Here is a 72,089-nt window from a genome sequence, read left to right on the forward strand (position 1 = left end):
ACTTACATAGGGTCACACATCAAGAAACGGCAGGGTGAGAATTTTAACGTAGTGCTTAGCCAAGAGCCAGCACTCTTAACAACTTGAGTCTATAGATACACAAAATACATAATACAAGGTAGATTGAGGTGTGTCATGAAAGAGTCAAATAAAAGTGATAGAGTCACCTGAAGAAAGAACACATCTTATTTGCGGCTCAGGAAGGACTAGAAAGAACACATCTTACTTGCAGCTCTAAAGTACATGGGTATGTTTGAATATTTGACTACAATTTTCATGAGTCATGAAGTAGCTTCAAACCTATATCACAAATTAAATACTTATTTTTTTGGTAAAATAAATATGGTCAAACAGAAAATGACTACAGAATCACAATGTCAAAGGTGAAACTTTCTCAAAATAAATTTATAATAGACAAAGAAACTATCACAAGATATAAAACCAGAACCCCCAATTCTAGTCATTCTCCTTATCTCCAATCTAATCCTTTATTTTCAGCCTGAGATCTTTCAAACTCTTCTTTTTGTGCTTGCAATTACATTCCTAATCTAGATTGTACCGATTTTCCCCCTCTCCTGTCTACTTTCTTATTGACTTTCCCACTGCTTCCCTTCCCACAGTTAGTTGAATATTATGGCTAAAGCTATTCTTATGAATCACATAAAGCACATCACTAATAACAACTTTAGTGCTTTTCACATAAAGGATAAGTTATTTTGCTTTCAGTCTGGAGGCTACATATTAAATGTTCACCTATATCTACTTAGTCTATTGTCCTTTACATATTTCCATATCACTTTTCTCTACCATCGTCTATACTTACATCTAAAGAATAGCATCCCTGTTCTTTATTGAGTTCCCATGAGTGCTTTTAAAATTGCCTTCCTAAAACCTTTACTGGAAGATTGTTTTGGCCATAATCAGAGGAATAATGAAGTAATTTTACTTCCTAGACAGTCAGCATTGCTGATAAGTATGAAACATGCTAGACCACCCTCTTCTTCAGTCATTACATAAAAACCAATGTTATTTTATTAAATAACATTTACTTCTGCTATGGCATAAGTGATCACCTCTGAATCATTCTGCCGACTACACAAAGATGTGATAGAAAATATGTGAATTATTTTATGTAAATAATGAAACAGACATTCTAGAGTTCTATGTTACTATTTAGAGTAGGATAGGTGATTGCTGTGGTAATAAAAAAGACCCAAAATCTCAGTAGCTTAACACATAACAGTTTATTTCTCACACTCAGAACATTCACTGTAAGTGCATCAGCTCTCCAGGGCAGGTCCCTTACAAATAGCGACTTAGAGATACAGGTTGCATCCATCTTGTAGGTACACTATTTGGAGGACACTGCTTTCAGGTCCTCATGGCAGGTAAAGAGAGCTGGAGGGTCACGCAGGACTTTTTACTGCTCCAGTATTGAAACGACACATCACTTCTGTTTACAATCTCTCTGTAATCCCTCTGCTAGAAGTAATGGCATTGCCTAACTACAAGGGGCTGGGAAGTGAATGGGGGCACATAGATATTTGATAGCTGTTAATGTCTTTGCCACATTCTACAAATAATATAAGCTTTTTTTTCATATTTTAATGAAAAACAATTTTTGAAAAACTCTATATGGATAGAAAATATCTCTTAAATGCAATAGTTTTTATCAGCATATAGACATATATTTTAGGAAACAGCTAAAGTTATGAAGCTTCAATGTGACCTAACAAGGCATTACATTTATAATGGTCCAAGAATGTTACTGAGAGATTCTGGGGTATGCACTGCAAAAATTTGGGGACCCAGTATGTTATTTATCTACCAGATGTTTTCTATCTTTATAATAATTTTACTTGTGATTCAAGGGAGCTGACATGAAATCAGCTATTTAAAAAAATAGCTATTTATTCTCTCCTCATGCTAAAATACTTTGTACATATGACATTACAATTAGCACATCCTCTGTAACAGGTGCTTTTGTTAGACATCAATTTATAATTCATATTACTCTGATATAAAAAATGTAGAGTAAAAATAAATTTCAACTTATTTCAGCATAGTGGCAAATGTGATTCAACAACAAACACAAGGCAACGAACTCCAAATGTTAGTAAAATGTGAAACAGAAAGATTATAATCTCCTAAATTTAACTCCTATTTTAATTCAATATTAATGCTTAAGACAAGAAATTTTTAAACAGCATAGTTGCTAAGATTTTGGCAGTAGTTTTATGTAACAAGACATACAGCGTACTAAAGGTCTGGCACTCAACTTGCTTACAGTAAACCAGCTTCAATATGAAGGCATTAAATATTTTTTAAAAACCTTCTTTTTACATGCTAAATATTTTGGCAAGTGTGCAATTAAACACAGTCATGAAATTAAGATAGTAAGATTAAGAAATTACAAACTTGAAACTTGTATCCTAAGCATAAATCATATAAAAAAGAATTACTGGTTATATAGAATATCTCTGGATAATCAAAACTTAATAGTATATAGCATGCAAAATATTTCAGAATCTTTATTAATCAAAAAATACCAGGGTCTATTTAAAATTATTCCCCTCCAAAGGGTATCAAAGTTAATTCAAATCGTGTAACACTCTAACACTAAATACTATTCAGTACTGTCAAAATGGAGGTAAATTTCATAAAACTGGGGCCTTACATATACTGTAAATTGCTGTCTTTCTTGTTCATGTGAAACAGCATACATTACTAAGTAATAAAAGAATGGCTGCTGCACTGGCAAAAATAGGATGTGTAAGGATCAAAGGCACACTATTCAGCTCGCCAAAGTGAGAGCAAACTCTTTTTCCCCCACAAACCCTTTCCCCATGTAAACAAAATTTCATTAAGGAGAAAAGAAAACTAAACTAAACTTTTCATCTTCAAAAGTAAGTATTTTGAGACAATGTTAAGTCCATGCTTCAAAAATGTCAGCTATTGTCACCTGGATATTTCTGATTATATTTTAAAGATGTAGCCAAATTCGATACTTTTAACATTAGATCCACTGTTTGGTCAAAATTATTTACCATCTAAAACATTTTACTTTAATTCCAAACATTTTAACCACTAGTATAACAACACGGTTTTGCTCTCAGAAGAATTAGCCAGTGGAGGGAAGAACACACAAAAAAACCCAAAATCCTACATTTAAGCTGCAGGCAACAATTATGGCCCTTTCTGGCACAGTAGCATTTGACTGGCAACTCAAAGTCCAGGAATAATTCTACTAACACAGGGAAACTCATGCATTTTGGTAAATATGCCCTAACATTCACAGCTGAATTTCCTTTACACCTTGCTTTTTTCAATAGGGAAATCTTGCTTTTTTTCTTGATATTATCCGGACTTGTGACTTGAACCTGACTTCTTTTTCTTCTTCTTACTATGTTTTTTGTGCTGTTTCTTCTTCTTCTTCTTTGCTTTTTCCATTGTTTTTTCTCGCTCTTCACGTCTTCTCTTCTTTTTTGCTTGTACCTCCTCTTCATAATCTGATTCTGATGAGGACTCTGATGATAAAGGTTTACCCTCAGGACAAGTCTTCTTTCTTTTTTTGCTGAGACTTCTAATATACTTTTCTTTGCCTGTTTCATCCTTTGATTTCTTTTTCTTTTTTACAGATTCTTTGCTCTCTGATTCAGATTCACATGTACAGCTTTCTGATGATTTGTATGAACGGTTCTTCTTTTTCTTTCTCTTTTTTCCTTGTTTCTTTTCCTCATCCTCAGAATCTGAAGAACTGCTTGAAGAATCAGAGCTTGATGTAGAAGAAGATGAAGACTGACAAGATTTCTTCTTTTTCTTTTTCTTTCTTTCTCTTTTTTTGGATGAGCTCTCATTTCCACTTAATAATTTCTCTCTGCTTTTTTCTAGTTCCTTCTTCCAATTCTCATTCATTTTTTCTTCAAATTCAGCTAATGCCTTGGAGCCTTTCTTTTTATTTTCTAATTGTTTCTTCACTTCTTCCCAGGTGGGCCTTGGTCGATTCAGATAATCTTGTATTGTGGGGCCTGCAGATTGAGATGGGCCCCTCCATCTGGCCATTGCTATAGGATTCATATAGGCCACCCGATTGTCCCGCTTCCCCATGGTGCCTGATGGTTCCCAGAGCCGACTCTCAGTTGCTAAAGAGAATAAAGATAGACATCCTCCTTAAATTCTTCATCTGCTAGTATACCAAGTGGGCTCCATTCTGTGAGAGAAGCAGATGGAATGATTACAAAACACCTTTAATATAAGACAAAGTAAGCACATAAGTTTAATTGGTCACTGTCTATCACATAGTACAGTAGAAAAATTTCCAAAATCTTAGACCTTGAGAAAAAAGAATATACACACAAGATTTTTGCATGTTTTAGATGTTGTGGTATGAATATAACATAAAGTGTTTTTTATATCTCATGTAAGGTTCTGTTATCTAAATTTTTTTAATAACTATTTCCTTTTATATTGTATGATAATTACCTTTTTTTTCTTTCTTTCTGCCTTATATGGTATAAAGAGAGAGAGGAATTTCTATAGCTAAATTCTATACCAGGCAGACCTTCTCCATTTTAGTAGGGTGCAGCACAATCCACTCTACTCTTTGATAGAAACCTAGGAGTCATACCTGAAAAATCCTTCTCCCTCAATTATCACATCCAATTCATACTAAATCCTGCTGTTTAAACCCCCACAACAATAGGTCTCATGTCCATTCACTTTTCTCCAAATATATTGTCATCAACATAGTCCAGGTACTGTCATTTTTCATTTGGACTATTAATCTCTAGTATCTATTGTTTATTATGTGCCAGGGACTGCTTAGTGTTGTGCAGTGGATTATCTCGTTCAGCCTCCAGACTAACCCTATGAAGTTGATCCTATTATTATCCCTGTTACACAGATGAAGAAACTGAGGCTTAGAGAATTTGAGTAATGAGTACTTGCATAAAGTAACATAAAAAATGGCAAATGGCAAAACCAGGATTTAAATCAAGGCAGCCTGTCGCCAAACCCTGCACACCTAACACAACATTATATTGCCTCCTTATATCAACCTCTTATTTATTTATTTATTTATTTATTTATGGCTGTGTTGGGTCTTCGTTGCTGTGCGCAGGCTTTCTCTAGTTGCGGAGAGTGAGGGCTACTCATCGCTGCAGTGTGCGGGCTTCTCATTGCGGTGGTTTCTCTTCTTGCACAGCATAGGCTCTATGTGTGTGGGCTTCAGTAGTTGTGGCTTGCGGGCTCTAGAGCGCAGGCTCAGTAGTTGTGGTGCATGGGCTTAGTTGCTCTGCGGCATGTGGGATCTTCCCGGACCAGGGATCGAACCTGTGTCCCCTGCATTGGCAGGCGGATTCTTAACCACTGAGCCACCAGAGAAGTCCCTCAACCTCTTAATTGACATCCCTATATTTACTCTTACTCTCTTCCATTCCAGTCCCACACTGAAATCAGAAGGATCTTAAAATACTCCAATGGCTTTACATTTTAATGAGAATTAGATCCACACTCCTATAAAGATCCTGCATGATCTGTCTTGCTTATCGCTCTTACACTTCATTGAGAGTTATTCACTTCTTTTCTTAATTCTATCTTTTCCAATCTTCTCTTGGTTTCTGGAACATGTTAAGCTCCAAGCTTAGCCACCATGGCCAGTTCCACCTCATCTTCATGCCTCAGTTTAGAGGTCAATTCCTCAGAAAGGAAATTATTAGGTGGAACTATATAAAATCACCAATTATACAGAAAAAAAGTCAAATACCAGTAATTTCACATGGCTCAACCTTATATTATGTTGCCTCTGTATCTATCCCTTAGAGTCATTATTCTGCATCACAGTTCCTTGTTTCTTTTATTCGTAGCACTTAGAAAATTGAGGATTATTTTTTTTATTTGACTATTTGGATGTCTGTGTTTGTGTGTGTGTGTGTATGCATGTGTGTATTCATTGCTAAATATAAAGCTAAGAAGGGTAAAGGTCATGTTTGATCTGTCTTATCACCATGGTGTTCCCAGTACCTAACATGGCATCAGGCCCACACTAAGTACTCAATAAATATTTGCTCAATAATAAACAAACTAATGAATGGATTGATGCAGGGGTAACTCTGTGAGAGAGGGGCATTCACAGAAGCCTCCTGTAGTTGGTGATGTCAGTATAGGATTTTGAAGGATAAATAGGAGTTCACCTGGGAAATGAGGAAATGACAGACATTCCCCAGGCAGAAGAAACAATATGTGAAAAAACAGAGAAATCTGAAAGAGCACCATGTATTTAGTGTTGATGGAGCCTAAAGTGCAAGAGGGTAGCAGCAGGAGGTAAGGCTGCATAGGAAGTAAATAGCCTGATCCTAGAGCCTTTCTTAGGTTATTTTAACATCTTGGATTTTGTCCTATACTTGTTAGGAAGCTAGCAAAGTCTGAAGAGAAAGATAATCAGACATATCACAGATTTTTCTGTCAGTCTCCATCTTGACTTTGACCCTTTAAGTCACCCTAACATACCTACCCATCATAAGCTCAACGCCACAGATTTTACGGTGACTCTTGGTAATAGTTTCTTGGGTTTGATTTGTTGTGTTATCTTATTCTACTTCCTCTTCAGTTCTGCCCAGCTCCTCTTAGGTATTTTTGTCATTTTCATTCTTACTGCTACCCTAAAGGTTGTCAAATATCATTGTTTCCCAGACTTGATCATCAAAAGCCCTTAATGACTTTATTTAATATTCAACTTGCTGGTTGTTTCTGCTACTGCACACTTAGAATAGCATAATCCATTCTAATTACAGTTCCTTGAGACCTAGTCCTGACATCATCTAGAAAGAGAGGCAAAGACCAATTCACAAAGGATTTGGATGCGATGCTGAGGTTGGGATTTATTCTATGGGACTTACAGTGAAGCTAATGGGGAGGTGTGGACTATTTTAAGCCAGAGAGTGATTTGGTCACACTTGAGTGCTTAAGAGACAATTTCTTACCAGCTGAAGACAATGAGATTCATTCAAGTATTCATACAGATATAAAATGAGTCTGAACTAAAAATAGTGGTATAATGAATGAAAAGAGGGGGAAATACAAGAGACATGTTTAGGAGATGCTACTAAAATTAATGATCAGTGAGATACAAAGGGTGAGGAAGATAAAGGAATCTAGGCTAAAGTTCTGGCTTGTGAGACAAGATACAAGGCAATGCCAGTGACTGGGTAATATAGGAAACGGCATAGACTTTGAGAAAAGGTCTGGGCTCAGTATTGGATTCATAAAGTCTGAAATATGTGAGTGAATCCACATGTAGGAAATTGGATGTATGGGTGTTAGCACTCTGGAATGTGACCTGAGTTAGAGATATAGGATTGGCAGTCACTGAGTGATGGCTAAAGTCATGAGAGAAAATTAAATCACCTTGGGGAAGATTTCAAATGAAAAAAGGTTTGAGCACTGGATCCAATTTAATAACAACACACAAGGGGCTGGCAGAGAAAGTAAAGCTTCAGAAAATTAGCCAGAGTGGTAAGAGCTAGACCAGTATCAGAAAATAAAGTTAGAGTCACAGAAACACAGTGGGGAGAGTAAAGTTTCAAGGTGAGGGCAATAATCCTCAAAGGACTATGGTCATGAATTTCATGTGAGCAACTTTTAAACATTAAAATTTGAGGAAAAATCCTAAATATCCATCAATAAAAAACAAGTTATATCAATTATAGTATACGTATACAATGGAATACTACATCCACAACATACTGTTGAGTGAAAAGTTCACCAAATGTAAACATTTGTTATCTCTGCATGTGGAGAGGCATTATTTCCTTTTGTAAGTTTCCCTATACTATTTATATTTTTTACAATGAGCAGGTATTATCTTTAACTTTAAAAAATCCAGAATAGGGCTTCCCTGGTGGTGCAGTGGTTGAGAGTCCGCCTGCTGATGCAGGGGACACAGGTTCGTGCCCCAGTCCGGGAAGACCCCACATGCCACGGAGCGGCTGGGCCCGTGAGCCATGGCCACTGAGCCTGCATGTCCAGAGCCTGTGCTCCGTGGCGGGAGAGGCCACAACAGTGAGAAGCCTGCGTACTGCAAAAAAAAAAAAAAAAAAAAAGTCCAGAATAAAAGGTGTTATGGACAACAATATTAAATGCAACAGATAGGTCAAGTAAGATAAAATCTGAAAATGTCTATTATATTTGGCTATAAAGAAATCATTAGTAACCATTGCTAATGCAATTTCAATTAATTAGGGCAGAAGCCAGATGACAGTGGGTTAAAGACTAAATGGGAGGTGAGAAAGTAGGGACATAGGGTACATAGACTCACTTGAGAAGGAAAGTAAAGTGATAAGAGGGCAACTATAATGAGGGATGAAGAATTTTAAAAAAATGATTTTTTACTGTTGCTTGTTTTTATCAAAGAAGAAACTTGAACATGTTCAGAGGGTGACAAGGTAAAATAGAAAGACTTTTAAGAAGACAGGAAAGAGGGAGGAGCTTCAAGATGGTGGAAGAGTAAGACACGGAGATCACCTTCCTCCCCACAGATACACCAGAAGTACATCTACAGGTGGAACAACTCCTACAGAACACCTACTGAACGCTGGCAGAAGACGGCAGACCACCCAAAAGGCAAGAAACTCCCCACGTACCTGGGTAGGGCAAAAAAAAAAAAAAGAAAAAAGAAAAAACACACACAAAAGAATAGGGACGGGACCTGCACCAGTGGGAGGGAGCTGTGAAGGAGGAAAGGTTTCCACACATTAGGAAGCCCTTTCGCGGGCAGAGACTGCGGGTGGCGGGGGGGGGGAAGCTTCAGAGCCACGGAGGAGAGTGCAGCCACAGGGGTGCGGAGGGCAAAGCGGAGAGATTCCCTCACAGGGGATTGGTGCCGACCGGCACTCACCAGCCTGAGAGGCTTGTCTGCTCACCCGCCAGGGCAGGCGGGGCTGGGAGCTGAGGCTTGGGCTTCGGTCGGAGTGCAGGGAGAGGACTGGGGTTGGCGGCGTGAACACAGCCTGCAGGGGGTTAGTGCACCACGGCTAGCCAGGAGGGAGTCCGGGAAAAGGTCTGGAGCAGCCGAAGAGACAAGAGACTTTTTCTTGCCTCTTTGTTTCCTGGTGAACGAGGAGAGGGGATTAAGAGCGCCGCTTACAGGAGCTCCAGAGACGGGCGCGAGACGCGGCTATCAGTGCAGACCTCAGAGACGGGCATGAGACACTAAGGCTGCTGCTGCCGCCACCAAGAAGCTTGGGTGTGAGCACAGGTCACTCTCCACACCTCCCCTCCCAGGAGCCTGTGCAGCCCGCCACTGCCATGGTCCCGTGATCCAGGGACAACTTCCCGGGAGAACGCACGGCGTGCCTCAGGCTGGTGCAATGTCATGCTGGCCTCTGCTGCCGCAGGCTCGCCCCGCATCTGTACCCCTCCTTCCCCCCCGGCCTGACAGAGACAGAGACCCCGAATCAGCGGCTCCTTTAAGCCCGGCCTGTCTGAGTGAAGAACAGATGCCCTCAGGTGACCTACACACAGAAGTGGATCCAAATCCAAAGCTGAACACTGGGAGCTGTGCGAACAAAGAAGAGAAAGGGAAATTTCTCCCAGCAGCCTCAGGAGCAGTGGATTAAAGCTCCACAATCAACTTGATGTACCCTGCATCTGTGGAATACCTGAATAGACAACAAATCATCCCAAATTAAGGAGGTGGACTTTGGGAGCAAAGATATATATATATTTTTTTTCCGTTTTCTCTATTTGTGAGTGTGTATGTGAATGCTGCTCTGTGTGATTTTGTCTGTACAGCATTGCTTTTACCATTTGTCCTAGGGTTCCGTCTGTCCATTTTTTAAATTATTACTTAAAAAATTGTTTTCTTAATAATTATTTTTTAACTTTTATTTTAATAACCTTTAAATTTTATTTTATTTTATTTTATTTTATCTTCTTTCTTTCTTTTCTTTCTCCCTTTTATTCTGAGCCATGTGGAGGACAGGCTCTTGGTGCTCCAGCCAGGTGTCAGGGCTGTGCCACTGAGGTGAGAGAGCCAAGTTCAGGACACTGGTCCAGAAAAGACCTCCCAGCTCCACAAAATATCAAAAGGTGAAAATCTCCCAGAGATCTCCATCTCAACACCAAGACCCAGCTTCACCCAAAGACCAGCAAGCTACAGTGCTGGAAATGCTATGCCAAACAACTAGCAAGACAGGAACAAAAACCCATCCATTAGCAGAGAGGGTGCCTGAAATCATAGTAAGGCCACAGACACCCCAAAACACACCACCAGAAGTGGACCTGCCCACTAGAAAGACAAGATCCAGCCTCATCCACCAGAACACAGGCACTAGTCCGCTCCACCAGGAACTCTACACAACCTACTGAACCAACCTTAGCCACTGGGGACAGGCACCAAAAACAACGAGAACTATGAACATGCAGCCTGCGAAAAGGAGACCTCAAACACAGTAAGTTAAGCAAAATGAGAAGACAAAGAAACACACAGCAGATGAAGGAGCAAGGCAAAAACCCACCAGACCTAACAAATGAAGAGGAAATAGGCAGTATACCTGAAAACCAATTCAGAGTAATGATAGTAAAGATGATCCAAAATCTTGGAAATAGAATGGAGAAAATACAAGAAAAGTTTAACAAGGACCTAGAAGAACTAAAGAGCAAACAAACAGTGATGAACAACACAATATATGAAATTAAAAGTTCTCTAGAAGGGATCAATAGCAGAATAACTGAGGCAGAAGAAGGGATAAGTGACCTGGAAGATAAAATAGAGGAAAGCACTACTGCAGAGCAGAATAAAGAAAAATGAAAGAAAAGAATTGAGGACAGTCTCAGAGACTTCTGGGACAATATTAAATGCACCAACATTCGAATTATAGGGGTCCCAGAAGAAGAAGAGAAAAAGAAAGGGACTGAGAAAATATTTGAAGAGATTATAATTGAAAACTTCCCTAATATGGGAAAGGAAATAGTAAATCAAGTCCAGGAAACACACAGAGTCCCATAGAGGATAAATCCAAGGAGAGATACGCCAAGACACATATTAACCAAAGTATCAAAAATTAAATACAAAGAACAAATATTAAAAGCAGCAAGGGAAAAACAACAAATAATACACAAGGGAATCCCCATAAAGTTAAAAGCTGATCCTTCAGCATAAATTCTGCAAGCCAGAAGGGAGTGGCTGGATATATTTAAAGTGATGAAGGAGAAAAATCTACAAGCAAGATTACTCTACCCAGCAAGGATCTCATTCAGATTCAACAGAGAAATTAAAACCTTTAAAGACAAACAAAAGCTAAGAGAATTCAGCACCACCAAACCAGCTTTACAACAAATGCTAAAAAAACTTCTCTAGGCAGGAAACACAAGAGAAGGAAAAGACCTACAATAATAAACCAAAAACAATTGAGAAAATGGGAATAGGAACATACATATTGATAATTACCTTAAATGTAAATGGATTAAATGCTCCACCAAAAAGACATAGACTGCCTGAATGGATACAAAAACAAGACCCATATATATGCTGTCTACAAGAGACCCACTTCAGACCTAGGGACACATACAGACTGAAAGTGAGGGGATGGAAAAAGATATTCCATGCAAATGGAAATCAAAAGAAAGCTGGAGTAGCAATTCTCATATCAGACAAAATAGACTTTAAAACAAAGACTATTACAAGAGACAAAGAAGGACACTACATAAAGATCAAGGGATCAGTCCAAGAAGAAGATATAACAATTGTAAATATTTATGCAGCCAACATAGGAGCACCTCAATATATAAGGCAGATGCTAACAGCCATAAAAGAGGAAATTGACAGTAACACAATCATAGCAGGGGACTTTAACACCCCCCTTTCACCAATGGACAACTCATCAAAAATGAAAATAAATAAGGAACACAATCTTTAAAAGATACATTAAACAAGATGGACTTAATTGATATTTATAGGACGTTCCATAAAAAAACAACAGAATACACATTCTTCTCAAGTCTTCATGGAACATTCTCCAGGATAGATCATATCTTGGGTCACAAGTCAAGCCTTGGTAAATTTAGGAAAATTGAAATCATATCAAGTATCTTTTCTGACCACAATGCTATGAGACTAGATATCAATTACAGGAAAAAATCTGTAAGAAATTCAAACACATAGAGTCTAAACAACACACTACTTAACAACGAAGATGTCACTGAAGAAATCAAAGAGGAAATCAAAAAATACCTAGAAACAAATGACAATGAAAACACGGTGACCAAAAACCTATGGGATGCAGCAAAAGCAGTTCTAAGAGGGAAGTTTATAGCAATACAATCCTACCTTAAGGAACAAGAAACGTCTCAAATAAACAACCTAACCTTACACCTAAAGTAATTAGAGAAAGAAGAACAAAAAAAAACCCCAGAGTTAGCAGAAGGAAAGGAATCATAAAGATCAGATCAGAAATAATTGAAAAAGAAATGAAGAAAACAATAGCAAAGATCAATAATATTAAAAGCTGGTTCTTTGAGAAGATAAAATTGATAAACCATTTGCCAGACTTATCAAGAAAAAAAGGGAGTTGACTCAAATCAATAGAATTAGAAATGAAAAAGGAGAAGTAAAAACTGACACTGCAGAAATACAAAGGATCACAAGAGATTACTACAAGCAGCTATATGCCAATAAAATGGACAACCTGGAAGAAATGGACAAATTCTTTGAAAAACACAACCTTCTGAGACTGAACCAGGAAGAAATAGACAATATAAGCAGACCAATCACAAGCACTGAAATTGAAACTGTGATTAACAATCTTCCAACAAACAAAAGCTCAGGACCAAATGGCTTCACAGGCAAATCTATCAAACATAGAGAAGAGCTAACACCTATCCTTCTCAAACTCTTCCAAAATTTGGCAGAGAGAGGAACACTCCCAAACTCATTCTGCAAGGCCACCATCACTCTGATACCAAAACCAAAGAGGTCACAAAGGAAGAAAACTACAGGGCAATATCACTGATGAACACAGATGCAAAAATCCTCAACAAAACACTAGCAAACGGAATCCAACAGCACGTTAAAGGGATCATATGCTATGATCAAGTGGGGTTTATCACAGGAATGCAAGAATTCTTCAATATATGCAAATCAATCAATGTGATATACCATATTAACAAATTGAAGGAGAAAAACCATACGATCATCTCAATAGATGCAGAGAAAGCTTTCAACAAAACTCAACACCAATTTATGATAAAAACCTCCAGAAAGTAGGCCTAGAGGGAACTGTCCTCAACATAATAAAGGCCATATATGACAAACCCACAGCCAACATCGTCCTCAATGATCAAAAACTGAAACCATTTCCACTAAGATCAGGAACAAGTCAAGGTTGCCCACTCTCACCACTATTATTCAACATAGTTTTGGAAGTTTTAGCCACAGCAATCAGAGAAGAAAAGGAAATAAAAGGAATCCAAATTGGAAAAGAAGATGTAAAGCTGTTACTGTTTGCAGATGACATGATTCTATACATAGAGAATCCTAAAGATGCGACCAGAAAACTACTAGAGCTAATGAATGAATTTGGTAAAGTAGCAGGATACAAAATTAATGCACAGAAATCTCTTGCATTCCTATACACTAATGATGAAAATCTGAAAGTGAAATTAAGAAAACACTTCCATTTACCATTGCAACAAAAAGAACAAAATATCTAGGAATAAACCTTCCTTAGGAGCCAAAGGCCCTGTATACAGAAAATTATAATACACTGATGAAAGAAATTAAAGACGATACAAATAGATGGAGAGAGATACCGTGTTCTTGGATTGGAAGAATCAACATTGTGAAAATGACTATACTACCCAAAGCAATCTACAGATTCAATGCAATCCCTATCAAATTACCACTGACATTTTTCACAGAACTAGAACAAATATTTCACAATTTGTATGGAAACACAAAAGACCCCGAATAGCCAAAGCAATCTTGAGAAAGAAATACGGAGTTGGAGGAATCAGGCTCCCTGACTTCACACTACACTACAAAGCTACAGTAATCAACACAGTATTGTACTGACACAAAAACAGAAATATAGATCAATGCAACAGGATAGAAAGCCCAGGGATAAAGCCCCACACCTATGGTCACCTTATCTTTGATAAAGGAGGCAAGAATATACAGTGAAGAAATGACAGCCTCTTCAATAAGTGGTGCTGGGAAAACTGGACAGCTACATGTAAAAGAATGAAATTAGAATACTCCCTGATACCATACACAAAAATAAACTCAAAATGGATTAAAGACCTAAATATAAGGCCAGACACTATCAAACTCTTAGAGGAAAACATAGGCAGAACACTCTATGACATAAATCACAGCAAGATCCTTTTTGACCCACCTCCTAGAGAAATGGAAATAAAAACAAAAATAAACAAATGGGACCTAATGAAACTTCTAAGCTTTAGCACAGCAAAGGAAATCATAAACAAGATGAAAAGACAACCTTCAGAATGGGAGAAAATATTTGCAAATGAAGCATCTGACAAAGGATTAATCTCCAAAACATACAAGCAACTCATGCAGCTCAATATCAAAAAAACAAACAACCTAATCCAAAAGTGGGCAGAAGACCTAAATAGACATTTCTCCACAGAAGATATACAGATTGCCAACAAATACATGAAAGAATGCTCAGCATGATTAATTATTAGAGAAATGCAAATCAAAACTACAATGAGATATCATCTCACAGCGGTCAGAATGGCCATCATCAAAAAATCTACAAACAATAAATGCTGGAGAGGGTGTGGTGAAAAGGGAACCTTCTTGCACTGTTGGTGGGAATGTAAATTGATACAGCCACTATGGAGAACAGTATGGAGGTTCCTTAAAAAACTACAAATAGAACTACCATATGACCCAGCAATCCCACTACTGGGCATATACCCTGAGAAAACCATAATTCAAAGAGTCATGTACCAAAATGTTCACTGCAGCTCTATTTACGATAGTCAGGACATGGAAGCAACTGAAGTGTCCATCAACAGATAAATGGATGAAGAAGATGTGCCACATATATATAATGGAATATTAATCAGCCATAAAAAGGAATGAAACTGAGTTATTTTTAGTGAGGTCGTTGGACCTAGAGACTGTTATACAGAATGAAATAAGTCAGAAAGAGAAAAGCAAATACTATATGCTAACACATATATATGGAATCTAAAAAAAAAATGGTCAGAAGAACCTAGGGGCAAGACAGCAATAAAGATGCAGACCTACTACAGAATGGACTTGAGGATACAGGGAGGGGCAAGGGTAAGCTGGGACAAAGTGAGTGAGTGGCATGGACATATATACACTAGCAAACGTAAAATAGATAGGTAGTGGTAAGCAGCCACATAGCACAGGGAGATCAGCTTGGTGCTTTGTGACCACCTAGAGGGGTGGGATAGGGAGGGTGGGAGGGAGGGAGATGCAAGAGTGAAGAGATATGGGGACATATGTATATGTATAACTGATTCACTTTGTTATAAAGCAGAAACTAACACACCATTGTAAAGCAATTATACTCCAATAAAGATGTTAAAAAAAAAGTAAAAGAAGAAATGCAAGAGAGGGAATAATTCTTTAGGGCAAAACCATAGAAGAAACAGAGGTATCAGAGTCATAATTAGAAGATCTCTCTTGAAAGAGCAGAGGCAAAGAATAAAGGGTATGGGTGTAGAGTTGTGTGTGTGTGTGGGGGGGATGATGAAAGGGAGAAAGTTGAAATATTTCTCACCTAATAGTCTTCATTTTCACTCAGTGTTAGGAGCCAAGGTCAGCTGCTAAGATTAAGGCAGGTTGAGGTAGCATAGGAGTCTTGAGACAAATGATTAAAATTTGGAATAACTGCAGAGGGGAATGCGAGAGAATGCTGACAGCAGACAAGTGTTGTTGGAGGCCTTCAGAACTGCACTATCTGTGTGCTCTTTTTGCAGAAGATAAAGCACACTGAGAAAAAAGAAAAAGTAACACCAACAAAGTCTCTTGCTCAAATACTCTTTGTTTTAAAAGTGCTGTGGCTTACCTTCTGTTTCTATCTTAGAAGAGAAACTTTATTCTCTTTATCTCTATTCATTTGTATGAAGTATGCTAATTTTGTATAAAGATTAGATACAAATTGTAACAACCCTGCTGGTAATCTGAGTGTTATAACAGTTATTTGTTCATTTATTCTTACAGCTCCCTTTTGATCATCTATTATGCACCAGACACTATGTTATATGCCATGGAGATTATGGTCTAGTAAAGGTAAAAGTCATTACACAAATATCAAAAAAATGAGTATATAATTATAATCGTAATTAAAATGATGAAGGAAAAGCACAGGATGCTATGAAAAGTATAATGAGTAACCTAATTTAGAATGGAAGGTCAACTCTGAGATACTAACATATAATTAACATGTAATCTGAGACCTGATGGATAAATCAGAGCTAGCCAGATGAAGTGATTAAACAGGAAAGGAGTAATCAAAGAGCCAGAGTTGACTGCATGTTCCAAGCACAAGGAATACCAGATGGTAAGGCCCCGAGGTGAAAAGGAAAAGCCAAATACAATGCAAATATTCACATTATTACACTGTTGTAAACCAGTCATCATATCAGCTTCTCATTCTTAAAAGTGATCGTATCTATAGCATTTTTTATTGAACATGCTCAGGTAAAAGTCAATATGAATTTAAATTAATTAAAAGCATATTTTAACATTTCACAGTCTAATTTCAATTGTAACTATCACCAAGGCTAGTTATTTTAAGGACTTACTCTATTTTACAAATCATTTCATTCAATTTTTAGTGATATGTCTAACTGTAGGCATCATACTGTCTCATAGACATATGCACTTCAGCTGAAAATTCTTTCCAAATAATTGGCAATAGCTCTGTGACTTAATCTGAAACACCCTACTCTTCTGCAAAGGTCTGGACATTTGGATGAGGCCCCTATTAAGAAAAAAAAAAACCTTAATGTTCTTTGTTCCCACTAGCTAATGTAAGTTTAAGTACCATGCTACTGAAATAAATGCCTCTTATAAAGCTACTTAAAGGCTTTAAGATAGTAATGAGTCTGCTAAATTATAATATAATAATAATCTGTACATATATACTGCTAATACCTTTAATTATCACACTATGTTCTGCCATTTCACATTGATTGATAATATAGAGGGCAGCCACAGAATCACCTAATTCACAGGCTGAATAAGAGACAAAGATGGTTTATGAACACATTTAATGATACTTGAAAATTTCCTGAAAATATCTAGCTCTAGCAAGTGTATATAAAATGATATCATTTCTTCTAAATAAAACTCAAGCAATAACACATTCTATTCTAGCTGTTAACGTGACTGTTTTGAGGGAGAAATTATCCCTCTTATTTTGATCAACATGTTAGAAAGCTGGGATCAACATGATAGAAAGCTGTGCCGGGTTAAAAGCATTCATCTCTAGTGAATTCCCTCTGGCATAGTTGTGTCATGGAGCATTTCTCATTCTAGGGAAAAGGTGTAGAATTTGAAATACTGCCTCTTCTTCCATCTACAGAATTGTCAAATGACAAGGGATCAGTGTCTAATATCTTAAGGATGATACCAGAAAGTTTATAGCAGCAACAAAATATTGCAGATGCAAGAGATAAAACAGAAAAGAATAGTTATGAGAGGGTAGAAGCTCTAAGTATAAATTTTAGCTAAGTGTTTATTTTAAAGAAATGAGTACTTCACCCTCTTATTTCTCTTAATATAGTAATACATTTAGGATTTTATATTCAGAAAAACAAATCATTGTTATTGTTTAGCTTTTATGATGATGAAGTGAAATTTTTTTAAAAACAAACTTTCTGCTTTAGGATATCTTTAGATTTACAGAAAAATTGCAAGTATAGTAGAGTATCTTCTGCATTCAGTTTTATTATAGATAATGTCTTAAATTAACATGTACATTTGCCACAACTAATGAGCCAATACTGACACATTCATATTAACTAAAGTCCATTCTTTATTCAAATTTCCTTAGTTTTTAACCTAATGTTCTTTTTCTATTCCAGGAATCCATTCGGGATACCACATTACATTTAGTCATCATGTTTCCCAGGATCTTCTAGACTGGCAGTTTCTCAGAATCTCCTTGGTTTTGAGGAGTACTGATCAGATACTGATTTTTTAGAAAGCCTTTCCATTTGGGTTTGTCTGATGTTTTTCTCATAGTTAGAGTTAGACTGCAAGTTCTTGGAAGGAAGAACACAAGTAAAGTACCATTTTCATTACATTACATCCAAGGTACATACTAAGGTGACTTATCATTGATGTTAACCTTGATCACATGACTGAGGTAGTTAGTATTTGCCAGTTGTATCCACTGCAAGAGTACCCTCCATTTCCATTCTGTATTCTTTGGAAGAATGTCACTATGTGCAATCCACACTTGGAGATTTATGCTCTATCTTCTTGATGGTGGAATATCTACATAAAATATTTGAAATTCCTGTGTATGGGAGATTTGTCCTTTGCATCAGTATGGATCATGAGTATTAATTTTATACTTTGGGCAATATTTAAATACTACTTATTTTGTTGTTGAAATTGTTCCAAAGTTGGCCTTCAGGAGCTCTTTTAGTTGGCTCCTGTATCTTTTTGACATATCCTTATGATTTTGTTTCTTAAGTACTTCCTTACTTTCTGGTTCTATAAGACACTCTAGCATCATCTTGTATATCCTCTGCATTAGCCCTAGAATCATATTGGGGTATTGCTGCTTCTAGACTCTCTCATCAGACAGCTAGGAAATACAGTAAGTCCCCTACATACGAACCTTCAAGTTGTGAACTTTCAAAGATGTGAATATGTGTTCGCATGTCCAATCACGTAAGTTAGTTCACGTGTCTGGCATACATTGCCACATGCGTGCACCCTCTCCAAGTGGTTGTGCTTTTGCATACTTTACTGTACATTACTGTATAGAGTAAAGTAGTACAGATTCTTAATTTCAAGCCCAGGATGTCTGGAATCATGTGTAAAAGCAGCAGCGATGTAGCTGGTACTACTATACTTTTCAAGGTACTGTACTGTAAGATTAAAAATGTTTTCTTTATTTTTTGTGTTTGCTTTTTTATGTATTATTTGTGTGAAAAATATTATAAACTTATTACAATACAGTACTATATAGCCGATTGTGTTAGTTGGGTACCTAGGCTAACTTTGTTGGACGTACAAACACACTGGACTTAATGAACATGCTCTCAGAATGGAACTCGTTCGAGTGTAGTAGACTTACTGTATATGAAATGATTTTAATTCATTCAATCACATATTAATTTTGAACTAAGTACCTGACACTTGGATGACAAACATAAATTATTTAGAGATGGAATACAGAACACTGTGTTGACTATAATGTGGCATTTAGGTGACATGACTGACTCATCATCTATAGAGTCCATGTTATGGTTATTTCTCAATTAGTAGGAATGGATCTCTCCTGCATACATTTCTTTTTTTAATGTTTATTTATTTTCTCATTAGTCATCCATTTTATACACATCAGTGTATACATGTCAATCCCAATCTCCCAATTAATCACACCCCACCCCCACCCCCGCCGCTTCCACCACTTGGTGTACATACGGTTTTTTCTCCACTTCTGTGTCTCAATTTCTGCTCTGCAAACCGGTTCATCTGTAGCATTTTCTAGGTTCCACATATATGTGTTAATATACAATATATTTTTTTCTCTTTCTGACTTACTTCACTCTGTATGACAGTCTCTAGATGCATCCACATCTCTACAAATGAACCAATTTCGTTCCCTTTTATGGCTGAGTATTTTCCATTGTATATATGTACCACATCTTTATCCATTCATCTGTCAGTGGGTATTTAGGCTGCTTCCATGACCTGGCTATTAAAAATAGTGCTGCAATTAACATTGGGGTGCATGTATCTTTTTGAATTATGGTTTTTTTCTGGGTATATGCCCAGTAGTGGGATTGCTGGGTCATATGGTAATTCTATTTTTAGTTCTTTAAGGAACCTCAATAATGTTCTCCACAGTATCTGTATCAATTTACATTCCCACCAAAAGTGCAAGAGAGTTCCCTTTCCTCTACACCCTCTCCAGCATGTGTTGTTTGTATATTTTCTGATGATGCCCATTCTAACTGGTGTGAGGTGATACCTCATTGTAGTTTTGATTTGCATTTCTCTAATAACTAGTGACGTTGAGCAGCTCTCCATGTGCTTCTTGGCCATCTGTATGTCTTCTTTGGAGAAATGTCTATTTAGGTCTTCTGCCCATTTTTGGATTGGGTTGTTTGTTTTTTTTAATATTAAGCTGCATGAGCTGTTTATATATTTTGGAGATTAATGCTTTGTCTGATGATTCATTTGCAAATATTTTCTCCCATTCTGGGGGTTGTCTTTTAGTCTTGTTTATGGTTTCCTTTGCTGTGCTAAAGCTTTGAAGTTTCATTAGGTCCCATTTGTTTATTTTTGTTTTTATTTCCATTTCTCTAGGAGGTGGGTCAAAAAATATCTTGCTGTGATTTATGTCAAAGAGTGTTCTTCCTATGTTCTCCTCTAAGAGTTTTAAAGTGTCTGGTCTTACATTTAGGTCTCTAATCCACTTTGAGTTTATTTTGGTGTATGGTGTTAGGGAGTGTTCTAATTTCATTCTTTTACATGTAGCTGTCCAGTTTTCCCAGCACCACTTATTGAAGCGACTGTCTTTTCTCCATTGTATATCCTTGCCTCCTTTGTCATAGATTAGTTGACCATAGGTGCGTGGGTTTACCTCTGGGCTTTCTATCCTGTTCCATTGATCTATATTTCTGTTTTTCTGCCAGTACCATATTGTCTTGATTAAAGTAGCTTTGTAGTATAGTCTGAAGTCAGGTAGTCTGATTCCTCCAGCTCTGTTTTTTTTCCCTGAAGACTGCTTTGGCTATTCATGGTCTTTTGTGTCTCCATACAAATTTTAAGATTCTTTGTTCCAGTTCCATAAAAAATGTCAGTGGTAATTTGATAGGGATTGCATTGAATCTGTAGATTGCTTTGGGTAGTATAGTCGTTTTCATGATATTGATTCTTCCAATCAAAGAACATGGTATATCGCTCCATCTGTTGGTATCGTCTTTAATTTCTTTCATCAGTGTCTCATAGTTTTCTGCATACAGGTCTTTTCTCTCCCTAGGTAGGTTTATTCCTAGGTATTTTATTCTTTTAGTTGCAATGGTAAATCGGAGTATTTCCTTAATTTCTCTTTCAGATTTTTCATCATTAGTGTATAGGAATGCAAGAGATTTCTGTGCATTAATTTTGTATCCTGCAACTTTACCAAATCCATTGATTAGCTCTAGTAGTCTTCTGGTGGCATCAGTAGGGTTCTCTATGTATAGTATCATGTCATCTGCAAACAGTGACGGCTTTCCTTCTTCTTTTCCAATTTGTATTCCTTTATTTCTTTTTCTTCTCTGATTGCCGTGGCTAGGACTTCTAAAACTATGTTGAATAACAGTTGTGAGAGTGGATATCCTTGTCTTGTTCCTGATCTCAGAGGAAATGCTTTCAGTTTTTCACCATTGAGAATGATGTTTGCTGTGGGTTTGTTGTATATGGCCTTTATTATGTTAAAGTAGGTTCCCTCTATGCCCACTTTCTAGAGAGTTTTTATCATAAATCGGTGTTGAATTTTGTCAAAAGCTTTTTCTGCATCTATTGAGATGATCATATGGTTTTTATTCTTCAATTTGTTAATATGGTGTATCACACTGATTGATTTGCGTATATTGAAGAATCCTTGCATCATTCGGATAAATCCCATTTGATCATGGTGTATGATCCTTTTATTGTGTTGTTGCATTCTGTTTGCTAGTATTTTGTTGAGGATTTTTGCATCTATATTCATCAGTGATGTTGATCTGTAATTTTCTTTTTTTGTAGCATTTTTGTCTGGTTTTGGTATCAGGGTGATGGTGGCCTCATAGAATGAGTTTGGGAGTGTTGCTTCCTCTGCAATTTTTGGGAAGAGTTTGAGACGGATAGGTGTTAGCTCTTCTCTAAATGTTTGATAGAATTCACCTGTGAAGCCATGTGGTCCTGGACTTTTGTTTGTTGGAAGACTTTTAATCACAATTTCAATTTCATTACTTGTGATTGGTCTGTTCATATTTTCTATTTCTTCCCGGTTTAGTCTTGGAAGTTTATATCTTTCTAAGAATTTGTCCATTTCTTCCAGGTTGTCCAACTTATTGGCATAGAGTTGCCTTGTAGTAGTCTCTTAGGATGCTTTGTATTTCTGAGGTGTCTATTTTAACTTTTCCTTCTTCATTTCTAAGTTTATTGATTTGAGTCCTCTCCCTTTTTTTCTTGATGAGTCTGGCTAATGGTTTATCAATTTTGTTTATCTTCTCAAAGAACCAGCTTTTAGTTTTATTGATCTTTGTTATTGTTTTCTTTGTTTCTATTTCATTTATTTCTGCTCTGATCTTTATGATTTCTTTCCTTCTGCTAACCTTGGGTTTTGTTTGTTCTTCTTTCTCTAGTTCCTTTAGGTGTAACGTCAGATTGTTTATCTTTCTTGTTTCTTGAGGTAGGCTTGTATAGCTATAAACTTCCCTCTTAGAACTGCCTTTGCTGCATCCCATAGGCTTTGGATTGTCATGTTTTCATTGTCATTTGTCTCTAGGTATTTTTTGATTTCCTCTTTGATTTCTTCAGTGATCTCTTGGTTATTTAGTAACGTATTGTTTAGCGTCCATGTGTTTGTGTTTTTTAAGGTTTTTTTCCTCTAATTGATTTCTAATCTCATAGCACTGTTGTCAGAAAAGACGCTTGATGTGATTTCAATTTTCTTAAATTTACTAAGGCTTGATTTGTGATCCAAAATGTGATCCATCCTGGAGAATGTTCCGTGTGCACTTGAGAAGTAATTGTAATCTTCTGTTTTTGGATGGAATGTCCTATAAATATCAATTAACTCTATCTGGTCTATTGTGTCATTTAAAGCTTGTGTTTTCTTATTAATTTTCTATTTGGATGATTTGTCCATTGGTGTAAATGAGGTGGTAAAGTCCCCCACTATTACTGTGTTACTGTCAATTTCCTCTTTTAGAGCAGTTAGCAGTTGCCTTATGTATTGAGGTGCGCCTATGCTGGGTGCATATATATTTACAATTGTTATATCATCTTCTTGGATTGGTCCCTTGATCATTATGTAGTGTCCTTCCTTGTCTCTTGTAACAGTCTTTGTTTTAAAGTCTATTTTATCTGATATGAGTATTGCTACTCCAGCTTTCTTTTGATTTCCATTTGCATGGAATATCTTTTTCCATCCCCTCACTTTCAGTCTTTATGTGTCCCTAGGTCTGAAGTGGGTCTCTTGTAGACAGCATATATATGGGTCTTGTTTCTGTATCCATTCAGCAAGCCTGTGTCTTTTGGTTGGAGCATTTAATGCATTCACGTTAAGGTAATTATCGATACATATGTTCCTATGTCCATTTTCTTAATTGTTTTGGGTTTGTTTTTGTAGGTTCTTTCTTTCTCTTGTGTTTCCTTTAGCATTTGTTGTAGAGCTGGTTTGGTGGTGCTGAATTCTCTTAGCTTTTGCTTGTCTGTAAAGCTTTTGATTTCTCCATTGAATCTAAATGAGATCCTTGCTGGGTAGTCTTGGTTGTAGGTTCTTCCCTTTCATCATTTTAAGTATATCATGCACTCCCTTCTGACTTGTAGAGTTTCTGCTGAGAAATCAGCTGTTAACCTTATGGGAGTTCCCTTGTATGTTATTTGTTGTTTTTCCCTTGCTGCTTTTAATAATTTTTCTTTGTCTTTAATTTTTACCAGTTTGATTACTGTGTGTCTCAGCGTGTTCCTCCTTGGGTTTATCCTGTATGGGACTCTCTGTGCTTCCTGGACTTGGGTTGCTATTTCGTTCCCCATGTTAAGGAAGTTTTCGACTATAATCTCTTCAAATATTTTCTCGGGTCCTTTCTCTCTCTGTTCTCCTTCTGGGACCCCGATAATGCAAATGTTGTTACGTTTAATGTTATCCCAGGGGTGTGTTAGGCTCTCTTCATTTCTTTTCATTCTTTTTTCTTTATTCTGTTCTGCAGCAGTGAATTCCACCGTTTTGTCTCCCCGGTCACTTATCCATTCTTATGTCTCAGTTATTCTGCTATTGACTCCTTCTCGTGTATTTTTTATTTCAGTTATTGTATTGTTCATCTCTGTTTGTCTGTTCTTTAATTCTTCTAGGTCTTTGTTAGACATTTTTTGCATCTTCTCAATCTTTGCCTCCATTCTTTTTTCGAGGTCCTGGATCATCTTCACTATCATTATTCTGAATTCTTTTTCTGGAAGATCACCTATCTCTATTTAATTTAGTTGTTGTTTTTCTGGGGTTTTGTCTTGTTCCTTCATCTGGTACATAGCCCTCTGCCTTTTCATCTTGTCTATCTTTCTGTGAATGTGGTTTTTGTTCCATAGGCTGCAGGATTGTTGTTCTTCTTGCTTCTGCTGTCTTCCCTCTGGTGGATGAGGCTATCTAAGAGGCTTGTGGAAGTTTCTTAATGGGAGGGACTGGTGGTGGGTAGAGCTGGCTGTTTCTGAGCTCTGATGGGCAGAGCTCAGTCAAACTTTAATCTGCTTGTCTACTGATGGGTGGGGCTGGGTTCCCTCCCTGTTGGTTGTTCAGCCTGAGGCGACTCAACACTGGAGCCTACTTGGGCTCTTTGGTGGGGCTAATGGCAGACTCTGGGAGGGCTCATGCCAAGGAGTACTTCCCAGAACTTCTGCTTCCAGTGTATTTGTCCCTTGGAGATCCACAGCTGCCCCCCGCCTCTGCAGGAGACCCTCCAACACTAGCAGGTAGGTCTGGTTCAGTCTCCTATGGGGTCACTGCTCCTTCCCCTGGGTCCTGATGTGCACACTACTTTGTGTGTGCCCTCCAAGAGTGGAGTCTCTGTTTCCCCCTGTCCTGCCAAAGTCCTGTAATCAAATCCCGCTAGCCTTCAAAGTCTGTTTTTCTAGAAATTCCTCCTCCCGTTGCCAGACCCCCTGGTTGGGAAGCCTGACGTGTGGCTGAGAACCTTCACTCCAGTGGGTGGACTTCTGTGGTATAAGTGTTCTCCAGTTTGTGAGTCACCCACCCAGCAGTTATGGGATTTGATTTTATTGTGATAGCGCCCCTCCTACCATCTCATCGAGGCTTCTCCTTTGTCTTTGCATGTGGGGTATCTTTTTTGGTGAGTTCCAGTGTCTTCCTGTCAGTGATTGTTCAGCGGTTAGTTGTGATTCCAGTGTTCTCAAAGAGGGAGTGAGAGCATGTCCTTATACTCCACCATCTTGAACCAATCTCCCCTCCTGCATACATTTCTGAAACTGTTTGAAAAGTCTAAGAATATAGTATACAGAAAAGTGCAAAGGCCCTCAGAAGAACTAGCTTTTCCTCTTTAGCACTTTGCCCTATTCAAGAAGCCATGAACAAAACAGTATTGTTTATAGTGTCAGTGTCAATGTTTTAAGAAACGCTCTGTAGAAAACCATTATATACATGAGTACCAAATTCAACTAAGCAGTTGCCAAGGAGCTATTTATTTTGTCAGTGCATTTGATAAGTTTTAGATACTCACTAGCAACTTTCCTGAGTCTTCCTTGACAACAGATTTTGCCCTATTATGTGTGTTTAGATGTGGTAAGTCATGGCTATATAGGATGTAATTAAAATGTTCTAGGAGCACTGAAAATTCCAGTTCCTCTATTCAAGGGGTCACCTTACATGAACTAATGCTAACTGAATACTAGTTTCTTTCCATCTGTGTGACATGACTTCTATGAAAATACACCCCCCCAAATAAGGTTTGCCACCTCTCTTCTCCCCATTGTCCCAACTTCTATTTCACAAATGAATTTTGTATAAATCCCTGACAAGATCCCTCAAGTCACAAAGCTTGTTTGTGTTTTTTAGCACTGAACATCTAAAATCAATTTCATTCACATTTGATCAGGGTGCAAATGTAATATCATTCATACATTAGACTTTCAAAGTGAGACAAAACTGTACCTTCCGTTTATTCTTTATAATATTATCTACATTTTGTGTTAAAAAGTGATATATTTTATATAAGAGAATCATGAGATGCTTCTTGAGGCAATGCACTGTGAATCCAAACTGATTTGTAGACTAAAATCTGTCAACTTTTCCCTGGATCTAGTTGTGCCAGGATATACTGGTCACCTCTTCCAGCAACTTATAAAAGATAAGGCCCTAAGCATAGAAAGCAAACCAGGGGAACTCTTTATTATTTTGCCAGGGAACACAGTTCAGAGCACATTTATTTATGCATGGCTTTAAACAGCCTTACTTGGTTTCTCATGAATCAACACTTCAATGACTACCTTCTGTACTCTGCCACCCTGACATGAATTTTTTAAAGTGTATTTCTAAAACAGAGAATTTGATGTAATGTGTATATACAAATATACTGGCTATGAAATAACTGAAAGCATCACAGCTATTTATTGAAGCTAGGTACACTTACATGAGTCACCTCTCTTCTCACAAATGACTACATATGAAAATTTCCTAAAAATTCAAAGGCCAGATCATATAGACTTATTTGTTATAATAACTAACATATAGATGCTTATTGGAAACAATAATAAGGTACACTGAGAAGCCTCATAAAGTGTGAAAATTTGTATTAATATTACTTTAGTATGCTGGAATCAAAGGGGACTACCTTTCCATGACTTGCCTGTTTTGAAAAACCATATGGAAGAGATAACTCAGTATTCATCCTCAGGGGGAGAAAAATTAGTTTTAAATTCCAGGAAGGACACTGAGGAAGAGTTGGCTTGATGAAGGCAGATAAAGTATCTTAGGTAAATTCACTAGGCAGGCTGTTTAACTTCACCCACCGATGCAGCAATCATCATTAGAATTCATTATAATTATAGATGTGAAGGACCAGCTCCCCTTTTTACTTGCTGAGTGCTCTCAGACAAATCATATAACCTCTCTTTGTCTCAGTTTTCAATCCCATCTCCTGCCCTCAGGTTCAAATGAAATATTCTTTGGCCATAGTTTGAAAACTGTTTAAGTCTATATAAATGTAAAGACTTGATATTCCTATGATTATTTTCATCTATCATGTAGTAATGATTACAATTATTCAGTATTCACCATGAATAGGTACTATTCCAAGTGGTTTACATGGATTATCTCATTTAATTCTCACTACTTCATGAAGTAGGTATTATAATTTTCCCCATTTGACAGATGAGCAAACAGTTTCAGGACGCTTAAGTAATTTTTCCAAGGTCTCATAGTAGTAGAGCCAAGATTGGACCCCTAGCAGCATGATTTAAAGCCTGCATTATTAAAGAATGTTATAGCATGAAAAGTGGCTGCAAATTCTAGCAGAGGACTCTAATGAAAATATGATGGTTATTTGTAGCTCTACATCCATCCCTTAAGTTCAGAAGGTCACAGGACAAATGCTCCCCTGAAAGGGCAGAAAAGTGTCTAATGTTAACAAAATTTAAATTGGTTGATAATATCAGTTTCTACAAATTGGGACTACCTGAAGCAGGTGTTCTATTAATTTATCACATCAATCTAGAATTTTCAGACACATGAAGCATAAATCTCTCTCGGGTGTGGAAGTGGAGATGGGAGTCTAGCTTAAACTAGTCAATGTATTTTTCTGCATAACCATGTGGCTGGTGGATACAACTAACTTTTATGATAATGAAGATAACTTGGGAAAATGGAAACATACAGAAAACTCAAAAACACCATGTAACTTATTATTTTCAGTTTCTTTCCTTACCCAACCTGATTACCAGAGCTGATAAAATGGACTGATTCAAGTTTTCCCTTCTCTCTTAACATCTGCAAATATGGGGATGCTTAAGGAACAGTGTTAACTAGAATCAGCGGAAAGCAAATGGAAACCATTCAAATCAGCCTGGATAATCTATAAACTACTAAGAGTTTCTTCCCTTTATATTCCAGATTACTTACTACCTATCTCTGTTCCTTCACATGGCTGTATGTGTTCCTGCCATTTATATATGTAGAGTGTCACTTGTAATTTCCTTTTCCACCACTGGATTGCAAATCTCTAAAGGGTAAAGACTATAGCATTGCCCAGACTACCATGCTCTCTATCCACTGCTTTGACAGATATTCCGAGTCACAGAATTTGCTAACCTGACACTTAACATGTCACAGCAGTTATTTTTACCTATTTGTTATATCATTGCCAGCAGCAGTTGTCATGCAGTAGTCAGGAATACAGGAAAGTTCCACACTAGGAAGTCAGCTATTTTTACCCAGATTCCCCTGAATCTTTTTCACCCTTTGAATGACACTGAAATAATCTGCCTATATTATCGCCTGAATAAGGAAACTGAAGACCCCAGTACATTTTCTTGATTTACTCCCAACTCAGTATAACTCTAGATAACTGTTTTTCTCTATGGAAGAAGTCAATTCTACCCCCAAATCCCCCAACAGCCCTGAATGTGAGCAGACAGATTACTTATACAATCCCTTAAATCTTCTGATAAGCAGTCATATCAAAACTTTATAATCTATTTGGCTTATCTCTTCCAAAATGTTTGCACATGAAATTCCTCATCTTGAAAATAAATTTGATATCCTAAAAATTAGAGAAATACCTAAAATGTTTATGGCATGCTGAAATGGAAGAAAACTTGCTTTTCATCAGCCTGAATTACTACTGGCTTGGAAAATAAATCATAACTTAATTTTGACAATAATACAATGTAAAATGGAAAAATATGTTAAAATAAGATTGAATCTGTATGGTGAAAACATAAAATCTGAATGTAGGTGTTTCACTTATTCACTCAAAATATGTTTACTGAGAACCTACTATGAGTCAGGCACTAGTGTTAAACAAGACAGATAAAGTCCATGACTTCATGGGGTTTACATGTTAGAGGAGAGAGATAATTAACAAATTTGGGCTTTATTCCAAATATGTCAGAATGAAACTAATCAAGACTTTAACAGAAAATACTGGGTGGTGGTTGGGGGATGGGGGAAACAGAGGAACAAGTTAAATGATGTAATAAATAAACACAGATAAATCCAGAATATGGGACATTCTATAAAACAAACATCTGGTCTTTTCTAAAAATTACATGAGAAAAAATGAAGACTGCTCTAGAAAAAAAGATTTAAAGAGACATAATTAAATGCCATGCATGAACCTTGATTTTATCCCAGTTCAGTAAAAAACAGGTATATGAGGTTTCTTTTTAGAGTGATGGAAATGTTCCAAAATTACATTGTGGTGATGGCTGCACAACTTTTGTAAATTTGCAGTAAGTCATTGAATATTACATTTAAAATGAATAATTTTCATGGTGTGAAAACTATACCTAAATAAAGCTGTTAAAAATGATTTTGAAGGGACACCTAGAGATATCTAATATTGATAGGTATTAGATGACATCAGGGAATTATTTTTAATTACCTTAAATATTATAATATTAAGAGTATGGAAGAGAATTCCCTTATTTTTAGGAGATGCAAACTGAAGAAATTGCATATGAAGCATCATGAGTTCTGAAACTTAATTTCAAATTGTACAGCAAAACAAAGAAAGCAAATACAGCAAAATGATTAAAGTTTTTTGCTCTAGGTTATGAGTGTATAGGTGTTCACTGCAAAAGTCTTTCAAGTTTTCTATGTGCCTGAAAATTTCATAATAAAAAGTTGGAAAATAAATTAATTTTTGAGAGAAAAAGAGAGAGCCATTGGAAGATATGAAGTAAGGAATGATAATGATCTGTTGTTTTTGTCTATCTTAACAAACAAATTGGACCTACTTGCTGTATGATTTGATCAGTTAGACAGAAATCTCTCAATAGCTGAAGGCTGAATAAATTGACTGCATTGGAAGATAACTGATTATGAAATCACAAATAGACTTGGCCTAATGTCCTGTCTGTAGCAGTATAAACAATGGTCATGCAACTCACCTTTCCATTCTACTTCCTATCTGTTCCACCTTTTACATTTCAATTTTGACTGGTTTACTTTTGTTGTGGCCAACACATAAAGTCAAGGATCCCTATACTCTTGGCATAAAAAAGATCCTAAATGAGTCTATGGGCTCCAACCTAAATAATCCTGGTCACTGCTTATTTCCTCAACCTTATCTTCTGCCCCACTCATCCTCCTCCCTCTCTGTGCTTCAAATTCAATGGCCTTTCAGTATCTCTGATGTGCCATATTCACTCTACCCAGGGCCTCTGCAAGTACTATTCTCCCTCCCTAAGTGCAACTTGAATAACATTTATTTAGCGAAGTCTTTTCTGATGTCCTGGAAAAAGTTCAGTCTGACAATTATGCTCTTATAGAACTTTGTGCTTTTTCTTTTAATATTCATTGCAATGAATATTATCTAATTATCTGTGTAATCATTTGTTTAATACCATTTCTGTTCACTAGATTATGGGTTCTATAAGGAAAAGATCTATGTGTATTGTGTTCACTACTGAAGCTCTTAAAAAAAAAACAGCATAGAAACCTGCTACTGTTTCATTTGAACCAATAAAAACCACCTGTCTTAACCCTATTTCCCCTTTTATCTACTGCTCCATTTCTCTGTTGTTCTTTTTTATTACAACTCCTGGAAAGAGCTGTTTACAGTAAGTCCCCTACCTACGAACGAGTTCCATTCTGAAAGCGCATTCGTAAGTCCAACAAAGTCAGTCCTAGGTACCCAACTAACACAATCGGCTATATAGTACCATACTGTAATAGGTTTATAATACTTTTCACATAAATAGTACATAAAAAAACAAACACAAAAAATAAAGAAAACATCTTTAATCTTATAGTATAGTACCTTGAAAAGTATAGTGGCTTGAAATAAAAATACTGTACTACTGTACTCTATACAGTACTATACAGTAAAGTACACAAAAGCACAACCACTTGGAGAGGTTGCACGCATGTGACAATTGTACGCCAGACACGTGAACTTATGTGATTGTACATGTGAACACATTTTCGCATCTTTGAAAGTTTGCAACTTGAAGTTTCATATGTAGGGGACTTACTGTATACAGTTTTCAACTCTTCTCTTCCCATTCTTTCTTGAACCCACACCCATGGGACTTTCACCTCAACCACTCCATCAGAACTTTTGTTGTCCAGGTCATTAATCACCTCTATGCCACTAAGTCTAATGATGAATTCTCATTTTTATCTTAACTTCATCAATCAGCATCAATTGACAGACTGGATCACTCACTCCCTCCTCCTGGAAACACTTACCTCAAATGGCTTCCAACATTACAAACATTCAGTTTTCCTCTCACTTTTCCAGCTGCTTCTTTCCAATCTGCTTTCCAGCTTCTTCCATTTTGACCAAAGATAAGAAATGAGATAATATTTGTTAAAGTCCTTGCATAAGTTTGCAGTATGTTTTAGGTTATAGAACTAAAACTTAAAGTACAAAAAAAAAAATGTAACCAAATTTGAAGAGGTACACTGACCAGAAGAAAAGGTTCTTTTATTCAGGCAAAGTAATAACCCTCCTTAAAAGGTTATGATTAGCACTTTCTCACCATTACAGTTATTTATTCAATTGTAAATATCTACTATAAGTAACTACAGATTATTCCCTGCTTTTATACTTTTCCTTTTCCTACCTATAATTGGTCACCTAATGTATTCCTTCCTCATTGCCAATTGACACTCCTCTACCCTCAAAGGAATCTTTGTTCTGAAACCCAATTTCTTTAAACAAAATTCTTCCCCAACACCTGGACTCCTATTTTATATTTCTATAGTGCTTTCAAATTTACAAAGTAAGTTAATAAAAGAGCAATATTGGGGTAAATTTTATGAAATAATTTAACAACCCAAAACAGTCTAAGGAATAAATTAATTTTCTACTTTCTTTGGTGTCCCTAAACTTTGATGACCAACACAGACTGACCAACATAACCCTTTCTGAGAGAAATAATAGATATTACTCTAAGACACTAACTCAAAGTGTGGCCCCAGGACCCATGGGAGTCTCCAACAACCTTTCAAGTTGTCTGCAGGCTTCTCTTTTTTCCAACTATGTTATTTGTGTGAGGCCTAATTTTTTTTCATATACTTCAACCAAAACATCATATCTAAACAAATTGTAGAAACAGATATGAGAATAATTAAGTCAGCATTAAAGAGATTTAAAAACGTAAACTAATACATGTCTGTTCATTAAATATTTTTAATTTTGAAAATATAATTACTTTTCACAAAACGTTATCTAGTTAAAATTTAATGGTCTTATTATTGGTATTTTAAAACGGATTAATAAATATTTTTAAAATTTCTCAGTTTTAGATTTTAGTACCATAAATATAAATAACTATTATATATCAGATATTCTTGCCCACATAAACAAACACTCCTTGGGGTCTTCAGTAATTTCTAATAGTGTAAAGGAATCCTTAAACCAAATGGTTTGACAACTACTCCTCTGAAAAAATGTTTCTTGATGTATGTCCACTGACCATCTGCATCAGAGCTATCTGGGATACTTGATAAAAATATAGATTTCTGGACTCCATATAAGACCTACTAAATCATAACTTCTGGGGTCATGAACTTATATTTTTACCACGGCCTTCAGGTGATTCTTATGCACACTAATGTTAGAAAAATCTAATAAAGAAGTATATAGACTTTGGAGTCTGATGGATTCAAACTCTAATTCTGCCACTTTCTGTTTATCACCCTAGCCTATACCACTCTCTACCAACCGATTTCCTGCTCTTACTTTCCCCTCACCCCATCTCCTGAATCCTCTTCCAACTGCATATCCTCAGTTAAATAGTTCCTGATTTCCAGAGTAAGATGGAAAATTTCTATGTAAGAGGTGTTTAGGGGCAGCAATCTGATTCTTAGAGAAAGTTAGGGACTCAAAAGTTGCACTTCCATAGGAAGCACATTGCTTTTACTTAGATTGTTTCATTTGGGGCAGCTATGTGGAGACGATAAGATTTTGGAGGGGGTAATATCACCTAGGCTACACCTCGGCATTATCACTTACCTATTTGCTTCTGCTGCTGAACAGGGAAGACCTCAGAGGATTTTATTTTCTATTTTTCACCTTGGAGCACATAGCACAGTGAAGATGGCAGCCATTTGGTCTTTCCTTAGCCCTGCCCCAAGTCAGTTATCCTTACAAAGCTGTCATCCACTTCCTCAATGTTCACTGTGATTTGCATACACAGTTCTGAACAATCAGAGGTCTGAAACTGGTTTCAGATGTCACTGGTTTACCCAGTTAACAGAAACCTAACAGAAATCTGTGAAATTTTGCCCAGCAGTGAACAATCGCTTTAAGAACCACAGGCTTATTTAAATATAGAAAAATTTTCTGTAGACCAGTGCTATTCAAGGTATAGTCCACTGAAGCACAAGCTCAGAATCATATAGGTCATTTTTTTAAACATGCAGAGTCCTATGCTTCAGCCCAGACCAAGTATTATCATAGTCTCTGGGAGTAAGACCTCTGAATTTGTAATTTTAACAATTTCCTCAGGTTATTATGGTAGAAAGTACAAAAACCATTGCCCTGAGGAAATTTCAACAAGAAACAATAAAAATAAGAGGAAACATAAGCATATTCTGTATCACCACCTAGTTCTTTAATTGATAACAAATGGATAAATGATGTCACCCACATGCTTTTCCATATAGGCATAATATTTGCTTTAATCTATGTAAGACTTTATACGATTCTATCAGTGTGCCAGTAGTACCAGGATGAGGGAGGCTAATTCACACTAACTAAAGTCACACTATATCAATGTATAAATCAGATGCCCATCCACTAGTTTATAATTGGAAATATTATAAACACAGGAATGTTCAGTTTGATAACCAGCATATCCTAAATCTATTAGATAATACATGTACAAAACAAAATTACAATCATAAATTACCATGGTGAGCCTGGAATCATTAAAAAAGGAGTCAGTAAATATTCTTAATGATTACTGCCTCAAGATTTAATCTGATCTACCTACCAATCTCCACCATTGGGTTGGGGACTAGAGTATTCCAATCTGATAATCAGGGCACTCTCTTTCCTAGCCATTTCTGTAAACTCACAGCTAGTTCTATGATTTTCCCTAATGTAGTAATTTACTTTCTAATAATTCAGTCTTCCATTAACTGATTAGATTTTACCTTTTCAATTTATGAACACATTCTATTCATGCCTCCCTGAAGCTCAACCAAAACTTTGAGTGTTTCCAAATTGAATTATCTACTCACAAGCAGGCTCTTGGGTTAATTTTGCAGGTGGCTTATCTTCTATGGCTTTTAATTTTTCTCAACTTCACCTTGAGTTTTTGACCCCATTGCACAGCAAAAAGGCAAAACTATGGAGACAATAAAAAAAAATCAGCGGTTGCCAGGGATGGGGCTATGGGGGAGGGAGATGAATAGGCAGAGCACAGAGGATTTTAGGGCAGTGAAAATACTCTGTATGATACTATAATGGTGTACACATGTCCTCATACATTTATCCAAACCCAGAGAATGTACAACACCAAGAGTGAACCCTAAGGTAGACTTTGGGTGATTATGATGTGTCAGTGTAGGTTCATCTTTGGTTAAAAAAAATACCATTCTGGTGAGTGATGTTGATAACGGGGGAAGCTATGCATGTGTGGAGGGCAGAGAGTATATAGGAAATCTCTGTACCTTTCTCTCAATTTTGCTGTAAACCTAAAACTGCTCTAAAAAATAAAGTCTTAAAAAAAGACATTCCAAATGAAATTACTATAAATGATAAGCATGTTGTACCATCTTTCCCAAAAGATGTTCAGCCATATTGGCATTTCCATCTTTTTACATCTCTACTCCACTTTGTCTGGTTTTGTTTTTGCTTTTTTTGATCTTATCTTAACCTTCTAAACAAATGAGATGATTCCTTTCCTGCCAACCCAATGCAATTCTTCTCTGTGGGCACTCATTCTTATTTGAAGATTTTTTAAAAGGTCTAAAATATGTGTTTTTCACTGGCTGATAATCAACATTTATTTTTTAATGAAGACTGTATTTATAATTCATTTATCTAGGAAATTCTTTTTTCAGTCTTTGTTTAGGCCTCATAGATTGTGGAAGTATTTCAAAAGAGCAACTTGAGGAAAGCTAACCTTGTTGTTACTTCAAAGTTATGGAAGCTCATTATGAAACTTTTATTCAAAAGCATTAGTTATGAAAAGCAAAAACAATAAAATTAGTATTAAAATGCATGGATATGTGGTAAATTGAGAAGGACCTTAGATTTAGAAAAGGGTTCTAATGCTGCATCTTAGCTATACTAGTTATATAACCTTAGGCTATTCTTTTAGCCTCTGTGAGCCCAGTCTTCACATTGACAAAATAAGAAAAGTTGTCTCTGTCTATTTTATGGATTTGGTTGAAAATCAAATAAGGTAATATATGTGAACATACTTCAAAAAGGTAAATGTTACAGGCTGATGTAATTTCATATTCTTATAATTGTTAGTATTAAGAATTATCATGATATCATGAGGGCATAAAGGGAGGATCTATGACAAATTTTGAAATCAAAGTATATCTGAGTGACATTACACACACACACACACACACACACACATGCAATGGTAAGGTTTTAGGAGGGTGCTATAAAAAATACAGATTGCTATGCAAATGTTGTGCATCACGTATACCCCACTTGCATACATATTATTCTTTACTCTTTTTTGTGTCCAGTCCATCCTCCACACTGCTAACTCTAGTCACCTTTCTTTAAAGTTGGTCACTCCCTAATGTTTATTTAATTAAATTTGAATTCCTTACTTTGGCAGAATGACCCTGATCTTGAGCTTCTCCAAGCTCATTTCTCCTTAACTTTCTTCCTCTTATTCTCTCTTCTTCCTCCATGTATCACTGAAATCCCTATGCTTCAGCCACATAAAATACCTCACTATTCCTCAGATATTCCAGTATCTTTCCTAACTCTTTGACTTTGTACAAACATGTTGTTTCCTTTGCCTAAAATACCTTTCTTTTAATCCCCAACTTTCCAGATCCTCCTAGCAGGAAACAATTTCTTTCTCATTTATGTTTCCATGGCATGTTCACTAATTCATTCAGCCAATATTTATTGAGTGCTTACTCTGTGCCCAGCACTGTGCTGGAAAATGCTGGTGACATTACAATACAATCACGGTCCCTAAACTCATAGATTTTAGGACCACTCATATTAAATAAATAACCTACAAATAACTATATAATTAAAACTGTGATAGTGCTATAAAGAAAATGCATAGGGTTTGATAACAGCACAAAGCTAGTACTTAGTAAATGGGATCAGGGAAGACCTTTCTTTGAAAGAGGGATTTAAAATAAGACCTGAAAGATGAATAGTCATGAGCCAGGTAAAGAGGATGAGGGCCAATTCAAAGCAGAAGGAAAAACATATATGAAGGTACTGAGACAGGAGTGAGCTTGGCTCCATCAAGAAACAATAGGCTAATATGACTGGAGGGTAATGATTAATGGTGATGGTGGCATGGGAAAATGCTGAGGAAATGGGCAGGAGCATGATCATGAAGGACCTTATTGACAATACTAAAGATTTTGAACTTTGTCCAAAAACTCATGGGAAAAGTTCTGAATAGAGGAGAAATAGAGACATGCTCATATTTGTATTTTAGAAAAATCATTCTCTCTACTATGTGGAAAAGAGATAGGAGATAAGATTGGATACAGAAGGAATGTTAGTCTAGGTGAGATATGACGGTTAGTTGGACTAGGTTGGGGCTAGAATGCTATGGCTCTTGAATAACATACTTAACTGGGCAACATATTGTACATCAAATGTGGAACCACTGAAAATTTTAAGCAGGGAAGTGACGTTATCATATATTCATTTTTAAAAGATCACTTTGCCCCACGTACGAATAAATGATATTTTGGTTTAAGAAGGGATGCAGGAGACCAGGTATGATAATTTGGATGGGGTGGTGGCAGTTGATGAAGATGGTCTGGACTAGGATGTTGGCACTAGAGTAGGAGACAAATGAGCAGATATGAGATACTATTTTGGAGGTAGAAGCAAGAGGACTTGGTGACTGATTGGATATGGGGTAAGGGAGAAAAAGAAATCAAGGATAACTACCAAGTATCTGGAACTCATTAGACAGAGGTGCCATTTATTGAGATGAGGTCACTAAAGAAGATTAGTAGTAAAATGTGGGTGAGCAAATTCATTTCTGTACATGCTAATTTTGAGATGTCTGCTAGACATCCAAATGGAGATTCTGAAAAGGCAGTTGATTATGAGTCTGGGGCTCCAAGGATGCACACTTGGCTGTCCACCTGATATTGATACTTCAGACTCTGAAGACTTATAGACTTGAAGCATACTTGCAGACTCTGATGCTACATGGAGAATTCCTTTAGGGTAGCAATAATGATTAATTCATCTATTGTTTCCTGTGGTATCAAACACATAAGAAATGCTCGATATATCTGTTTATTTGAATTAAATTATGTAGTCAATTTCAGTCACTGTTTCATCACAACTCTAAACACATAATCAATGCTATACAAAAAAAATTATTCAGTAACCCATATGTTTTGTCTTTACATGACAAGTGGTAGTTTAACATGTTTTTTGAATGAATTGGCATAACTCAATAGATATTCTATCACCGGGCTTTTGGAATTAGAAGTGCTTGGAACACAAATTCTCATAAAAATACACACATGTTAGAACTTCCAGCTATGGCTAGGTGAGGAGGTTAGGAAATATTTCCGAAAAGCACTATAAACCTGGAGAAGATTAAAAAAGCAACCATTTCAGCACTCTGGAAATTGACCAAAACTATATATCCATCTGAGGAGTGTTTATTCCTGAAACATCACTGACCTTGCAGTACAAACTGTGGGAATCTGTGGCATTAGGATCTGGAGCTGCTCCCATACCCTCCACCCTCCAGTTCATTCAGCACAGAGTTTCTGTCAGGACTTATACACTAAAAGTCACAAAACATTGCTGAGAGAAATTAAAGAATACCTGAATAAATAGATATTTCATGCTCTTATATAGGAAGACTCAATGTTATCAAGATAGTAATTCATCCTCAATTGATGGATAGACTAAATGCAACCCCTCTCAAAGTCCCAGCTGGCTTCTTTGCAGAAACTGATGTTGATGCGCTGATCTTAAATTTCATATGGAAATACAAGGGACCAGAACAGCCAAAACAAACTTGAAAATGTGGAACAAAATTGGAGGACTCACATTTCCCAATTTCAAAACTTAAGATAAAGCCACAGTTAATCAGACAGTGTAGTATTGGCCCAAAGATAGGCATATAGATAAGTGGAACAGAATTCAAAGTTCAGAAATAAATTCTAAAATTTATGGTCAGTAGATTTCCAACAAAGGTACCAAGACAATTCAATGGGGGAAAGGATAGTTTTTTCAACAAAGGAGTTGGGACAACTGGATACCCACATTTAAAAAAAAAGTAGAGAGGGAATTCCTTGGCAATCCAGTGGTTAGGACTCGGTGCTTTCACTGCTGAGGGCACAGGTTCAGTCCCTGGTTGGAGAACCAAGATCCCGCAAGCTGCATGGTGCGGCCAAAAAAAAAAAAAAATTAGAGAAATAAATTAGACCCTTAATTCGTACCATATACAAGAAATTAACACAAAATGGATCACAGACCCAAATTTAAGAGCTAAAATATATAACTTCTAGGAGAAAATATAGGAGAAAATATTCATGACCTTGAGTAGGGCAGAGAGTTCTTAGATACAATATCGAAAGCATGATACATAGAAGAAAAAATTGATCAATTTTAATGTATCAACTTTCGCTCCTCAAAAGTCACCAATAAGAAAATAAAAGTACAAGCCACAAACTAAAAGAAAGCATTTGCAAATGATAGATCTAATAAAAAGCTTGTTGATCCACAGCCATGGCCAGTCCAGGGGCTGCTTTCTGCTGTCTGGGTGCCTTGTCCGGAGTGGGGGCCTTAGGCCTGGCCTCCTATGGGGCACACTTAGCCCAGTTCCTGGATGCCTACAGGAAGGAGCTCTTTCACAAGACCAACAAACACCACTTTTTACACAGCCTGGCCCTGCTAGGGGTGCTCCTGTGCAGAAAGTCCCTCTGGGCAGGGTTACTGCTAGCTTCTGGAACTACCTTTTTCTGCACCAGCTTTAACTACCAGGCTCTGAGTGGACACCCCAGCGCCCATACTTTGGCCCCTGTGGGAAGGAGCCTGCTACTCTTGGGCTGGCTTGCCTTGGCTCTTTGAGCTTCCTTGTGTTTAATTTCTGGGGACATTTTTTAGAATTGGAGCAGGGATGGGATTAAAAGAGAAAGGCAAATTAAAAAAATAATAATAAACTAAGAAGCTTGTATATAGAATATTTGAATAACTCTTACAACTCAATAATTATTAGGAAGACAAAAACCTAATTAAAAATAGGCAAATGATTTGATTAGACATTTCATCAAACAAGTTATGAATAGCTGAAAAGGATATGAAAAGATATGCAACATCATTAGTCATTAGGGAAATGTAAATCAAAATCCCAATTAGAAACTACTACATATCCACTAGAATGGCTATAATAAAAAATACAAATGGTACTAAGTGTTGGGGATGCAGAGAAAGCAGACCACCTGTGCATTGTTAGTGGGAACATAATATGGTACAGACACTTTGGAAAATATTTTGCAGTTTCTTAACAAGTTAAACATAAATTTATCATATAATAGCCATTTTACTTTTAGGAATTTAACCGTAAGAGATAAAGATATATGTCCAAAAATATATGTCCACACAGAGGCATGTTGTAACTATTCATAGTAGCATTATCCATAATAAGAAAAAACTGGAAAAAATCCAAATGTCCATCACCTAGTAAATGGATGAACAAAATGTGATATATTTACACAATGGAATACTATCAATCACTTAAAAGGAACAAGCTATTGATACATGCTACAACATGAATACACCTTAAAAACATACTCAGTGAAAGAAGCTACACACAATGGACCACACATTATATGATTCCATTTATATGAAATGTATAGAAAAGGCAAATTTACAGAGAAAGAAAACAGAAGAGTATTTGCTTAAGCCTGGGCATGGGAGAAGAGATTAACTGCTAATGAGTATCACAGAATTTTTGGATGATGTAAAAATTTTTAAATTGAATTGCAGTGATTGTTGCACGATTCTATTAATTTACTAAAATCATTGAATTATACACTAATAAGAGTGAATTTTATAGTATGTATACTACATTTCAATAAATCTGTTTTAAAAAACACAGATATTTTAAATGGAATAATTTGGTGGACTTCCTTTATGGCACCTACATGGCTTTCCTCAGGCTTACCATATTTTCATAATTTCTTCATTTACGCTAACACTCCTTACATAACAATGAGTCACAAGCCTATATTTCCAGCCCTGACTGTGAAGCTTTTTCCCAGTTCTAACCTCATATATCCAGTTACGTTTCAGACTACTCCCTGCTAACTAACTTTTCCACCTCAATAAAATTTCCTTCTCATTTGTAATAACTATTAGTTATTCCTGCTTTTTACATCTTCTCATACCCTTAATACTGATATAAAACATTTTCACATGATATGTTTTACTTATTAATATAACTGCTCCTGGGATACTGCATGCTTTTATTTTTTTCTCTCCTAAATTAGACTGTGAGCTACATCAAAGGCAACTTTCATAGTTTTTTTTTCTGTACCTTCAAAACAATCAACACAGTGCTGAGTCTACAGAAGGTGATCATTAAATGAATGCTGATTTAAATTAATAATTTGCAATTCTTGCATTTGTTTATCATAAGTTTATGAGTGCCTACTATGTGTAAAACACTGGATTCAGTGCCATCAAGGAAGCAAAGAAATATATGATACATGATCTCTCTTCTGAAGGAGTTTATAATCAAGCTGGGAACATAAAGAGTTAGCAAATACAAGACTACCATTCAAAAAGGATGTCAAGAAGCAATCCGTGATTAAGAAAAAATGAGGAAACAAAACCAGTGATTCCAGGATCAGAAAAAGAGCTAAACTGAGTCTTAGAAGAGATAAGTTGGATATTAAAAAGTGAGAGAGGTTGAGAAGATTTCAGGCAGGGAAAATGGACTGAGAAGGGCAGAGATGAGAATTCAGGGTTTATGTAGAGGATTTGGGAGAAAATTAAGTTAGAAAAGTGGATTGAGGTCAGAAATTGAATGGCCATGAAGGCCTGATTAAGTTGTCCAGACTTTATTCTGTTAAAATAGTCATTTACTGAGCATTTACTATGTGATTTGTGGTTTATATGCATAGTGGGCATTTGTTGTATGTTGGATATTGGGTATCCATTCCCTCAGTCTCACAGCACTGATTTTCTTTTGAGAAGAATCCAGTGGGACTGTAACTAGAGGCCTTACCCTATTGTAGTTAAGGGGCAAGCAATTAAATTGAAAGTGACTGAAGTTTCAGTTTATCTCATCCTCAACATAATGTTTAGACTATTCTGGTTATGAGGCCCTTGTGTTTTCTGCTTCCTAGGTATTCAGAGCTACTTCAGTTCCTGCCTGTTTCCAGACCTGACTCACCAGCTTTCCATGGATTCTGTGATACCTTGTTATTTTCCAATGAATTAAACTTTGAATAAAATAGCCAGAGTTGATTTATGGTGCTTGCAACTGAAAAGTCCTAATTGATATAGTTATATATTATTTCCCACATTCCACTGATAAAGAGACTGTGGGTTAGTGAGTAACTTCCCAATGCCAGACAGCTAGCAAGTGACAAATGTGGGTATGTTTGATTCTGGAATCTAATTTCTATAAAATTACTTACCAGAGGCTGCATGGCATGACCAAGACTCAAACTCTAGTTTGTCTGACTTCGAAACTGGTATTTTTTTCCCTACACCACTCTGCCTTTCAATGAGAATTCACTGCAGATCTTCAAGAAGGGTATGATATGATGAAAATGGCATTTTAGAAAGGTTAATTTCACAATAGAATATAGGCTGGAAGGGAAGCAAGAGAGCTTGATGTAGGGAGATAGATGACAAGGATGAGGTAAATAATCCAGGTGGAAAATGACAGTGGTCTGAAATAGTGAAATGACAGAATGCAAGAGAGTATAGACGGGAACAGTAACTAGAATATCAGTTGTCATAGCTATCTCTCTGAAATGTCCATCCCATTAATTTTTACTATTTTATAATAACTTCGGTTCAGTGATTTCAAATTTCAGTCCAGTAAGCCTATGTCTTTTACTGAGTTAATCAGAAACTCTTAGTAAGCGTATTATAAATGTACATCATTTACAGCTAAATTATATGTACACCATTTGCAGAAAAATGCAATTTGCCTAGTGATTTCATGATCAAGCAATATTTTATGGCTTTAAATTTCTTCAAACCATCACAAAACCACAGGAAAGAAAGGATATCACAAAATCCAAATAGTTATTTATAAGAATTGGCCTAAGTTTTCCCCACAAAAATAAAAATAAACTTCTCAGAAGAATGGTTATTCTACTAATGACCTTCATTTTCCAGGCAACCTGAGCCTCTAGAAGCAAGAGTCATTTTCTCCATTAAAAATGGCTGTACAAGTCAATAGGAAAAATAATATGAGTTTTGAAATAAGAGGAAAGGAAACAATTTGAATGAAAGAAATGTATACAGATCAGGCTATATAAGTGCTGCTCAAGCAAAAGATACTTCATACTTTGCAAAAGCAATAATTGGGACAGTACTCAAGCTCTCCATATAAACCTTGCATGACTAAACAACAACCCAAACTTTGCGCAAACAACGTTATTCATTGTTGCCTTAACTTTTTCCTTTTTAGTTACAAAAATAATATATGCTCATTATTTTAAAATTCAAAAAGTACTTCAGAATAGAAAATAAAAGTTTAAAGCTTTTTCTTCTACCTAATTACATCAGTTTGGTGTGTATATTTTCAGACATTTTTCTATGAGTATGAAAACATACACACACGCACACTCCATATATGTACCTTTTTATATGTATTTTTTACATAGATGAGATCATACTGCAGATATTGCTTTGCAACTTGGTTTTTTCATTTGACACTCTACTGTGGGCATCTTTTGCACATATTGAGAACCAGCTCTTTTGTTCTGTTACCAAGGCAGATGTGTTCTCAAGCCCTACTTTCTGGCATTTTCCCAATCATTTAAATGCTTCAATAACTGCTTTTTGTGTTAAAAAAAAACTTGACTTCCCAAGGAAAAGTACCTTTTAAATAATAAAGAATTTGGGGAATTTGTTTCTTAATATGCTACAAGAAAGGAAAATTCAATGTGACGTGTAGATGCTTAATTCAAACAGCAAGGCTCTGGTAACAAACAATATCTGGTTCTCAGAGTAGCCTTTTCAAAAAATTATTTTATTGTGATAAGAACTCTTAACATGAGATCTATCCTCTTAACAAATTTTAAGTGTACAATACATTATTGTTGACTATATGTACGATATTATACAACAGATCTCTAGAGCTTATTCATCTTACTTAGCTGAAACTTAATTTGTGGCTATTTTTATGATATCCAGAGTACAATTTATTAAAAGGAGATGCCCTGATATTTTGATATATATTTTCCTTTAAATGCCGATTATTTGTAAAGAAACTTTCAGATAATTATTTTCTATAAATCTTGTCTTATGAAACAAAATACTAATGAAACAGAGGGTTAAGAGGCATTTTAATTTAATATTATAGATCCTCATTAAATTCCAGAATTTTTCTTCTAAACACTCTGCATAGTCTCCTAGCTATTAATAAAGTATGTGAGGTGCTCTTATTTAGAAGTTGGTTGCTAAAAACTAATTTTTTAAATACTGAAAATGTACTAATGTAATTTCCTGCATGGCAGGTATGCACCAGTAAATCTGGCATATTTAGGAGATGGGACAATTGTTAAATAAAAGTAGGATGTAATTAAAGGTTAAAAATGTTTTTTACTTCAGCAGCAAGTAAAAACACTCCTGCTCTCAGGAATCCAGTTCATTAGTTTAAGAAGTTGGTTTTTTTTTTTATTTTTTATTATTTTTTTTTTTTGCAGTACACGGGCCTCTCACTGTTGTGGCCTCTCCCATTGCGGAGCACAGGCTCCGGATGCGCAGGCTCAGCAGCCATGGCTCACGGGCCCAGCCGCTCCGCGGCATGTGGGATCTTCCCGGACCGGGGCACGAACCCGTGTCCCCTGCATCGGCAGGTGGACTCCCAGCCACTGCGCCACCAGGGAAGCCCAAGAAGTTGGTTTTTTAGTACTAAGTTTGTTCTTGTGCAGAGCAATACTCTGTGTGAGGATGGAGAGTTACATACAAGAAAATATCTCAGTCCCCGTCCTAGGGAAGTTTAAAATATACTTGGGGAAAGAACGTGTGTTTGTAAAAGAAATGTGGCTATGTGGTTCTGTTATAATGTTTATCAAGAAGTATACAAAACTTTAATGTAGCTTCAGTAAATAAGCCCTGAAATAAATGAAGAGTTGAAGAACTACATCCCACTGGGCAAGCATTCCTAGAAAACATAAGTTTAGTAAGGAAGTTAGAATTCACTGATAGAGCACTAACCGTGTTCAAAGCATTTTTACATGTATTATGTTATTTAAAGCTCACCATGGTTCTATGAGGAAGGTACCCTCGTTTCACAGATGAGGATACTGGGGCAAAGGGAGTTGAAAAATTTGCCCAAGGTCACCAGATACAGCTTATGCTTATATGCACAGATCTGATTCCAGACAGTGGAGTATCACCAAAACTTTGGGATTAGAACAGGGATAGGATAAGTATTTTCAGGAAGACTTTTCAAAACACTATGTATAGCATATATTAGAAGCTAAGGAGCAGCATGGAGAGCACTGTAAGCAAATTGGTCATGTAGTCTAATAATTCATGTAATTCTGTCTCTGCCATTTTTAACCTTTCTTCCAAAGAAGGCTAGACACATTCTCACAATGACAGATAATGAAATTGTGTTAATTAGAGCATTTGGTTACTTCTAAACAAACAACGCTTAATTAGTCTTTTAGACAGAAAGACATTGGTTATAAAACAAGACAGACAAAACTGGTCAATATCATAATTTTGAAATTTTGGTTACAACTGTTTTAAAAGAGTCACTAAAACACAGTTATGAATCTGGAGAGTTTATGGTTGCATTTTTTGTTTCTTTCTCTGTATTAAATAGATTTTTTGATAACTAAAACAATGAGTTCATTAGCCATCCTGTTCATTTACTCGACTGTAGTTAGTCATGATGTCATTTCCTCGCCTCTTCTCTTTCATTGATGAGTTACAGAAGAGTGAAGTTAGCTATCTTCACCTGGAAAGTATTAATACTAACTAGATTTGCTGAAGCATTAGTCTTTACTACATGATAAGCATGTAATTTAACTGAAAAGCCTGCCACAGTGGACAATAAACCAAGGATATTAGTTCTCACTTTAACAACAAAACGTGACTTTGGGTCACAAGGCAAATTTAACTTATCTTCTAAGTTGAAAGGTATGGTTCGCATATAAAACACAGCAACTCAAGCTGATTAAACTTATTAGCCTTGGCCCTGGATCATACTTACTTAACTGGGATAGGAATCCCTATGCAGCCTTGTGAATGGTATAATAACAGACAGCACTTATAGAACCTTTATGCATATGAATAAAAAATTTACACAGATTAGCCCCTTAATGCTTATGTAACAACCCAATAGGGCTATTCCCATCATCATCCTCTTTTTAAAAGAAAACTGAGAGTTGGAGATGTGTGACTTGTCTAGGGTTATACAGACAGTAAGTGGAAGGATTTAAATCCAGGCAGTCTGACCCCAGAGCCTGTGCTGTTGCCTGAAACACAGGAAAATGGAGCGGATCATCATAGTGCATCATCCTGGGTGTCAGTTTTACTCAGGGACCAGGAATCTTATATAAAAACTATGTCAATAAATTATGGAACACAAGTCAAATATTGAAAGGAAACGTACAGATAAAATGTATAGATTTCAAGGGAGTTTCCTGCTTTCAATGGGTAGCTTCAGATCATATCTTCAGGCTCCTCGAAGTACAGGTTCCTTTGCTGCTGGGGATACTAAATGGAAAAATTCCTAGGATATTTTTCATTTAACTGTGGATTGAATACATTGGCATTTACTTTAAGCTCTGACCTCCCAGTATTTGGCTGTTAACCAAATAAAGTCATTAGGCATGTTAAATTTAATGAAAACCATCTTTTTCATTAAACTAGCTTGTTCTAGTATACCTTGCCAGTTCAAGCTAAGTCTCTTGTAAGTCAGAGGAACTTGAGTACTGATGCCCCTATAGGTGCTAATACCATGAGGAATGGAAAAGTGGCCAGGGCTGTCACTTAACTCCAGTTCTAGTACCTCTGTCCAAGAGTTCATTCACTTCTGTTCATTAAAGATGGTATAGTAGAGTGGTTAAGAACTCAACTTCTGGAATCAAACCATCTGGTTTCACATCTGGGCTTTTTTGATTATAAATTGTGTGACCTTGGACAAGTTATTCACTTAGTCTCGGTATCCTCATTGAGGATATAAGACTAAGGATGAGATGAAGTTGTCATACAAGGATAGTATAAGGATGATAATGAACCCCTCAATGGGTTCATTAAAATACTAAAAATAAAGCACTTAGTCCAGTGTCTGATACACGAAAGTGATAAATAAAGTTATTATTATTCAGTGACAACTATGTATACTTACTACACAATGCTTATGCTTAGGGTAATCATCCATTATTAGAGGACCTGAACAATCTTTATTTACTCCTTAATTTGCCCCTAAACCAAAAACATTAACATTTGTGAAAACGACTTTTTGCATACATAATAATATACGTAAAAGTGTGTTAACTGCAGAATTGTTTGTAGTGACAAATACATGGAAAGTCCTAGAATGTCCATCTAATAAGGAAGGCCTCAGTTTTCCCAGTCTGTATAAGGAGATTGGACTAGATCATTTCTAAAATCCCTTCCACCTCCAACAAGGACAATATTTTCACCAGTTGTTAGTTAGGCTTGACACCAATACGCTAAGCAATAGAACTGAGACAGGAAAATCTAAGGTATTAGGTGGGTATTTAAAATTAAGTCACAGTGCACAGTACTCTACAATTAACCAACACATAAAAAGTTAAAAAAATATGTTATTAATATCAAGGACAGAAATCATTATTTAACACATTGGGAGTTATTATATTTTAAGATGTATGTAATTAATTGTATGCAAATTTTATACTCTTAACCTTTATAATGGAATAAAAAATAAAAGGTATCAAAAATAAACATGAGATATGAGTTTGAGGTTTAGATAATGAAGATGTATAATTTAGGACTATCAGGAAGTTTGAAAGTTCTCAAGAAAGAAAGGGGGCTGTGTGTGCTGTAAAACACTAAAACAATACTTGGTTTGAATTTTATTTAAAATTGTGTTGATTTTTTTTCTTTGAAATAACAGGAGACATTCTGTAGGCAGACAATGCCAAGCAGGATGAGTGGTTATTTGACTTTAGAACTATCAGGACCTAATATTATTATTAATATCAAGGAGTTGCCAACATCCATGAAATTTCCACCCTCATGCATATCTGAGTTGGAAAATCTCTATTTGTAGAGTCCCATGCTGCTTCCAAAATAGAATTCACATTATAGTCACAAAGAAATGCTATGAGTGGCTTGAGACTATATAATAAGAAAGGTTCCTTTACACATAATCTTGATCAATAATATTACGAAAAATAGTAAACAATGTTGAATTTGAGGTCTATGTGCCATTTTAGCCCCATTTTATTTTATTTATTTATTTAAAATTAATTTTTAATTAATTTATTTTTAATTTTTATTTTTGGCTGCATTGGGTCTTCACTGCTGTATGCGGGCTACCCCTAGTTGTGGCGAGCAGGGCCTACTTTTCGTTGTGGTGCATAGGCTCTTCATTGCAGTGGCTTCTCCTTGTAGAGCACGGGCTGTAGGTGTTTGGGCTTCAGCAGTTGCTCAGTAGTTGCAACACACGGGCCATAGAGCGCATGGCTTCAGTAGTTGCAGCCCATGGATTCAGTTGCTGCAGGGCTCTAGGGCATGCGGGCCTCAGTAGTTGTGGTGCACAGGCTCAGTAGTTATGGCTCACGGGCTCTAGAGCACAGGCTCAGTAGTTGTGGCACACGGGCTTAGATGCTCCACAGCATGTGGGATCTCCTCGGACCAGGGATCAAACCCGTGTCCCCTGAATTGGCAGGCAGATTCTTAACCACTATGCTACCAGGAAAGTCCATAGCCCCAATTTAGAGAGGAAGAATAGAGGTAATAAAAGTGAGTTAGCTTGCCCAATATCTAATACAACCAGTAAGAGGAAAAATCAGGATTCAAGCCCAGCAATTCTGACTCCAGAACCTGTAATAAAATCACTTAGGTCATAAAGTCTCACTAAGTAAATCAAATGCTGAAACTTGATTATTATTGAGATTCTACTCTTTTAAACTCTAAGAAAGGGTTTTTAAAATTATGTGTATGTTGTTTGATACAAAAATGACCATCACCTCTGAAGAGCTGTGGAATAGGTATTTGTTCCCACCAGCAGGAATATTTGCAATTCCATAAGACTTACTTTTTCTCAGTGGACGCACTTAATCAAATTAATTAAATATATTTGGGTATTCTGGATGAAAAATGGCAGAAAATATCATTTGGGCTTGTTCTACATTGTCCAAATATAATACAAAATTTAGAAATAGTTATGGTAGTTATACATACATGCATGGACATTGCTCACCATTCAAATCCTTTGAATCTTTCCTCCCTTTTTAGTCGAATGAAATAAAATGCTTCCAAACTTGCAATTAAAAAGGTTTGCTTTATTTAAGTTTTTATGTGAGAATTCTTCAAATGAGTACTGTGGGCAAAAGATTCTTGAGTGTCCTTATAAAAGTGTTTCTCTGTGATGTGGATTTACATTTTTGAACAATGTATGCTATTTTTAAGTTGAAAACTAGCATTAGAATAAATATCCAAATTAGTAACTAATTTTCCTTTTCTGCTATTGCATTAATTGTAACTGTTCTCTTAAATTCCATGCAGTTAAGGTTATAATGCCAGAAATGTAATTCACAAATATTTCCTTTTAAAAATCAAATGTTATGGGGGAATATTCCATTTGTGTCAAAAAAGGTTATGCATGTTCATTGGTACAAAGTTTGATATGTTTATTAAATCAAGTTTCTTAAAAATAAAAAAATAAAATGTTATAGCTACATACCATATTCTATTCATTTGTGTGTACCCTTATTTTAGGAATGAGTATGGAATGATATAATTTTGATTTGAAAAACAGTAGTGTGAAATACTAACCAATTTTTATTACTATTCCTTTTTAAACCACAATTTATTAACAGCTTGAAAAAGCTGTCTATTTAATTTTACCAAAGAGGTCTCTCCTAACCAAGGCGAGAAAAACAGAGGCATTATTTGTACTCCTGAATAATGCTATCTACCATTCCTGTGGCTGGATTATAGACAGCTACACACTGGCAACTCCAGAAACTAGAAGAGCATTTGATGTTTCTTGTGTTGATTGGTTTTCTAGGTTATTACTGTTGTTATTTGCCTCTTTCTCTCTCTTCTGAGAGCAGAAATGAAAGGCCAAGGATGAAGATCCACCTTCTATAACTGTCTCCACTGCAATGAAATTCTGTTATCCTACAATTTGGTTCTATTTTCCTCTCAAATAGACCTAACAAATATTTACCAAATAGGTGATTAAAATCAGTACACAAGTGAACAGAACAGAGAGTACAACACACACCCACACATATATGGACAACAAATTTTTGATAAAGGTGCAAAAGTAGCTCAGTAGAGAAAGGAGCTTTTGTAATAAATGATGCTGGAACAGTTGGTTACGCATTTGCAAAAAAGAAAAAAAAATTAAATCCACATCTTCTACCACATACAAAAATAGATCAGATTGAAATATAAAACCTAAAAGTATAAAACTTTAAAAAAAGATAGAAGAATATCCTTGTGACCTTGGGCCAGGCAAAGGTGATACCAAAAGCATGGGAACCTAGGGGCAGGACAGGAATGCAGACGCAGACGTAGAGAATGGACTTGAGGACACGGGGAGGGGGAAGGGCAAGCTGGGATGAAGTGAGAGAGTAGCAATGACATATATACACTACCAAATGTAAAATAGATAGTGGGAAGCAGCCGTGTCACACAGGGAGATCAGCTCAGTGCTTTGTGACCACCTAGAGGGGTCGGTTAGGGAGGGTGGGAGGGAGATGCAAGAGGGAGGGGATATGGGGATACATAAATACATATAGCTGATTCACTTTGTTATACAGCAGAAAGTAACACAACATTATAAAGCAATTATACTCCGATAAAGATGTTCAAAAAAAAAGCATGGCTCATAAAATAAAAAAAGATGATATATTGGACTCTATCAAAATTACAAATTTTTGCTCTTTGAAAAACTGTGAAAGGCACTTTTTCAGTTTTTCCTGTTTTCTTAAGAGGATGAAAAAAAATCATGGATTGGGAGAAAATATTTGCAGAGCTTATACTTGATAAAGGACTTGTATCCAGAGTAGAAAATGAATTCTCAAAACTCAATAGTAAGACAACAACCTAATAGAAAAATGGGTAAAATATGAATAGATACTTCTACAAAGAAGATAAGTAGATGGTAAATCAGTACACAAAAAGATGTTCAACATCATTAGTCATTAGGGAAATGCAAAGTAAAACCACAATGAGATACTCTTACATACCTATTAGAATGGTTAAATTTTAAAAGACTGACCATACCAAGTGTTGGCACTCCTAGTGGGAATGCAAAATTGTACAATCACTTTGGAAAATAGCTAATTTCTTAAAAGCTAAACATACACATACCATGTGATCCAGTCATTCCACATCTAAGTATCTTTCTAAAGGAAATGAAACTATATGTCCATACAAAGACATACACAAATGAACATAGCAGCTTTATACATAATAGCCCAAAACTCAAATGTCCATCAACAAATTGTGATATATCCAAGCAATGTGTAACTACTCAGTAACACAATAGGAAAATGACTCGTTATGCACATAACGATACGGAAAAATATAAAAATAATTATGCTAAGTGAAAGAAGATAAGCAAAAAGAGGGATATATTGCATGACTCCATTTATATAACATTCTAGAAATGCAAGCCAATCTATAGAAACGGAGAGATGATCAGTGGTTGCCTAGGGACGGAGTAGGGCATGATGAAACATTTGGGGGTGACGAAAATGTTCATTATATTGACTGTGGTGATGACTTCACAGGTGTATAGATTTATCAAAACTTAGCAAATTGTACACTTTATGTACGATTATATCTATTGCACAGTTGACCCTTGAACAACTCGGGGGTTAGGGGCACCCATCCTCTGCACAGTCGAAAATCTTGTGTATAAATTTATAGCCTGCCACAGTATCCACGGTTTTGCATTCAGGGATTCAAGTAACTGCAGCTTGTATAGATTTATCAAAACTTAGCAAATTGTACACTTTATGTACGATTATATCTATTTCACAGTTGACCCTTGAACAACTCGGGGGTTAGGGGCACCCATCCTCTGCACAGTCAAAAATCTTGTGTATAACTTTATAGCCTGCCACAGTATCCACGGTTTTGCATTCAGGGATTCAAGTAACTGCAGCTTGTGTGGTACTGTAGTATTTACTGAAAAAAAATTGTGTATAAGTGGGTCCATGCAGTTCAAACCTGTTGTTCAAGGGTCAACTGTACTTCAATAAAATTGTTTTAAAAAAGAATTAACTTGTTTATTTAGATAAAATCTATCTAGATGAACCAAAAAAAAAAAAAGAACAACAAACAATAAGTCCAAAAATAAATGAATTTGCAATGCTTGGCTTCTTAAACATCTACAACAAAAGATAATGCTACAGCAGTTTTCATTGTGTATTATGTATGTGTGTTTGTGTGGCAGGGGTGGTGGGTGGGATTGTGTACATGTTCATAACAGGTAAGGTGTAAACAGATGTCCAAGAGCCATGTTCAGCTTGGAATATACCAATAGATTCTGTGTTAAGCATCATCTCATGTAGAACTATGAACATTTAACCCTCCAAAAAGAATATTATAAAATAATGGAACAGAGATCATATTACTATGCAAGTAATTTATAGATAGCCTTATTAAGAAAAATAGCATATTATATGCTTGCACACTTATAAAAATAGAAAAAATATGGCATTATACATAAATTATATTCATTATATGAACATAAAATTTATTTTCTTTTAGGGACCTGCCATTATAAAATTAAGTTAACTAACAGACCAAAAAAGCTACAAAAATAAAAGTGTGTTATGAGATACCTAAAGTATTGTATACACATCAAAAGTAGACTGTTGTTAGAAAAAGGTACCTAAAATCTATGGCTTGGGACAACAGACTTCCAATCAAAAATCAGGATAGCTCATTAATATATTATCTTTGTATGAGGTTTTTTTACAAGCTTTTTTTCTCTTTTTATTCTCCCTGTTCCATTCCAAACTTTTCTGTATCGGTGTGAATGATTAAGTATTAATTCTTGAAAAGCATCTAAACAAGCCTCCACGTAGATAATTTTAGAATGAAAGTTGTAGTTGAGTCACATTTGTCCAATATCATAAATCAGAAGAGAGCTATTTTCTAAAGGAGTCACAGTTGTCTTAAATCAAGGTCAAAATTATTTTACCCTTAGGATTTCACCACTGATTAGTTCCTTTTTCAATTCAGTAGAAAAACAAGCAAAGGATATGAATAAGCAATTCCCAAGTGGACAATAAACATATGAAAAGACATTCAATCTTAACACTAATCTAAGAAATAGAAATGCATAATAATAAGAAATTAATTTGGAGATGTTTATTAAAATGTGAATAGCGATTATCTCAGTGTATTTTGAGTTATTTTAAATTTCTTATTTGGATTTCAATGTACTGACTTTTTTCAACCTATATTATTTTCAGAAAAGATAAAGTTGTTAAAAAACTGCCTCAGTTATTTGCAGATAAATTATGGACAATGCATCAGAAATCAGAACTCAGAAACAGAATCAAACAATTTAGTTAATACAGTAAAGGTAGTATTTCAAATAAGTGTGAGACAGAAAGATTATCAAATAAGTGGTACTAAGAAAATTAACTAGCTAATAAAAATACATTAAAAAAGTCTCGATCCCTAACTCATTGCTAACTCCAAAATATTAATTATTGTTGGTACAAAGTTTAACATGTATATGAAACCATTAAGGTACTATAAAATATAAGTGCATTCATTACCAAAATACATCCATCATTTTAAAGGAAAATAATAATCTGTAGAACAATATTTACAGCATAACTTCATTGATTTAAATCATTGTTTCCATAGTATATGTTTTAATTAAAATTATAAAATGAAAGGATATGCACCCAGTAAGTTATATTCAGCATTATATCATCATCCTCTACCACATGTGCCTGGCACATGGCAGGCACAAAAATATATTAGTTGAATGACTAAATAAATGAACTCATGCATTGTTGGTGGGACTGTAAATTGTGATAATTTTTTTCTGGAGAGAAGTTTGGCAATATGTATCAAAGAGTAAAATAAGCATGCAACTTATTCCAGCACTCCCATTTCTAGGAATTCATCATATGACTAATTTTTACAAGTGCATATAGTAGGTATACAGGGGTAACTTTTTTATAACAGGAGAAAATATGAATGTTAGTGGAGAGGTGGTTTGGGAAGTAGCTGCCCTACAATAGGAATCTGGTTAAATAAATTAAGGCAAATATTTCCATGGAATATGCATCTATTTAAAAATAAGATGTTGATCATTTACTGTGAAAGTATAGTCACAATTAATTGATAAATGAGCAGATTACAAGAGAATACGATGTCACACAGATAAAATAGCATATATAAACAGGCAGGTGTGAATATGTACAAAGAAAATTCTGGAAGGAAATGCATCAAAATGCTAACAATGGTTAACAAATGATTAAGATTGTGTTTTTATTATCATTGGAATTTTCTATATTGTATTTTTCCTTACAATGCTTACATACTTTGACAACCAGGAATAAACAATAAAAGTAAATTCATTTACAGAATAGAAAATAAAAGTGTTTCCTAACTTTTAAAAAATATGACTAAATGACTAAGCACAAATCCTATAATAAAAAGGTAACATAAGGGTTAATCTAACTTTAATATTTTCCTCACTTGAAATGAATAATTCATCATATTTTATATTTTAATTTGCTACTTGTATTCTATGAGCAGGTTTAGAAAGTGAATGTGATTAATTAGGTTATTTTCTACATTAGCATTCCAAATCACCTCTGTGGAGTTTTCCGCTTCCATAGAACTACTAAGATATCTTCCAATTAAGTCTTTAAAAGACTATATCTTGTGAATTTTTATTCAAACACAGATAGGTAATTCTTGTCATTCATAAAAATGGGCTAAATATGTTCCTTACCTTTTAATGAAAAGTAAACACTGGTCTTTTTGGTTGTACCAAGGGAGTTGTTCTGTTGCAGAAAAGAATCCTGTAAATAAAAATAACAGATACCTGTTTTTAAACTTCATTTTGCAAAAGTTTATTCATATATTACTGGACTTGTAAATCATACTTTAGTATGGCTAGAATTTTACAGTGTTAGAAGGAAACTGGTGGAAGATGACAATGTAAAGAACACCCTGACAGAGGATGCAGTTTCATCAGCACAGATTCCCCCTCCCGTCCTGCTATTCGTGGAATTGAAAACTGCTGCACGAAAGTATAGAACAAATCGTCTGCTTTTAAATAATACTACTTAACATTTGAATGCCCTTTTATTTTATCTATAAGGTTGTTACAATCATTGAGAAGGACTACGTGGCAAATCAGCAGCAAGGATGGGGTCTCTTATATGCCAGCTTAAAAAGAGAAATATAGTAAAAATGGTGTAACTGACTCACGGCAACATGGGTTCGCAAACCTTGTAGATGGATATAAACCAGGCTTGCCAAACATCACAGACAGCACTTATTAAAACTGCTACGTGGAATGCAATATGCCTGCTTTCTAGCCCCTCCCCCCCTCACCAATAAACGACTCCCCCTTTTTCCCCCAGTGTAAAAATACATGCTCATAGAACAATTAGATAAAAGAAAAAGAATTTTAAAAATCATCAATAATCACACTACCCAATGATGCCACTTGGAGCATTTTCACCCAATTTTTTAAAAAACAGATTTTTGTTACGAGGCCCCTGACAAACCAAGCAGGAATTAAGGATGAGCGGATGGGAGAAGAATATTCCTCTTCCCTTGTTAGGAATCATGACTAGTATTTTTACCTCATATCTAAGCTTTTTTTTTTTTGTAATTATAAAACTATAAAGATAGAATTTTGAGGGGGGAAAAAACGTCTTCCAGGGGTGTCTGCCTCAGCAACCAAGGAGCGTCTGGGAAGGAGGGCGGAGCCTGGAGGGGGAGGGGCGTTTGGTCACTCATTGGGCTGAGAGGTTGTCAATCAAGCTTGCCCAGCAAATGAGGTGCGAGCTGAGGGCACACTGGGAACTAAATGAACTGGAGGTCTGACTGCGAGGGGAGGGGGCTTGAGATGTAAGCAGTGAAGAGATCTCGGGGTCTTGCACTGCGCCATTCGGCTGCGGCACGCCTCAGTCCGCTGCAGCTGTAGCTGAGAGAGGCCTTGCCTTCGCCGCTCTCGTCCAGGTCTCCGCTGCTGCTGCCACCTCCGTTGCGATCTCCTCGGCCCAGCCGCGCCCCGCCCCGCGCTCCTGCTGCCTTCACCGCTGCCAACACCTCAGCCAGAGCCTCCGCCGCCGCCACCCAAGCATCCGTGAGTCATTTTCTGCCCATCTGTGGGCGCGCGGTAGTCACCACCCTAAGAGGTGTGCAGGCTTGCAAAATGGCAGAAGCGGATCCTAACAGGGTCTTGGAACCTGCCGCCCAGGGGGTGGATGAAGAGATGGTGGCTAGCTCGTCTAGCGATTCTGGGGAAGAATCTGACAGCAGCAGCTCTAGCAGCAGCACTAGTTGCAGCAGCAGCAGCGGTAGTAGTGGCAGCAGCAGCAGCAGCAGTAGCTGCAGCCGCTTCTATAGAAAGAAGAGGGTACCTGGGCCTTCCAGAAGTGCGCGGCGTGCTCCGTCGGGTAGAAGTTTCGTGGATCAGCTGCCTCGGGCAGTTAGAAATCGTGTGCAGGCGCTCAGAAATATTCAAGATGAATGTGACAAGGTAGACGCCCTGTTCTTAAAGGCAATTCACGATCTCGAACGAAAATATGCCGAACTCAATAGGCCTCTGTATGATCGGCGATTTCGAATCATCAATGCAGAATATGAGCCTACGGAAGAAGAATGTGAATGGAATTCGGAGGATGAGGTGTTCAGCAGTGATGAGGAGGTGCAGGAAGAAGGCCCTAGTGAGATGCCTGCCTTAGAGGGTGAGGAAGAAGAGGATGACCCGAAAACAAAACCTGAGGTCAAGGCTGAAGAAAATGCAGCTCCGAAAGAAAATCCCGAGGCAAAGGCTGAAGAAGAAGAAGAGTCTAAAGATGCTCTGGAGGCCAAGACTGAAGTAAAAGAAGATCCGAAAGAATCCCCCCAGGCAAAGGCAGAAGATAAAGAGCAGCCTAAAGTAACAGAGGCTAAGGCAAGGGCTCCAGGAAAAGAGGCTCCTAAAAGAGTTCCTGAGGTCAGGCCTAAGGAAAGAGCTCTTAAAAGAGCTCGCAGGGGAAAGCCTAAAAGAGAAGATCCTAAAGGCATTCCCGACTATTGGCTGACTGTCTTAAAGAATGTTGACAAGCTGGGGCCCATGATTCAGAAGTATGATGAGCCCATTCTGAAGTTCCTGTCCGATGTTAGCCTGAAGTTCTCAAAACCTGGCCGGCCTATAAGTTACACATTTGAATTTTGCTTTCTACCCAATCCATACTTCAAAAATGAGGTGCTGACCAAGACATATATAATAAAGTCAAAGCCAGATCACAACGATCCCTTCTTCTCTTGGGGCTGGGAAATCCAAGATTGCAAAGGCTGTAAGATAGATTGGAGAAGAGCAAAGGATGTTACAGTGACAACCACCCGGAGTCGCACAACTGCTACTGGAGAAGTTGAAACCCAGCCAAGAGTGGTTCCTAATGCATCATTCTTCAATTTCTTTAGCCCTCCTGAGATTCCTACAGTTGGAAAGCTTGAACCACGAGAAGATGCTATCCTTGATGAGGACTTTGAAATTGGTCAAATTTTACATGATAATGTCATCCTGAAATCTATCTATTACTATACAGGAGAAGTCAATGGTACCTATGATGTTGGTAAAGATTGTAGAAACAGGAAATATCGAAAATAAAAAAAAGGCTGCATGAAAGAATTTTCAAGAATCTCAAATTTCAAGCAGAAGTGAAGTAGGTTTATATAGTCTTGGGGAAAAAAAAAAAAAAACCTGCCCTGTAACCTCAGCACTAGTATTCCTAACAGTCTTGAGTTTTCGTACTTTCCTGGTAGCCTAAAATATTGTCTTAAAGTGTCTAAGTATCAGTTTATTCTATCTAGCCTGTTGTAGTGTAATATTCTTCAAAATATGTAAACTGTTGTCAATTATCTAAAGCATGTTAGTTTGGTGCTACAAAGTTTTGATTTTTGTGAAGTCCTTTTGTCATATTCCTATTAGAATGTAGCTGTGAAAACTGTCAGAATTGTTTAACTGAGACAAATATTTGCTTGAAAAAAAAAGTTCCTGAAGCATCAATGCAAATATTTTTTTTTCTTTTTCCAGCCCAGAAGACTAAGGGTTTAAATCTGCTTGTACTAGCTGTGCCTTCATTACTTTGCTATAGAAATACAGTATTATACTAACTAAAACAGTGCATTGTGAAATTTGACCCCTTGAAAAAAATTAGCATACATTTAATAATGTCCATCAAGACCATATATGATATGACTGTGAGCTTGTTAATGTGCCATAGTGGTTTATAAATTTAAGCATAATGAAGTTATTGTTTACCACTGAGGTGTTAATATAACATAGCATTTTTAAAAAGTTTGCTCATCTTATCCTGTGTAACTGTAAACTAAAGGTACTAACCACATTTTCTTTGTAATATGTTCTACTTTGCCTTTCACTGGAAATGATCACTTTACATCATTGGTATTTTTTTCATGTTCTTCTATTACAATCTAAAATAAATAAATGTCAAAATGTATCATGCTATAAAAATCTACCATTTTTGCCTCATTATAAAAAATATGGTGCTTATTATAGAAAAAGTAGAGAATCCTTAGGAAAAGGAACATTTAAAAATATATAATTATCAATATAATTAACATTCTGATACATTTCACAGATCTTAGCTCTTTTTGGTGGGTACACATCCCAGTGATTGGAGAGAAATGGGACAGGGGAGAAGGACTAAGATAGGGGAGAGAGGAAGAGAAGAGGAGGAAGGAATGGGGAGGAGTGTTGAAGTAGAGAAAGTGGGGAGGGAGAAGGGAGAGGGAGGGTACCAGAGTGAGGAGGGGGGTGGAAGGAGAAGAGGGTGGGAGGGAGGAGGAAAGGAAAGGGGAGAGAAGGAAGGGAGAGGGGAGGAGGGAAGGGAGGAGGGTGGGGAGTGGAAAGGATGGGAGGAGGTAGGGATGGAGAAGAGGGGAGATAGGCAGGAGTGCCTCACCCAGAAAGGACATCCATATTAGTTGTTGTCTTCACTTCCAGGAGTAGGTTGGGTAAGTGACCCAGGCCCACCTTCCACCGTGACTTGGGAAGAGGTCTCATTCCCCTATGTGGTTTATTTTTCCTTATAGGTGACATTATGCTTTCACCAATTCTGCACCATGTGGTTGGTTACAGAGTAATTTGATCCAGAGATTTTGGTTTGAATTTATTGTGAGGAGGAAGCCCCTTAAACTCACTTTACCAAAGAGCTTTGTACTGGGCACAAAGTCACAAGCACAACAAATAATATCCTATTTCACATCTGCCATTTCCCCAACTGCATATACTTTCCTCCAGGACCTTAACAGGAAAGAGCTGTGGCAAGAGGAAGACAGGATTGGGGAATTTCTGGGTCACTAGGCATAAAATTACCTACTAGTCTTCCCAGATCCCACCATATATATAGTTTAGTATCTTGCATTTATCCCTGCTTAACAATAGTCACCCCCCATGTCTATAAATGTCAAAATATTCCAACCTATGAGATAGATATTTAACCAATCATGCATGTTTGGATATTTAGGTTACAATTTATACAAAATCAGGAAGTAAATTATTGCTTTTAGCAATAGCAGTCATATTCTGAGAGTCACTTTTTTGTAGTTCTGAGATTTTTGCAACCATCAAGGAGGGGTGTGGTAGCAGATTTACTTATAAGTCTGTGCCGAATCAAAGACTATAGTAAATAGCATGTACCTGGCTCACTGATGCAGAGGTTCTCAAATGGAATATATACTGTGCTTGCCAGACATCACAGACAGTAGAGCCCTTAAAACTTCTACGTGGAATGCAACATCCTTATTGCATCTTAGAACACTTGCCGAAGTAGTTAGCCCCTTCCTGCTCTGTATTTTCCAATGTTAAAGGAACGTATGTCATTATAGAATATTTGCAAAATAGAAGGAGAAGTGCAGATAATAACAATCAGTCAGAAGCATACTACAGGAAGATATGCCCTGTATATATAATAGATTGGTGTATTTTCTCCCAGTCCATCACTTTGATTAGGTTTTATCACAAGTTCTTGTCTCAAATCAAGTTGAGTGGGTGTAAGAAGCTAATTCGAAAGACAACTTATTTATTTTTTTAACATCTTTATTGGAGTATAATTGCTTTACAATGGTGAGTTCGTTTCTGCTGTATAACAAAGTGAATCAGCTATACACATATATCCCCATATCTCCTCCCTCTTGCGTCTCCCTCCCACCCTCCCTATCCCACCCCTCTAGGTGGTCACAAAGCACCGAGCTGATCTCCCTGTGCTATGCAGCTGCTTCCCCCTAGCTATCTATTTTACATTTGGTAGTGTGTACATTACAATGCCACTCCCTCACTTCGTCCCAGTTTACCTGTATTGGTATTTTTGCCTTTTCAGGTTAAGTCTGGCGGGGGTAGGGGTGGGGAACGGGCAGGTGTCACGGATTTTTGAATCAGTAAAAGCTAGGATTCCGGAAATGCAAACGGTGGGTGGTGGGTGCTTCAGCCACCTAGTCTAAGTCAAAGGTGAAAAGAGCCGGGAAACCCGATGGGCTTGCACGTTCGTTGGGCTGCAGGTTTGTCCATCACACTCGCTCAGCCAATGAATGATGCCAGAAAGAAGAGCTGGGTGGGAGCGAAGCTCCTGGGCTGGGTGCATGGGCGTGAGAAGAGTTTTACGGGGTCTTCCTCGGTGCCTTCTAATCGGCGAGCTGTTTCCTTTGGCTGTGATTCAAGACTGAGGTCAGCCGTTCCCTTCACTGACCCGAGCCCGACCGAAGAGGTCGTCACCTCCTCCGCGCTGCAGTCGTCCCCGCCTTCTCCTTTGTGAATTTTTGCCATCCTGAATTGGGGCACTGAGCGTCCAGGGTCTTCACTCTAAAAGTTTGTTCTTTTCCTGTAAGGTGGCAAACTCAGGTAAGAAGGGGTTTTCCTAAGCAACAGCAGAGACTGCTGAAGAGGTCAGGAAAGAAACTTGAGCTAAGTGAAGAAAGGGACCACACGGATAGTCAAATGATGCCAATGCCCCATTCTGACGGGGTCTAACGATACAGGTGTCCTTGCCCTCAAAAGGCTTCAGGGGTCAAGTGATAAGATAGAAGCTGAATTTGAAAAGGAATTGCACGCTCTTGTAAAAAGGATAAATCCTCACTTGATTAGATGTTCGTGCCCACCAGCGTAAGCATTAGGACAACCTGCAGTATAATAACTTCAACACACTTATGCATTACTTCAAATTTTATGTTTTGTGTTTTTTGTGGAGTATATCTTTTAAATTTAAAAATGAAATATTTAAGTATTAAAACTCATGGCATTTAGAAATATACTTCTTTTCAAGAGATCTGGAATACAACACATTCTCTAAAGCCTCTGTGTAGTTTAGTCCTTATGATGTCCTTTTATCATATAGCTTTTAGAGAGTAACTGGTAAAATTATCAGAACTCTTCACTGAAGCTAATATTTACTTGGGAAAAAAGTACTTTAAAGAGCCAATTCACGTGTGTGTTTTGCCTCACCTCAGAGGTAGGAAGGGTTTAAACCAACCTGGACCAGGTGTACCTTATTGCTGTGCTATAAATTATTTATTATGCTATGGTACATTACAAAATTTTATCATTTGCATAAAGTAGCATAGAGTTAAGAATTTTTAATAACATTAATATCAAGTCTCCTAGATTACTTATGTTTTTGAATTTTTCATGACAGAGGGATTTATAAAAACATAATGGAGCTGTTATTTCCTTCTGTGTTGCTAATAGACATTAGTGTTTGCAAGTGGTCTTCTCAACTTTTACTCGTAAGTTATGTAAACTAAGGGGATTAAGTATATTTTCTTTGCAGTATGTGTCACTGAAAGTTATCACTTTATTATTTTATTACATCTTTTGATTATAAAATATGTTCATTATAGAAAATTTGGAAAATATACTGAAAAGTATAAAAATTATTTTAAACAATTCTGCCTTCAAAGATAACCACATTTCGTATGAAAAGAAAATGTCTATATCTATCTTTATTAACATAACTACTGTTCTACTCCTTTCACTTTTCACTTAATATATTTTGGAACCCTTTCTGTATCAGTGCATGTAAACTTCATTCTGTTTAACATAATATACCATAATGTATTTCATCAGTTTCTTATGGGCATTTAGGTTAGGAACATCTTTTTCCAACTGATTGGTAATTGTAACCACCGTCTATGAATTAAGGAAAAATGTTGCATATAGTGAAATATTTTACCTTTGGATTTTGTTCAGTTGTTTTTTCTTTATTTCCTGTAGAAGTGTTTTAATGTTAATAAAGTCACATTTATCTTTTTTTCCCCATTACAGATTTTGGGTATTTAGTTTAGAAAGAGCTTTCCACACCAAGATCTTTTTTTTTTTTTTTTTGGAATTGCTCATATTTTCTTAGAGTACTCTTATAGTTTCATTTAAAGTTTTAATCTTTCTGGAATAAGTTTTATGTAAGGATTGAGGTAGCTATACCACTTTTTTTCCTCTCAATACAACTAATCAATTATTTTGACACCATTTATTGAATATTGAATATCCAATGTAATTAATTGCTGCCTTTATTATATAATCCATTCCCTTATGTGTTTGGGCCTATTTCTGGACTGTTCTGTTCAGAAGTGTTATTCTTGTGCCAGTATAAATCTTCTAAAACAGAAATTTCTCATATATATTTTATTATCTGATAAGAAAAGTTCCTTATAAAACTTGTTTTTAAGATTTTTGGGGGGCATATTTTCACCTATTCATTTTCCCAGATGAACTGCAGTATCACTCTTTTTCAGTCTCCCTCCCTAAAGCCTATGGATATTTTGATTAGGGTTTGTTTGATTTTATAGATTCATTTACAGAGAATCAGGAATTTCGTATTATTCAGTCTTCTTATCCAAGGACAAGCTGTGTCTTTCCATTTAATCAAGTATTTTTAATATTTTTCAGTAGAATTGTAAAGTTTACCTATTAAAATAGGCTTTTTAAAAATATTCAGAACCTGTTCTTCAGTTTCTTCTTCCTTTGTCTACCTTTTGCTTATGCTGTTCTGCTGCTTATTTTTAAATCATCTGTGCTTAGGTGTTGTCCCTTTTTTTCCAGCTTTGAATGGGGGCAACTGTTTGCTGAAGTGTGATGTGTGAAGAGGTAGGAGGAAATGAGCTTGAGCATCTCAGAAGCTTCAATTCAGGTTTGTCTCATATCATTGTTTCCGAATTGCTATATTTTCTGCTGGAGACCATTTTGGTCTTCAGTTTAGGCTATTCTCTCCTTTCTCAGCCCTCACGAGCACCAGCTTTGGATTGAGCAGGCCAGCATGACTCAGTGAAATGCCTTGAGTTAGAGGTATTCTGTGGCAGTCTTGTAGTTAATTTCTGCTCAGTGGACTGGCCAACATCTGTAGAGTTACTTGTTGCTTGTCTCTCTCCTCATACTGAAGCAGTTTCTAAAGGTTCTCAGAAAATGAAGATGATGTGCTGGTATAATTTCTCCTTAACTCCAGCTCCCCTTTTGTTCTGTGTTATGGAGCTGTTTCCATAAGGGGTCATTTCTTGCTGCTTTCGACGTCTGATGTCTGCCACAGTTCTAAGTCAGATGTTCAGAGCTTGAACACTTAAGGGAACAGCAAGCATTAGCTCAGAGTCCTGCTTTTTTTTGTTTGTTTGTTCAAATTTCATTGTAAGTGGAAGAAATTATTTCCAATGTGTGGCTTGGGATTGTAGCTATTTCTTTGACTTGAAGATTATTTCTGCCTTTAATTTTTATTCTGATAATTCTGGTACATGGGCAGGATTGAAAATCACAGAGCAATGTAGAGAGGAATCTCCAAGAGGGGAGGGGCTGTGTCTTGTGCTCTGAATGTATTGACCTCAGAAAAACTCTTTCTGCAGCACAGCTATTAACAATTCTCCTAATTTATAGTGTTCCTGAAATACCAGTTTAGTGAATTTGGCCTTGGTCAAATAGGGAAATTAGCCCGACTTTGTCTATTGGTGAAAGCATCCTTAATCAACATGTACAAAAAATTTATTTTGAGATAAAGTGGCAAAAATAGTACAGAAAGTTGCAAAAATAGTACAGAAAGGTCCTGTGTACCCTCCATCCAGCTGCCCCTAATGTTAACACCTTACATGACTATAGTACAATACCCAAGCCAGGAAATTAACATTGGTATAATCTACAGACATCATTCAGGTTTTGCTAGATTTTACATGCATTCCTGTGTGTGTGTGTGTGTGTGTGTGTAGTTCTATGTCGTTTTATCACATATATAGATTCATGGAACTACCACTAAAGTCAAGATTCAAAACTGTTTCTTCTGTCCCTAAATTTGGACAACTGTTAATTTGTTCTCAAACTTGAAATGAAAAAATTATACAGATTGCTTTATAAATGGATTTATATAGCATGTAACCTTTTGAGAATGACCTGTTTTCACTCATCAAAATAACCTTACGATCCATCCAAGTTGTACCTGTATCAGTAGGTTGTTCTTTTTATTGCCGAGTAGTATTCCAGTGTATTAGTCACTGATCTATGACTCTTGTATAGAAGAGTAAAAACAGGTGAAAAGGAAACAGGACTGCCAGTGGCCAGAATCTCCCATAGGGACAGAAGAAGGAATTACAAGGTCCTTCTTCCTAAAATCTGAAAGTGAAATAGTATCAATAGAAAATGCTTTTGCAATGCTTACTATGCACTAGGACTATACAAATTATTATTCATGTAGTCCTTACTACTGTATTATTAATTAGGTACAATTATTATCTCTATTTAACAAATGGTGAGACTGAGGTACAGAGAGGTTAAGTAACTTGTCCAAGCTCACACACCAGTAAGTGACAAAGCCAGGCTTTATAGTTGGCAATCTGGCTCTAGTCCATGTGCTTAACTGCTCTATTATTCCACCTTTCTACCATGCTATACCACCTAGAGAAGCACTGTCTTTGTCCATACTCAAGACTAGATAAGGCCCAAGGGAAGCAGCAGAGAAGAAATAAGTACAACCTGGAAGAAAAGCAGATGCCTATCTACAGAGGAAAACTAAGACTCTCCACTTACCTAGCAGTGATGCCCCTGAATCCACTTTGTAGCTCATGTCTGAGAAACCTTATCAAACTTTATAGCTTAGTGAGACCACTGGGTAAGGTTGAGCCCCTAGGTCATATCCATCATACACAGAGGTATCATGAGAACTGGCTTAGTAAATTTCTATTTCAATTAGATATAGGGCAATCCATTACTATTAAAGATTTCTTTTACCTTTCCAACTTCTTATATTTTTATCATTCCCTGTTTTCCTGTAGTTAGCAGCAATAAAGAGCCTTTAAATCAATAGGTGTAACAAGGGAAAAGAAGATGAAAAAGTGGTTTACTCCTAAGCATCCTTGAGCAGAACCCAGAGGAACATTTACAGGAATCGGGCAATATAGAGGATGAAAGCACGGATTTGAAGTCTAATAGTCTTGGTATTGACTCCCACTTCTGTCACTTATTGGCTGTGTGACCTTATGCATGTTGCTTTGCCCCTCTAATCCTCATTTTTCCTGTCTCTAAAATGGGGCTGTTACCTGGCTACTTGATAGAATTATTGTAAGGCTTAAATGAGATATTATTTATCAAGCACTTAGCAGAGTGTTTGGCATGCAGTGATAATTCAAATAATAATTTATTGATATAATTAGGATAACTGAGTTTTACTTGGTAATTCCAGGTAAAGTATCATGATACTAAAGATGTTGAAGTTGGTATTAACTCATCCAGGTTTGTTTGTCTTCAAGCAAGAAAATCCTCTTTCCTTCATGGATTTCATGTAACTGCTCCTGTTCTTTCTTGGATTTTCCTTCCCTAAATCAATAGCTCTGAACTGATTCCTGGTAAACACCTACCTGCCTGCATCCTCCCTATATCTTCAGTCTTTGAAGGTCAATTTGAATTTTTATCCATTCCTTCAAGGAGTCAGTACTCTACCAGTTTGTTGCCTGACCAAAAGTCTATGACATAAACTCTTTTCTTTAGTAATGCTGAATACAACTGGACCATTTCCAGACCCCAGACATACAAAATAGTTTGTAAGATAGTGATTTACACACTATTTCCAGTGTGGAATGCTTTCCTCACAACCTCCTCTAGTTTTGGCCAGGGTGTTAACTGGGGACATACAAGTCAGATCAGTGGGATTTTTTTGCCATGGTTTTTAACAATGTTCTTTTGGTCAGGAAATTCATTTATAAGAATTGCTTGCAGAAGTTTAAGAGAACACAAGAGGTGAAAGGCAATGAATGGCATAGCAGATGGCATCTACTTAAAACATTTGCACTGCACCCCATAGGAAATGAAATTTGAAGAAAGTGAAAATCTTTCTTGTAATATTTACCTTAAACTGTCACCACTATTTACAACTTCAGGTAAAATATCCCAGTGTTAGAGCTGCTGAAATTGGTATTAACTCGCACCAGCTTGTTTTGCTTTAAGGGAAAATGTCCCTTTAAATACAATAAAAATAAGGATTATGAGAGTAAGATGCATTACTTACAATTATTTAGGTGTAATTCAAGTTTTAACAGAGTTTGTCAGTCTCTGGATTGAAAGACAAGTAAAAAATAATGCACCTGAACAAATAAATAACTTAAAAATTTTTCATTATTTTTGGGTAGGTTCAGGGTGCTAGGAAAACATTTTAACAAGTGTAATATACTTTTAAATATTGGAAAAGTTGGATTTTCACAACATAATAACTGTGTCAGCAGGTTGCCAATTAATTGTTGGAAATTCTTTTGCACGAAGACGACATCTGCAGTTAATTATGCTGAAGGGCTAGAGAAAGAATGTAATTATTTAAAAAAAATTTGTATAGATGATGAGGCTTTACAGAAGTGAATCCTGACTTTTTCCAATTGAATCTATACTAAATGAACAATCTCTAAGCAGCACGAGGGGAAGTATCAGGAAATTTCTCTAGCTTAGGAATATCCCTGGTTGATTTTCTGAACAACTGTTTTGGAAATAAGTTAGGTCTTTTCAGATGTTATATTTAGGTTTGTTTAGCTTGTGTTATTAAATATTCCCACTAGTATAATTATTAGTGATTTCATGAGGAAGCAAAAGCTCACAAATTGTATTGGCATACCTCAACTACCATAATATTTATATGTGAAAAGAATATTGTTTCATTTCACATAGAAACACTGATTTCATATTAAATATGGCTTAAATCTCTGTATTATCCTAATATTATCATCTTCTTTAGTAAACACAGCGTTTGTGTATAGTAAAGTGCAGTTGAGTCAAAGTTTTGTTACTCAGGGCAGATTAGCAAATTTTCACCCACCAAAAAAGTATTAAGTGATTTAAAGAAATACTAGAATTTGTTGATGTTTAAGATCCTTTCTTGGCCTCTCTTCTTTATCCAGCAACCTGATTTGTGATAATTTTCCTAAGGGTACCTTGTACCTAAGGAAAGGTAAGAGAGAGAATATTAGGTGACATTTGTCATCCAGTTTTAGGATCTGTCTTGATAGTTCCTATTTAAAACCATACTAACACCATTTATAAGACAACGTATAAAAGGAGTGACAAACTTAGGAGAAAACTATTTGTAAAGGAAATGAATAAGCAATTCAGAAAAATACTTTTATATGTATATTAGTATTTTGGCTAATATATATGAAAAATGCTCGCCTACGCTACTAATAAAAAAGATGAAAATTAAAATAACAAGATACTGCTATTTACCTGTTTTGTTGTCAAAAGTAAAATTTAAAAATTCCCATCATTGTTCTCATAATGTGAAGAAAAGGCCCAACCATGTACTGCAAGTGGAAAGGTATAATGGTACACATTTTTCAGGAGTGTGATTTGGCAGTACTTAATAAAAGCCTTTAAAATGTGCATACTCTTTGACCTAGCAAATCTTCAAGGAATTTATCTTAAGGAAATAATAGTGAACAAAAACATTTGTAAGAGTGTTCATTTCGGTGTTGCTTACAATACTACTGAAATGTTTGAAACAATTTAAATGTCCAGAAAGAGGGGATTCAATTTATAAGCTATTGTTTATTCATACAGCTGAATAATGTAAAGGCATTTAAAGTAATAATGTAGATCTATGCTGACATTGAAACATAGCTAAGATAAATTGTTTAATGAAAAATGTCTCAAAACTATGGAAATGTATGCATATATATGTAAATTATGTGTAGTACACAAAAATATTGATACTGGTTATCTATATGTAATGGAGTTTTAGGTAATTTGTATTCATAATTTTTAGTATTCTAAATTTTATATAATGATCAGAATTTACTGTTGTGATCAGAAAAGATAGAGCAGGAGAAACAGGAACATTTTAGAATTTTAGACAATTATGTGGAGCTGTAGAGTCAGAAAACAAATAAGGAATTGTGAAGGTGCTATATAGGCACATATTTGTGCTATGCAATACTGGAAACTAACTTTTAAAATAATATATTAAAAGCATATGCACGGGAGCGGGGAGCTTCGAAGCTGCGGAGTGCACAGCAACGGGTGCGGAGGGCAAAGCGGGGAGATTCCCGCACAGAGGATCGGTGCCGACCGGCACTCACCAGCCCGAGAGGCTTGTCTGCTCACCCGCCGGGGCGGGCGGGGCTGAGAGCTGAGGCCGGAGCGCAGGGAGAGGACTGGGGTTGGCGGCTTGAACATAGCCTGAAGGGGTTAGTGCACCACAGCTAGCAGGGAGGGAGTCCGGGGAAAAGCCTGCACCAGCAGAAGAGGCAGGAGACTTTTCCTTCCCTCTTTGTTTCCTGGGGCGTGAGGAGAGGGGTTTAAGAACGCTGCTTAAAGGAACTCCAGAGACGGGCGCGAGCCGCGGCTAAAAGCGCGAACCCCAGAGACGGGCGCGAGCCGCGGCTGAAAGCGCGGAATCCAGAGACGGGCGCGAGCCGCGGCTGAGGGCGCGGACTCCAGAGACGGGCGCAAGCCGCGGCTAAAAGCGCGGACCCCAGAGGCGGGCGGGAGACGTTAAGGCTGCTGCTGCCGCCACCAAGGGGCCTGTGTGCGAGCACAGGTCACTCTCCACACCCCTCTTCCGCGGAGCCTGTGCAGCCCGCCACTGCCGGGTTCCCGGGATCCAGGGACAACTTCCCCGGGAGAGCGCACAGCGCGCCTCAGGCTGGTGCAAAGTCACGCCGGCCTTTGCCACCGCAGGCCCGCCCCGCACTCTGAGCCCCTCCGTCCCCGCCGGCCTGAGTGCGCCAGAGGCCCCAATCAGCGGCTCTTTTAACCCCATCCTGTCTGAGCAAAAAACAGACGCCCTCCAGCGATCTACACGCAGTGGCAGGGCCAAATCCAAAGCTTAGCCCTGGGAGCTCTGAGAACAAAGAAGAGAAAGGGAAATCCCTCCCAGCAGCCTCAGAAGCAGCGGATTAAAGCTCCACAATCAACTTGATGTACCCTGCATCTGTGGAATACCTGAATAGACAACCAATCGTCCCAAATTAAGGAAGTGGACTTTAGGAGCAAGATCTATGATTTTTTTCCCCTTTCCTCTTTTTGTGAATGTGTATGTGTATGCTTCTGTGTGAGATCTTGTCTGTATAGTCTTGCTTCCACCATTTGTCCTAGGGTTCTATCCGTCCATGTTTTTTTTTAAATTTTTTTTCTTAATAATTAATTTTAATAGCCTTATTATACTTTACCTTCGTTCTTTCTTTCTTTCTTTCCGTCCTTCCTTCCCTCCTTTAGACAACGAATCATCCCAAATTGAGGAGGTGGTATCTGACAGCAAGATTTAGGATTTTTCCCCATTTACCTCTTTTAGTGAGGGTGTATGTGTATGCTTCTGTGTAAGATTTTGTCTGTATAGCTTTGCTTCCAACATTTGTCCTAGGTTCTTTCCGTCCCTTTTTTTTTTTTTTTCTTCTAAATAAGAAGTTTGTAATTCAATACTTTATTATACTGTATTTTATTTTTACTGTATCTTCTTTCTTTCTGTCTTTTTTCCTTCTTTCCCTCCTTCCTTCCTTCCTCCCTCCCTCCCTCCCTCCTTTCTTTCCTTCTTGCCTTCTTTCCTTCTTTGCTTCTTTCTTTCTTTCTTCCTTCCTTCCCTCCTTTCCTTCTTTCTTTCCTCATACTTCTACTAATTCCCTCTACTTTTTCTCCCTTTTATCCTGAGCCTATGGATGAAAAGCTTTTGGTGCTCCAGCCAGGAGGCAGGGCTCTGCCTCTGAGGTAGGACAGCCAACTGCAGGACACTGATCAACAAGAGACCTCCCAGCTCCACATAATATCAAACGGCGAAAATCTCCCAGAGACCTCCATCTTAACACCAGCACCCAGCTTCACTCAACGACCAGCAAGCCACAGTGCTGGAAAACCTATGCCAAACAACTAGCAAAACAGGAACACAACCCCACCCATTAGCAGAGAGGCTGCCTAAAATCATAATAAGGCCACAGACACCCCCAAACACACCACCAGACGTGAACCTGCCCACTAGAGAGACAAGATCCAGCCTCATCCACCACAACACAGGCACTAGCCCCCTCCACCAGGAAGCCTACACAACCCACTGAACCAACCTTAGCCACTAGAGACAGACATCAAAAACAGGAGGAACCACAAACCTGCAGCCTGCAAAAAGGAGACCCCAAACACAGTAAGATAAGCAAAATGAGAAGACAGAAAAACACACAGCAGATAAAGGAGCAAGATAAAAATGCACCAGACCTAACAAATGAAGAGGAAATAGGCAGTCTACCTGAAAGAGAATTCAGAATAATGATAGTAAGGTTGATCCGAAATCTTGGAGATAGAATGGACAATAGATTGGACAAAATGCAAGAATCAGTTAACAAGGACCTAGAAGAACTAAAGATGAAACAAGCAACGATGAACAACACAATAAATGAAATTAAAAGTACTCTAGATGGGATCAATAGCAGAATAACTGAGGCAGAAGAACGGATAAGTGACCTGGAAGATAAAATAGTGGAAATAACTACTGCAGAGCAGAATAAAGAAAAAAGAATGAAAAGAACTGAGGACAGTCTCAGAGACCTCTGGGACAACATTAAACGCACCAACATTCGAATTATAGGGGTTCCAGAAGAAGAAGAGAAAAAGAAAGGGACTGAGAAGATATTTGAAGAGATTATAGTTGAAAACTTCCCTAATATGGGAAAGGAAATAGTTAATCAAGTCCAGGAAGCACAGAGAGTCCCATACAGGATAAATACAAGGAGAAATACGCCAAGACACATATTAATCAAACTGTCAAAAATTAAATACAAAGAAAGCATATTAAAAGCAGCAAGGGAAAAACAACAAATAACACATAAGGGAATCCCCATAAGGTTAACAGCTGATCTCTCAGCAGAAACCCTACAAGCCAGAAGGGAGTGGCAGGACATACTGAAAGTGATGAAGGAGAAAAACATGCAGCCAAGACTACTCTACCCAGCAAGGATCTCATTCAGATTTGATGGAGAAATTAAAACCTTTACAGACAAGCAAAAGCTGAGAGAGTTCAGCACCACCAAACCAGCTTTACAACAAATGCTAAAGGATCTTCTCTAGGCAAGAAACACAAGAGAAGGAAAAGACCTATAATAACGAACCCAAAACAATTTAGAAAATGGGAATAGGAACATACATATCGATAATTACCTTAAATGTAAATGGACTAAATGCTCCCACCAAAAGACACAGATTAGCTGAATGGATACAAAAACAAAACCCTTATATATGCTGTCTACAAGAGACCCACTTCAGACCTAGAGACACATACAGACTGAAAGTAAGGGGATGGAAAAAGATATTCCATGCAAATGGAAGCCAAAAGAAAGCTGGAGTAGCAATTCTCATATCAGACAAAATAGACTTTAAAATAAGGACTATTAAAAGAGACAAAGAAGGACACTACATAATGATCAAGGGATCGATCCAAGAAGAAGATATAACAATTGTAAATATTTATGCACCCAACATAGGAGCACCTCAATACATAAGGCAAATACTAACAGCCATAAAAGGGGAAATCGACAGTAACACATTCATAGTAGGGGACTTAAACACCCCACTTTCACCCATGGACAGATCATCCAAAATGAAAATAAATAAGGAAACACAAGCTTTAAATGATACATTAAACAAGATGGACTTAATTGATATTTATAGGACACTCCATCCAAAAACAACAGAATAC

General features: G+C 36.9%; 2 protein-coding genes and 1 pseudogene across 6 annotated transcripts; 2 read left to right on the plus strand and 1 right to left on the minus strand.

Annotated features, from left to right (window-relative positions):
• Window positions 1–1,229: 1,229 nt before the first annotated feature.
• On the minus strand, window positions 1,230–55,647 carry FAM133A (family with sequence similarity 133 member A). 5 transcript variants are annotated; one of them, XM_030845851.2, is made up of 6 exons: window positions 55,545–55,647; window positions 54,683–54,752; window positions 38,584–38,697; window positions 34,359–34,465; window positions 31,356–31,436; window positions 1,230–4,210 (listed from the first exon to the last, which is right to left on the minus strand). In XM_030845851.2, the coding sequence occupies exon 6, from the start codon at window positions 4,105–4,107 to the stop codon at window positions 3,358–3,360; it is 750 nt and encodes a 249-aa protein (XP_030701711.1). In that variant the 5' UTR covers window positions 4,108–4,210; window positions 31,356–31,436; window positions 34,359–34,465; window positions 38,584–38,697; window positions 54,683–54,752; window positions 55,545–55,647; the 3' UTR covers window positions 1,230–3,357. The 5 variants fall into 5 exon arrangements, with proteins under 5 accessions (XP_030701711.1, XP_060148178.1, XP_060148180.1 ...); XM_060292195.1 differs by lacking the exon at window positions 55,545–55,647 and adding an exon at window positions 55,393–55,508; XM_060292197.1 differs by lacking the exon at window positions 55,545–55,647 and adding an exon at window positions 55,185–55,278.
• On the plus strand, window positions 39,049–39,390 carry LOC115846746 (transmembrane protein 256 pseudogene; annotated as a pseudogene).
• Window positions 55,648–55,757: 110 nt separating the features above from the next.
• Window positions 55,758–57,984, plus strand: NAP1L3 (nucleosome assembly protein 1 like 3). Its single transcript, XM_030845849.2, has one exon. It carries the CDS (start codon window positions 56,120–56,122, stop codon window positions 57,560–57,562), a length of 1,443 nt encoding a protein of 480 aa, XP_030701709.1. The 5' UTR covers window positions 55,758–56,119; the 3' UTR covers window positions 57,563–57,984.
• Window positions 57,985–72,089: the final 14,105 nt, after the last annotated feature.

The sequence above is a fragment of the Globicephala melas genome, chromosome X (genome assembly GCF_963455315.2).
Source record: "Globicephala melas chromosome X, mGloMel1.2, whole genome shotgun sequence".
Lineage (NCBI taxonomy): Eukaryota > Metazoa > Chordata > Mammalia > Artiodactyla > Delphinidae > Globicephala > Globicephala melas.

Bases quoted from the DNA above. Each gene is read 5' to 3' on its own strand.
- FAM133A (XM_060292198.1), bottom strand. From the start codon at position 4,107: ATGGGGAAGCGGGACAATCGGGTGGCCTATATGAATCCTATAGCAATG.
- NAP1L3 (XM_030845849.2), top strand. From the start codon at position 56,120: ATGGCAGAAGCGGATCCTAACAGGGTCTTGGAACCTGCCGCCCAGGGG.